The 70,477-nt window shown below is 40.5% G+C and overlaps 1 protein-coding gene across 1 annotated transcript; it reads right to left on the bottom strand.

Moving 5' to 3' along the window:
- Positions 1-20,883: 20,883 nt before the first annotated feature.
- On the bottom strand, positions 20,884-68,858 carry LOC308081150 (NACHT, LRR and PYD domains-containing protein 3-like). Its single transcript, XM_080457546.1, has 10 exons — positions 68,682-68,858; positions 65,395-65,733; positions 63,061-63,336; positions 40,089-40,217; positions 38,501-38,530; positions 33,641-35,483; positions 31,010-31,186; positions 30,171-30,320; positions 29,826-29,875; positions 20,884-21,930 (listed from the first exon to the last, which is right to left on the bottom strand). The coding sequence occupies exons 1-10, from the start codon at positions 68,788-68,790 to the stop codon at positions 21,368-21,370; spliced, it is 3,666 nt and encodes a 1,221-aa protein (XP_080313672.1). The 5' UTR covers positions 68,791-68,858; the 3' UTR covers positions 20,884-21,367.
- Positions 68,859-70,477: the final 1,619 nt, after the last annotated feature.

Here is a 70,477-nt window from a genome sequence, read left to right as displayed (position 1 = left end):
CACGATCTTGGCCTCTCTGCCCCTGCCATTTGTGTTCTTGCCCTCGTTCTGCTCAACCCCTCCCCTCTCTGTGTGGCCTTGATTGAGAGACTGGTTCCACCTGTGCACCCAGCTGTGGTGCATCTGAGTTAATACAGTCAAGAGTAGTATTTTAGGTGATTATTATTCTCTGTTGGTAATGGTATGCTGTCTTTTTTTCCTGCTCGAGTCCCTGTTTTTGAGTATTTCTGAATTTGACTTCAACTGCCCTTTGAGGTGCGCTGTGCCTAAGTTGAGGTGTGGGCTACCTATGTTTTTCATCAGCAACAAGTTTTCCAGTTTGCCATCCTCTTGTGTTTTCTGCATTTTGGGTCCTACCTTTCATCCCCTGGTGTGAGCGTGGCAGTGTCATGCCTAAAAGTAACCACTGAGTGCCGCTATAGAACAAATTCTAACATTTCCTCACAAATGCAAGAGGCAGAGAAACTAAAGTAACAGCAAAGTTATGTGCAACAGATTGTACAGGCATTTATAATGGATAAAAGTTTTAAATGCTCAGCATTACGTGCAGCAGACAGTGTTGAACTTGTAGGCTAGACCCATTTGTATAATTTAGCTTTAAAAAATAAAGCTAAACTATACAAATGGGTTCAAAAGAGATTTGGCTGACAAGGTGAAAGGTCAAGTTCAACATCAGTCTTCTGTCATATCGTATGTGAGAAATGGAGAGATGTAGAAGAAGATGGGATAGGCTCAGGGTGCCTTCTCCCAACTCCGTTCCATTTGCAGATCTAAGAATACAGCCTTAAAACCAAGATGCTCCTATACAACAGCAATGTCAAGTCTGTTCTGCTGTATGGTTCTGAGAGCTGGCGAGTGGTCAAAACAGACATGAGGAGAATGGAAGTGTTCCACAACAGATACCAACAGACGAATATGCCAGATCTTTTGGCCAAATAAAATCTCAAACAATGAACTGTACAAACAAACAGGGAGCCGGAGCATCACCAAGGAGATTACACACAGACGCCTGAGATGGCTGGTGCATATGCTGAGGGTGGAGCAGGACCGCATCACAAAGGTGGCCTTAGGATGGACACCACCAGGCAAATGAAAACCTGGGAGGCCCAAAACCACCTGGCGCAGAACTGTGACACAAGAGCTGGAATAGATGAACCTGTCATGGGGAGGGGAACAACATGCTGCCAGGGACCCAATGAAGTGGTGTAAAGTAACTAAGTACATTTACTCAAGTACTGTACTTAAGTACAGTTTTGAGGTATTTTTTGGGCGTTGGGCGGTGTAGCCGCCCCTATATGTGAGGTTGGGACATTGACATTTGCTGCACTGTGATTGGCCACCCATTGTACCCCCCTAACCCTGCACTGTGATTGGCCACCCATTGTACACCCCTAACCCCTACACATTCAATGCAAATCTATACTAGCTGCGCTGTGATTGGCTGACTCTATTGGCTGACTCTATTCAGCACTGTGATTGGCTAGCGAGACACATGACACATGTGCATAGTCCTATAAATAGGACTATGCACTTTAAAAAAACATATATATGTTTTTTTTAAGTGAGTCATGGGTCTGTGATGACCACTGTGATGACCACTGTGAAACCGCCCCTATATGTGAGGTTTGGACATTGCACCCCCCCAACCCTGCGCTGTGATTGGCCACCAGTGTACCCCCCTAACCCTGCACCGTGATTGGCCAATCACAGTCTATTCAGGACTGTGATTGGCTAGTGAAACATGACACATGTGCATAGCCCTATAAATAGGACTATGCACTTTAAAAAAACACATTTATGTTTTTTTTTAAGTTAGGGGTGTACAATGGTTGGTCCACAATATTACTTTTCTTTAAGTGAACTTCCATCACTGTGATGACCACTGTGACCACACCGCCCACTTCACACTGGGTGTGATTTTACTTTACTGGAGTGTTTCCAGTTTTCCATACTTTTACTTCTACTCCATTACATCTCAGAGGCAAATATTGTACTTTTACTCCAGTACAATTATTTGAAAACTTTAGTTACTTTGCAGATATAAATTATTACATTATAAAACATACATTAACCAACATTAGCCCTATTTTATACATAGGCTATTTGAAAATAGCTGATCTACTGAGATCTGTGAGCTTGTAGATCTGCTATTTTCAAACATTTTAGTACTTTCACTTTTGGTACTTTAAGTACATTTTGATACCAATACTTTTGTACTTTTACTCAAGTAAATTTTGAACTCCGGACTTTTACTTGTAACAGAGTACTTCTACATTGCAGTATTTATACTTTTACTTAAGTAAAACCTTTGAGTACTTTTTCCACCACTGACCGAATGCAATGGAGAGAGCTCATTGAAGCCTTATGTCCCATAGGGGACGAAGAGGAGTAAGTATGTAAGTAAGTATGTAAGTAGATACGTGCCATAACTTTTACTCTTTTGGATCAGATCCTAGATCAGCAACAGGACTATAAACAATGTGCAAAATGCAATCTATGCAATAAGCTATAGAAACATAATGGATACTGGATTTGAGAGAAATAAGCCCATGCAATGTACAAATGAGCATTGGAAACATTGTGGATATCATAATATATCTCTTTATTATAGAGTATAATGGCATATTTCAAACTTTGTAAAAAAAATCAGTAATCAAGACAAAAGTTTGGTATCTATCTATCTACCATACTGCAAAGTTTCATAAACAGCGACTGCGCCATTGTGCCTTTACTGCAAAAAACAGCAGAAGAAAAATAAGAAATAACAATTACCACAAGAAATGAATGTTAACCCTCATTTTGTTTTAATGGCCCAATAATGGAGGCCCAACCTCTGCTATATGTCTACTGATAAGCATACAACATTTTGTGATGTTATGTGAAAACATTTGTAAGTATTTGGATTTTTATGAAGCTTAGCAGTTTTGCAGTTTTATGAGGTCATAGGTCACAGTGGCAAGTTTGTTCCTCATGAGGAAACACATAATGTGTAATGACGTTTTATGGTTGAATCTCAACACAGCCTGCTCAAACTTTGCATTTTCAATTGAGTGATAGTGCCACCCTTTGGCCAATGTTTGTGAGTTTCATTTCTTGGCAGTTTTGTATGACCCTCTACCATTATGACAAGTTTCGTAAAAAAGAAAAGTAACTGCACGGTTATGCCAGGAGAGGCATAATAATAATAATAATAATGAAACTAACAAAGGGTGCCTATACGTACTGCATGCATAGCCCCCTAATAATGATAAAAACTAACCAATTGAATAGGGTGCAGGTAAAAGCAGGTAAAACAGTGGACCAATAGTACAAATGTATCAGTCTTTTAAAATAGACCCCACAGTGATCATGCAGCTCTGATCATTTCAGGGCCTGTAAATATATCCAGGATGAAGTTGGCGGCTAAACATATTGTCCCTGTCGGGCAGAAACCTCATATCTCCATATTTCAACTTTTTGGGGGGTTTTTTTTAAATAAATGAATGAAAATACTTGAACAATTTTGATGCTTACTTGTTTTATTAGAGTCATTACAGAGAAGGGAATAACATAGAGTTAATTAGTTTAACTCATGATATGATCACATTTTACAATTAAAAACTGTCTATAATATGTTTTGTAAATATGCAATGAATCCATGAACGTAATCCAGAATACAGGCAAGAGTCATAACCAGGAGATCAAACTAACTTCACAGAAAGGGATCAGACAGATATTCAGAACCAGGTAATCAGGCAGGAGTTCAGACAGGAAGGTTCAGGAGTCATGTAAGAATTGCTAGAAATCTTAGCTTGTAGATCCGCTATTTTTGACAAAGAAATTTGGTGTAGAGGGAAAAAAGGATCTCACCAAGTATAGAACCTTGGGAGACACCGGTCTCTGAAGTATAAAGGGTTTATTTAAAATCAATGGTTCTTTAAAGAACCTTGGTCTGAAATGTACTTTGACTTACATTTTTCTATGTGTACGACAAATAGAGAAAATAGAAGATCTACAAGCAGACATTGCACATCACTTGTAGATCTTTTATTTTCACTATTGTGGACTATTTTTGACATTACAATGACTTGACCAAAATGGGGACGCCAGGTTGAAAGAGGCTTAAGTGATCTTTCTGTATTATAATGTACACTAATGGATAACATATTACTTAAACGTATAAGTGATGTTATAAGAGTGGTGGAAGAAGTAACTCAGATGTTTTACTTAAAGGGGTGGTGCCATGGTTTTGCACTTTTTCTGTTTTTCATGTGTCTATGAGGTTGACTTCATTAAGCCCCCTGGTGGTGTTTTTATGGTGTTTTATGTCTTCTCTGACTGTTTTGAGTTTCTACCTGGAGGCTGAAACCTTGAGGGTCAAACGTGCCAATAGAGAAACAGCGCTTTAGTGACATAAAAAATATATATACCCTCCCCCTCATTATCATAACACAACAGGTGTGGGCATGAGGAGGAGGAGGGACTAGGACAGGTGGGTGGTGCTAAGGTGGTGGAGGAGGTGCTAAGGTGAGAACCAGGTATACTTAATGAACTGGAGGCGTGTCCACATAAAAACACAATTTTAACAATTTCTGTACACTTTTTTGAAAAAATCTTCCTCCTAGTATAACCATGATACCTGATGATTATGTTTTAGATGGGGAAAAAAATCACTGAAAATCACGGCACCCCGTCTTTAAGTAAAAGTAGCAATACCACAGTGTAGAAATACTCTGTTACAAGTAAAAGCCCTGTAATCAAAATTTTGTAAAAGTACAAAAGTATTGGCATCATACATAAGTACCAAAGGTAAAAGTACTCATTATGATTGGCTTAATATTTTTATTTCCACATTTTCCACAACTTTTTCAAAAATAGCACATCTACAAGCTCACAACGCAACAGGTTGTGAGCGTGTAGATCTGCTATTTCTGAATTGCCGAAATACGTATGATATAGGGCATAAGTAATTGAAAAAAGGAAATACTCAAGTAAAGTAAAAGTACAATACTTGAGTAAATGTACTTACCACCACTGCATATGACAGTCATGGGTTTAACACATTATAGTCCTGACCTGTGTTTGAAGGACTGTCCTGCTACAATGAATCTATTCATCTGTCTGTTCATCCTGCTCTTCTCTTCTGGGTTGAGGTCTGACCTTCATTCTGATGGACTTCAGGGAATACATGGACATTTTCCATGCATTCCACGTAACCCCAGTACCACCAGGTGAGCCAACATAATCTCCCCACAGATAAGCTCCATTGGGATTAGACTCATAACAATTGCCGTACCAGTACCCCCCCATATATGCTCTTGCACAATGTGATGAACTGCTATCCTGGTCTCGGTCTAGAGTGGAGAATTTCTGTCCATTGTGATGGCTCAGTGAGTCGCCTGTGTGGAAAGAGTAAAAACGTTTTTGTGTGTGGATTTTAGCTCTACTGCTGGGTGATTGGCTGCATTAAGGAATGAGGTTTGAAAGATTATAGTTTTATTTATTCAAATTATTTTAAGTAGCAGATCTACAAGCTTATAATGTGTCACGAAAACACAGTCCAACATTTATTTACAGAGTAGAAGACAGAAGTAGAGCTGCTGTATAGCCTACAGTGTTACATCCAAAACAGACTATCCTGCACAGCAAAATCCTGAGTGTTCATTTAACTGTGAGGGTGTACGAGAACCCTTTTTTTGGGCATTTTTTTTCACTCAGGATTCTGCTGCGTCTGATAGCAGTTAATCACTTCTCCTACTTATTATTCCTCCCTTCATGTGAATATGTTCCTTTGTGTGGACTTTACTTTCTCTGAGCACCAGCACCTGGCATGTGAATCTGTTTTTTAAATCTGTAAAATTTCTGCTCTGTGTGTGTTGTGTTTTGCACCTTTTGTTTAATCATACACATTCCTGCTGCTATGTGGACTACAAAGTACAATGTGTTACCACTTTAGTGCCTTATGCTTAACTTCATGTGCATATACTATAGGCTACTGTATCTGCTCGTCTTATGCTATGAGCAAGTATATATCTAGATTTTTAAATTGTTTTCTTTGACATTTTGACATTTAATGTTTGATTCTGATTCCTAAACATACCTGCTCCTCCATCCGTGAAACGATCAAAGGTCAGCATGTATCCATGGTCCTCAGAGTCGATGTAGAAGTTGCTGTACAGAGCAAATACAGTGTCCCCAGTGAAGTCCTCCATGTCCACTCTCAGCTCACTTCTCTTGTAGGTCAGATAGTACAGGTTCTCCAGTCCTAAAGGACATGAAGACCAGTGTTTTCTTCACTTAAAGGACCACTTCACTGTCATTTTTCACATTTTCAACATCTTCATATAGTTGGTCCTCACTAATGCTCATTATAATATGGTACTATTTTTGTCTTCTCACCTAGCCAGTATTCTCCATCAGCATTGCCAAAACCGCTCTTGTATTGGTCCCAGGGTCTGGTGAATCCCACTGTGCCATCCATCCGTCTTTGAAAAACCTTAGCAGTAAAATCAGAGTGTGGAAGTGAAAAATAGAAAGAGGGAGAGAGGCAGAAAGAGGGAAATGGAGGGGATAGAAATATAATTTAAATTCAAAAGCTCTGCTTGTCCAATATAAAATAGCATAGACTTGAAGTTATTATTGAGCTTAACAACAATGTTACACACATGCATGTCTCACATTTGTATATAAAATGGTGTGTACATTGAAGCAGTTTAACTGACACTTAATGCAAAATGTTGTTTTTAATTGATGAAAAGTTGTGATTTTTAAAAATATTATTTTAAATGTAGGAAAAAGGAGATATTTACTTGCGACCCTTAAAAATTGGTCCGCGGCCCAAAGATGGGTCCCGACCCATTATTTGAGAAAAGGTGCTGTAGGACATTGAAATATTCTTACGGTCCATTTTCCTCCATCAGTGTCCATGTCACAGTAGGCCTGTACAGCAGTATCATCATCAGGATAGATGTTGTAGACTGCACTGGGAGCTCTGTTGTTCAGGTTGTAGACTTCAGCACAGTCCTTTGGCAGGGAACTCACAACCACCGGGGTCAGGAGACACAGGACCAACACTACTTCATACGATGGCTATGATCAAAAATTGGACGAAAAACAACATGTGTTGTTATAAATATAACATATTTATAACAACAATTATGCCATAACACAGTGGTTCTCAAACCTTTTCATGTCAAGGACCCCAAAATTGATGATTGCAGATTCCCATCTAAAAATATTTTGTGCTAAGGACCCCCATACAAGAATTGTATAATGTATAGTTTTTTTGAAAATAGCCAATATATACAAGCTTACAACCCGTCGCATTGTGACACATTGTGAGCTTGTAGATCAGCTATTTTCAAATAGCTAATGTAAATGTTAAAGTGGTTAATCTGATTTTGATGCTAGATTAACTAATTTAGCTGTGGACCCCCTGGAACCCCCTCAAGGACCCCTGGGGGTCCCCGGACCCCACTTTGAGAACAACTGCCACAACATGCATTAGACCTACATCATAATAATAAAATTACATTCACAGGAAAACTGAATGAATAGGTCTAGTCTCGACCCAAACTAAAATATATATACCTATATATACCTATATATATACCTATACTATTATTATTTATGGCTCGAATATAGTCATGTTAAATTCATACATACACAAGTTTCTGAGTGTTTTGCAATGAATTTGGACAGATATGCTAATTCTCAGTAGAAAAAAGTATTACTGCTCCCGAATATTGTTTTATTCTTAATGTGAAAGAAAAGCTATTTGTATTTTATTTTTTTATATTTATATTTACATTTCCTTTTTACACCTGGTTTCATTTGGCTACACTGCTAAATGAATAAAATTCATTTTTCATACATATAATAGTAATGCAGTGCACGCATGTGGAAGAAAAAACTAAACAAAAAAAATACATTTGGCTACACTGCCAACAAAAGACTATTGCTATAGCACTGTACTGTATTGAATGCAATTGTTAATTGAAAGTGACTTTGTTATGGTACAAATTGGTACAGTCTGAAGCTATTTTCATATTTTATATCGTCGCTGTCGGGCAGAAACCTCTTATCTCCAGAGTTTAACTTTTCCTGTTTTTTCGTAAATGAATGCCCTACTTGATCATACTACAGTGTCACACAAAAGTATCAAAAGTAGCAGATCTACAAGCTTCAAACACGACACAAAGCCACAAGTTCTGACCTTGTAGATCTGCTACTTTTGCTGTTTTTGAATTTGAATCCTGAAAAGTGACAGTTTTGGACATAGGTATCCACCCGACAGAGACGATATTCAAATATGGCCCCCTTTGAAAAAATAAATGGTACACCCCTGTCCCTGCACTAGTCAATGCATATGAATCCCTCCTCTCTCTTCAGGTCAGTGAAATACTTACCATCCTGGGTCAGAGAGTCCAGACAGCAGGCTGAGTGTCCTTGGTGAGGGTTCTTTATATACAGTATGTGCTGGTTACCGTACACATCATCCAAACGTGTTCAATGTCAACATGTTTGTGTGGAACTTCTATCACTGACTGACTGGAAAAATGTGTTCATGCCAAATGCTGGGAAATAAACATGTGGGAACGTTGCACCTGTGCATCAGGAGCAAGGTTATCAATAGTTTTGCCTTTTTTTTTTGTTTTGACTTGTGTTTTCAATTTCAGTTTAGTTTTAGATAGTTTTTAATGTGGGTTTAGTTTAATTTCGTTTTTATCTTATTAAAAGTCTTAGATTTAGTGTAGCTTTCTTTTAAAGCGGCACTATGTAACCTTTTTATGTAATTTAGTCCAATCTGTATGGTAAAGTATGTTAATACAATATACTGTAACTTATACAATTGTTTGGGGTGGTTGTATTTTTTCTCCCTACTCTTCTATTGAAACATTTAGATGGTGTCAAAGGCTAGACACAGGATCTGACATGAATTTTGACCTGATGGTCAAGATTCAATTTATCCCCTGAGCAAGCAGGCAAGCTATATTAGCTCAACGGTAAAAATGACAGCACTTGCACAGGAAACCGGGTTCAAATCCACGGTAGAAGAGGAAAGTTAAATAGCTTTAATACTAACAGCTTTAACACAACCTGACATCTAACCCTAATCCCAGTTTCCTTTTCATCCTGGTCCAGATATTTGACCTTTACATTGTTTATAGTGGTTCTCAAACATTTTCATGTCGAGGACCCCCAAATTAACATGTATTTGGCCACGGACCCCCATCTGAAAATATTTTGTGCTAGGGATCCCCAACAAGATTTGTGTTGTTAAAATGTTTCATAAATATTCCATACATTTCCAAATGATTTCATGATTATAATTTATTTTATAGCAGATGTAGCTCACAATATTTATATTTATTGTCTGGGGACCCCTAGAACAACCCCAAGGACCCCTGGGGTCCTCAGACCCCACTTTGAAAACCACTGGTTTATAGATTCAAGCTCCTGTATGAGGATCAAGATTAGGTATTAACTGTGAATGTAACGTGGTCAAGGTTTTAAGTTTTAAGTTTCAAAATGTTCCATACGCTAGAACTCGGTCTCAGATAAGGTTCTCAGAACTTAATTTGGACCCTGCTCAGGAAAGTAGGACTAACCCTGAGTTCTGGGAGCTTATGGAAGGTTAGGCTACACTTCTTATTCAAAAGAGTCATTCTACAGAGGAAAAAAAATACTAATATAAATAGAATACATTGTAGTGGTGAATATACATTCTGCTCACTGATAAAATACAATGCTTTCCTTGTAGTATGTTCAGTTTGTACTGCTGTGGTCTGCATGTCAATCATGTTGGTTTTATTCAGTACTGAACTCAAAAAGGTCCCTGGTTCAATCCTGGCTCCTCCTGTGACAAAGTGTCCTTGAGCAAGACACTGAACCCCTAACTGTCTGTCTGTCTGTCTGTCTGTCTGTGTGTGTGTGTGTGTGTGTGTGTGTGTGTGTGTGTGGGGGGGGGGCAATGACTTCATCTCCATGTATCTGTTGCTGACCTGGGGATCATGAAATCTGTTTAATAGAAAGTCACACTATTTAAGATGAACAACTTAACTTAGTAGAAAAGGGACTGCAGTTCTCTGTAGGTTGTTAGAGTATCAAACTTGACTTAGCCAAATGTATAGTTTTAAACTCAGCACTTAACCCATTAAAACCGGGAAAGCGTCCTGTGTCATTTTAGATTTTTGCGGTGGCTATTCAAAAATAGCAGATATACAAGCTCACAAGCTTACATACAAGCTGCATATCTGCTATCTTTGAACATTTTTGTTAACCTAAAATCTTTCTCTTCACTGTGCTGTCTGGGAAGCAGGTCTGATGATTCACAATCCAAGCTTTACAGTACATGTGATGCTTTATTTTGAGGGGTGGGGATACATTTGGACATTATATTGTGTATACAGTGTACACACACACACACACACACACACACACACACACACACACACACACACACACACACACACACACACACACACACACACACACACACACACACACACACACACACACACATTAAATAAAGTGCACTATCCAATAAGAATTAATGGAACCCAGCATGATCTCCTTCCTTCCCTCTCTCTCTCCCTCTCTCTCTCTCTCTCTCTCTCTCTCTCTCTCTCTCTCCCCCCCTCTCTCATCTCCATCTTCATCTTGCATATTGTAACGTTTCATATAACAGCCATACTAGTGCCACTTTCACTTGACATTAGATCCATTAGATTGATTTAGCTTATAGAGGAGCTTTAAAATACTGATGCAGATTTATTCGCAAATGTAGTCATTCATTAATAGAGCTACTACCTACTGAATTAATAGCGGATTATGATCAAAATCAGCTTCCAAAACCTAATTGAATGCTCAGTCATATATAATAGTGTGTAACTGTACTTTATGATGGACTGTTTTACCTTCTTGCCTATAAAGACCTGACTTCAAAGTGGATTTAATTTAACCACATTCTCATTATCAAGACCTAGCATAGATTTAAAATGTATTCCTGAACATATCACTATTCTGACATAAGTGCTTATTAAAGTAAAATGGAAACATGTGATGATCACAAGCCTCAGATTGGATTTTATATAATATACTCACTGTATACACTCTTTTTTTAAATAATGATCAAGAATATGATCGCAAGGTTTACAGTAACTTTTATGTTGCTTGTGTGGTGTGAAACCAGCCTGGTAATGAGGTTGAACTGTTGGACAGCAGAGGCTCATGAGCCCACTCTAGTGGCATAGAAGTAAACTACAACTGCTGTACTCGCTTTCAAATGTTTTCAAAAACGTTCTTGATAGCAATGTTTTTAGCTGTAGATGACACATTTTTGTCTCCGCCGGATGCGGAGAGTATGTTTTTGCTTCGTCCCGCCGTGTGTTCACCTCCCTCCTAGCCAAGCTAACATTGGTCAAGCTCCACGTGACACGTGTCAATATGTTGACACCAATGCCTTTGATTGGCTAGAGGGACGCATGACGAAATAAAATCCTATAAATAGGTGTGTCACTTCAAAATTCCATTTATGTTTTTGAAGTGAGGTAAGACAGGATCAATCAGTCTTGATTGGAACAGTACCTTCCAGTACAAATCACCCGTCCGTGCGTGTGTGTGTCCCTCTGAGAACACCTAACATTGGTCAAGCAAAGGCGCAGAAGGCCAAAGCTAAGAAAGCATACTCATCTACAACAGTAACACAGAAGAGGACTATAGAGTTGAATTGATCCCACAACAAGGCAGAAGTCTTAATACTGTAACAATTGGCCACCTTGATCAAATACATTATGTAGCACTAGAGAAAACTGACATAGATCAAACACACCAATCAACTGCTGAAACTGTTCAAGACAATGAAGATGAAGAAGACAGACAAGCATTCGAACAAACCAGTCAATTACGACGACTCCCATATGACACATTGCTTCAAGAAGAACATTTTTTAGATGCAGACACTACATATTCAGTCGCCCCTGCAGAACACCAAAAACCACGCGCATTCTACCAAGACGACCCGTTCTACCAAGACGATCCGTGCTATTAAAATAGCACGGGTCTGCTGGCGGAGACTTGTGCTCCGAGGAGCACATTTTCTAGAAAATGTGCTCCTCGGAGCACAAGTCTCCGCCGGCAGACCCGTGCTATTTTAATCAAATGAAATCACTTACCCTATCTTTAACCATAGTTCTCTAGGAATGTTCTAATTCTTACTTAAAATAGAACATGTTACTATATCATAGCAATTATATTATCATAACAATAACTAATGAGATACAGTAGGGTAAAAGATATATCTTTTAGTTAAACAAAAAGTCCTTTGTTAAAAGGTGAATGTTAAAGTAATTTATGTACCCCTGAGATGAGGAACAATGTCAGAGACATTGATGTTGGTTGTCAACATGACTCTGGCCTCAACTGCTACAGACACGACCTCCCGTAAGCCTCCTGTATGCGATGGGTTGCTTGATAGTGTAACATTAACTAGTCCTGTCTTACAATCTTTTTGTGAATCAATTGCGGTGATGTTGGATGTTTCTGTTGGCAACTTTATTAGCTTTTCGCCATTGTGTGAATCTGTGGCTGCATTTGTTCTGAAGACATGCAATGCGTCACTTGGGTATGAGGGATCTGTTTTAGAGACGATTCTGGTGTGTAGCAGTGCAATTTCTTCTGCACAGCATGTGTTTGTACGAACTCTCATAAGCAGTTCTGCAAAGGGTTGGTCATCTTTCTGGCGCATCGTTTCTGTTAGTTCAAATAGTTGGAAGTTTTCTTTCCACAATGAACCATGTAGTCTGACATAGGCATCAGAAGGGGTATCGAATACTTGTTTTGCCATGACTGGTGGTACAGTAGTTGGTACAGGTCACCGACTGCGAGGATACTGACATTACCAAAACGGGACTCTGAGCTGTGTATACCTGTGATGTCTTGAAGGCGTTTGTGAATGTGATGTAGAAGATCTGCACCCACCATGGAAACTTCGTCAATGATTAGCAGTTTTAGCTTCCCCAGCCGTGAGCGCAATGTATTTAATGCGTCCTGTTGTTAAAGTTGCATTGTGTGATCTCAGCCTCTCCTGTCTAAGCTATTTATATATTTATATTACATATTGTGATGTCACGTGAAACTGACCAATGTTAGGTGTTCTCAGAGGGACACACACACGCACGGACGGGTGATTTGTACTGGAAGGTACTGTTCCAATCAAGACTGATTGATCCTGTCTTACCTCACTTCAACAAAAAACATAAATGGCTTTTATAAATGGCTTTTATAAATGACACACCTATTTATAGGATTTTATTTCGTCATGCGTCCCTCTAGCCAATCAAAAGCATTGGTGTCAACATATTGTCACATGTCACGTGGAGCTTGACCAATGTTAGCTTGGTTAGGGGCCAAGCTAACACACGGCGGGACGAAGCGAAAACATTATTATTAATTTCATCATGCGTCTCGCTAGCCAATCACGGCGCGTCTGCGAAGTTTGAAGTTAATTTCATCATGTGTCTCGCTAGCCAATCACAGCACATCCTGCAAAGCTTAGCCTATGGGCGTGTTTTCCACAGCATGGCGTTACAGTGAAAGACAAATTTTCACAACGGAAAGAAAAACTTTCACCACGGATGGGTCCTAAACCCTCTTATAGGAGCGGTTGCACCGCTCAAAAACAACACATAGTCCGTGAGCCAGGGGGGTTGGTCATTATCATCTGAGGGGATTAATGCTCATAGTGATTTTTGTAAAGGTATGCATTTGGCCTATGTGCTGAAGGTCAGGTCAAGGTCTCTCTCGCACCTTATCATCAAACCAGGTGTCCAAGCAGGCAGCAGATATGGTCACTATGGTCATATACATGTGACATGTACAGTATTCACCTCACAATTGACATGGAACCGTTTGTTGACACCTTGCAGGTATGCTGGAATCAGCCAGAACAGCTCTATAATGTAATTGTGCATCCCAGTGGGATGCATGTTATACAGTCATTCCTCAGCTGCATTGCAAAACTTATGCAAGGTTCAGCACTGGAAATGCATGTGGTTGCAGCATATGGAGGGCTGACAGGCAAGTTTAGTGGTAAGTCCTTAGTGTATCAGCAGCAGTCTTGAAGTGGTTTCTATCAACTGGGCCAAAGGCATTCATACAGATACAGCAGTAGCCTACCTGGACACTGCACATCTCCATCCTACTGGCTGACAGTGTACAACCTCTTCCTACACTTCACATCCACCAGTTTGAATGTGCAGGGAGACACATTGACATCAACTTGTCACCTTTTCTCTCATGACGTACATGATGAAGTACTTCTTCCGTGCTGACCATGTGCAGTATGCTTGATATCTAACCCAGTGCCTGCTGAAGATGCATGTGCTCCATGCCATAGAGGCTAAGCTAGACCTTGTCTGTCAGCACCATGATGGATTCTGGATCACTGTCTCTGCTCACCAGTCTGGGGAGCAGACTGCCATACAGATCAGGAAAGATGCTGTCATGATGCATGTGAGTGGAGTGGACTGACGCCTTCCCAAAATGTGCAGAAACAGTAGAGGGGGAGTTGAAGCACTGGTGTGTCTTGGTCATAAAATGTTGGAGTGTATCCTCACACACAGAAAGATCACCGCCCTTATCTCTTCAATCCCATCCTTGGCTAAATTGCCCCCATGCTGTTGTGAATGTTGTGAATAGTAATGTCCTTTACCCACATGAGATGTCAACCTGAAGAGCAAGAACATTATGCAGAAGCCATTGAGCATGTTGTACACCTTCAGTGCTGACGATAGATACTGCATCTAGTCATGATGAAGCAGACATCACCATGAGTTCCTATGTCCCTGATGCAGCCATCTCTGGAAAGGGTGTGACACACATGCACAGTGATTAAACTGATGTTCTTGTCCTGTTGGTGTATTAGGTGGACCTACAGTGTAAAGTACAGATGGAGCATTTGGATAGGACAGTCTTGTATGTATGGCAAAGGCAAGATCAGAGCACACAACACTTTGCTGGCTGGGAACTTCCGAGGCTACCCTGATGTGCTGGGTGAGGTGAGGGCCACAAGTTAATGGCCCTTCCACCAACACCGACCAACCTGCTGCACCATGTGTGGGCTCATTTACAAGTGATGTTGTGGAAAGTGGCAGACCACCAAGCTCCACCTGACAAGTCGTTTGATGTCACAACATTTGGATGGTAGATCCAGAATAGTATCCCTGTTCCTGTCATTGCTAAGGGTGACCCGGCACCATCAGAGCTATGAGACATGGTGCAATATCAATTTAAGGCACAGAGTAAGAAGTGCATCACTGATCTACTGTAACTGCTCTGGTGAAGATGGTTACTGATGATATGTTCAAGCTACAGATGAGGAGTGATGTCAATAAGGAGGATAAAGGATGAGGTAGAACAGGATGTAGGTAAGATAATTGTATGCATGCCAATCAGGAGGTCGAGGGCCTAGTTGCAAAAGATACATATTGCCATCATATTATATAATTGCCAGACCCAGGGGGTCGGGCCTACATGAGGCTTTGTCGGTCCCCCTTTGCTATCGTTTTCGTCCATATATGGACGAAAACGTTTTCTTACATGTCCCTCTTTTTGATTGGCCAAGCTTAGCGTGACGTAGTTTAGAAACCATTCAGATTTCCGGCCATTCAGATTTCAACCACTAGGGGTCTGGCAGTACCAGGTCCCCTGGTTCCCTTGTTTTACATTCATGTTACTATGAATACCAGTTCTTGTGACATGTTCACAAAAATAAATCATGAATAAAGTGAACCATGAATGTTCATCAAGTTGTTTCTATTTGTTGTTCTCACAGAGGTTAAATTTAACCTTGACCTGACCTTTAACAGATGAGATTGACCTGATATTAAAAAATAACATCAGGAATGGATTCTAAAAATGAAAACCCTAAAAAAGAGAGGTATTACACAGAGGTATTCTAGGACAAGCGGATCAAAAGTAAATCTTTTGCCAGGCGTTTAGTGGCCATTTTGGATATTTTCTTACACACTTGCACTATATTCTGTTTATTGAATTTCATTATACATTTCCTTAGAATCTATGTATGTAAACATGGTTTTAAATCTTTAGGTAATTTACAAAGAAACATTTGTGTTCCATCTTTCATGAAAACCGAAGTACATCTTTTATGTCATATATAGTCACTATGTTGTCACTGCCTGTAATAGAAAACAAAATCTAGAGATGCTAATTTTAACAACCTTTTTGAACAATATATAATCTGGGCTTTATCCCAACCATTTTTCAACGAGAGAGGGTCAATAATAAGAGAGAACCATCATTTTGAAGTAGAATGCTTCATTCGGATTTTGAAAACTGTGTTTTGGCATGTGGTTATAAAAGGAGTGATAACACACAGAAAGCTACCACAGATGCAATGCTATCACATTTTTCCTAGCACTAGGGGTGTATGTGTGTGTGTGTGTGTGTGTGTGTGTGTGTGTGTGTGTGTGTGTGTGTGTGTGTGTGTGTGTGTGTGTGTGTGTGTGTGTGTGTGTGTGTGTGTGTGTGTGTGTGTGGCCAAGGTACAACATCTTTTCTCCAATGTACATGTTCCACAAAAATCACTACGTGATTTGACTGACAAAACTGTGCACCTACTGAGACAATGGACTGGTCTTAACACACACACACAACACGTGACATTATATTTCACAGTAAACGTGAGGGTGGTATGGGTGTTCCCAATTTTGAATGGCCATATATTGCTACAAGGCTCTCCCATTTGTTAAATATGCTGAACAATGATGACCAGTATGTGAGAGAGCTTGCACGCTCATCTCTGTTCCTGGACCTAAAACGACGTAAGGTCCCCCTGGCATGTGGCTCGGATCCTAGCTTCCTAGGCTTCAGGAGGAAACCTAGTGGAAAGCTAGACAGTCGCTCTCCCGGCTTTGGTGTGTGGTCAGACTGGCCGGATTTAAACGATCTGTGCTGTTGGGCTGATGTTACCTTGAAATGGGTAGGGTCTAACTCTGAGACGATGGCTGTCTCGGGGGACTTTATATCTGACTCCAGTATCTCTGTCAGAGCATCTATGACTGTGTGTGGAGCAGAACACCAACTCTCACTGACTAATGCCAGAGGCCGCCTCTTATGGGCACAACAGCAAAGGCAGCGGCAGCACTGGACCGAGCTGAGGCTGCAAGGGAAGACTGCATGTCTCCCTGCTGCGGACCACTCTGTCTCTCACTCTGTGTTCAAAAATGTTGCTTTAGACGAATGCATTGTTGTCTTTACTCTGAAAGCGAGGTTGCAGGTTTTACCATCTAAACTTAACCTCTCCATCTGGTTTCCAGGCAACCATGCTCCTCACTGAGTCACTGTATACATCATGGTCATGAACAAATAGCTGAAACCATGTCCCACATCTTAAATGGGTGCCATGTATACAGGGGACTCTACATAAGTAGGCATGACAGAATAGTGGATTTGATATAAAAAGATATCACTTCTATTTTCAGGTCCTCCATCATGCTGTATAAGCATTCTACTGTGAAGCCGAGCATGTTTAACCTGTGTAACGATGATTCTGTGTTCTCTAAGATTTCAGCTAACACCCCTGATGTCATTGTTGTTAATGAAAACCATAGGGAGGTGTTCATTCTCGAGGTCGGCTGTACTTTTGATTACAGCTTAGAGGAAGCCTTCCTAACCAAAGTGCTAAAAAATCATCAGCTATAGAGCAGACCATCTCTCTTTGGTAGTCTAGGACACGAGCACAAGTTGGTTGTGAGGGGCCTGCAAATGGCCGGCCTCTCCAAATGGAAGGCTAAACAATTAGCAAGGTACTGCTCAATATCAGCTATTATAGGAAGCCGCTCAATTTGGAGGAGGTGTTGTTTCCTTTACCCATGATTGTTGTCCGCTGTGTTCGACAAATATGCCATCTTTTGTTCTGTATGCAACAATGCTCTGCTTTACATCCACTTTGTAACTGTTTTCCCTTTGACTGCACTGGCAGTGTTTATGTCCTTTATGAACTTGTGTTGCAATATGTGTAATAAGCCATAAAAACTAAATGGATTGGATTTGAGAGAAAAGAGGCCCATGCAATTAACAAATGAGTGTTGGAAACATTGTGGATATCACAATTTATCTCTTTATTATGTTGCTTAAAATGGCAGTTTAGTTAACAAGACAGTATCTGTTATATTTTGTACTTCATCTACCATACTGCAAAGTTTCATAAACAGCGACTGCGCCGTTATTTCTTAACTGCAAAAAACAGCAGAAGAAAAATAAGAAATAACAATTACCACAAGAAGCCCAGCCTCTGCTTACTGATAAGCATACAACATGTTGTTGTGTTATGTGAAAACATTTGAAAGTATTTGAATTTTTATGAAGCTTAGCAGTTGCATAACATTCTAAATGGAGCAGAGGTCATAGGTCACAGTGGCAAGTTTGTTCCTCATAAGGAAACACATAATGTTTAATGACATTTTATGGCTGAATCTCAACAGTTAGCATTTTCAATTGAGTGCCATTGCGCCACCCTTTGGCCAATCTTTTTTGGCAGCTAAACATTGTTGCTGTCGGGCAGAAACCTTTTATCTCCATGTTTCATACTACAGTGTGACACAAAAGTAGCACAAATAGTCGATCTACAAGCTCAAAACGCATCGCTTGTAGATTTGCTATTTTAGCTATTTTTCACTTTTTAAGTTGAAGTTAAAGTGGTGTCTTTCTACGGATTTTCTAAATATTGAATCAATGAAAAGCATTAGCAAGAGCTTGTGACTAAATAATAACTATATTGGATCCAATGGATCAAAGGTTCTTTTTTACATTTCCTGAAAAGTAACAGTTTTGCACATACAAGGTTTCCAACCAGCGATGATATATACACATTAGATAAGGAGGAGTCAGCCACAAGGAGGAGGGGTGATCTACCTCCTCCAGTGAAAGTTGTTTTTGATATGCAGATAGTGTTGTTGCTGCTCTAACCATCATTATTATGTGGTGTTAGAAGTACTCAGAACATTTTACTTAAGTAAAAGTAGCTATACCACAATGTAAAAAACATAAATAAAAATGCACCCGACCCTTAGACTAAAACTAATGAAATAACGAAAACTATCATTGACAAAACATTTTAGTTTACTGAAATGAAAATAAAAACAAGGCTTAAAGGAGAATTCCGGACAAATTAAGTGTTATCTTTCATGTCTCGTTACTCACCTAGCGACGTAAAAAGTGGCGTTCTTTTTTTCCATATATTCCCCTGTCGTCATTTTTTAAACACCCTCCGTTGTTATAATGGGAGCGCGAGGGTTAGTGAAGTTCGTCTATTATAACCGACGCAATGTTATTTTTTTCTCTACTACGATTCATTGTAGAGTCTCATGATAGTCAAACATGCGCTGAAAATTCCTGCGAGCCTGCCGTTAATGGCGAACGATTTAACACTGGTTGCTTGTTTCCAGAATCTGGCAACACGAGTTGCCAGGTTCTGGAAAGAAACAAGCATCCAGTGTTAAATCGTTCGCCATTAACGGCAGGCTCGCAGGAATTTTCAGCGCTTGTTTGACTATCATGAGACTCTACAATGAATCGTAGTAGAGAAAAAAATAACATTGCGTCGGTTATAATAGACGAACTTCACTAACCCTCGCGCTCCCATTATAACAACGGAGGGTGTTTAAAAAATGACGACAGGGGAATATATGGAAAAAAAGAACGCCACTTTTTACGTCGCTAGGTGAGTAACGAGACATGAAAGATAACACTTAATTTGTCCGGAATTCTCCTTTAACAAAGACCAATAACTATACTGAAACTGTATTGTGTTTACAAACCAACTAACACCCTGTCCTACAAGAGTAGGATATAGGGAACATTTTAAACTGAATCTGTTTATTGGCAAAGTAGGTTCACTTAGAGAGTATTTTCCTCAGACACATAGAAAATCTATACTGTAATAATGAATTGATAGCCCCAAAATGGTATTTATAAATGAATGAAATACATGAACAATTATGATGCTTACTTGTTTTATTAGAGTCATTAGAGAAACATAGAGTTAATTAGTTTAACTCATGATCACATTTTACAATTAAAAACTGTCTTTAATATATTTTATAAACATGTGTAATATGAAATAAATCCAAGAACGTAATCCAGAATACAGGCAAGAGTCATAACCAGGAGATCAAACTAACTTAACAGACAGGGATCAGACAGGTAATCAGGCAGGAGTTCAGACAGGAAAGTTCAGGAGTCATGTAAGAATTGCTAGAAGTCTTGGCTTGTAGATCGGCTATTTTAGACAAAGAGATTTAGGGGGGAAAAGAAGCTAAAATAGAGCCCTCGGGGACACCGGTCGATGACGTATATAACGTTTAAGTGGTTAAGGGTTCTTTCTAGAACCATTAAAATAAATGGTTCTTTAACTAGTCTCTGTTTACTCAGTGAGTCCAGAGTCATTGAGTTGGCTCTGTGCCAGACAACTGGACCAACTTCACTGTTAGCTCAATCTGATTGGAACTAAGATATCCCATGAAAAAGAAAAAGAAAAACATGTCTCTAATCACAGATTCATTTACTAAGTCTACAAACTTCACATGCATTTTAACCACTTTAAATCCTCTATATGTAGTTGACTGGGGTCCCCCATGGGTCTATACTTGGTCCCCTCCTTTTTCCCCTCTACACCAGTGGTTCTCACAGTGAGGTCCTCGGACCCTCAGGGTTCCTTGAGGGGGTTCCAAATGGATCCTTACAGGTCTGTAACTCTGAGAGTGTACAAATGGAACCTTACAGGATTGATTGATTGAATACCTAAAATATGTAAACACAGTACAGTCAGACAGGGCTAAAAGGATAACACCATTCCCCCCCCCCCCCCCCATTGCGGTCCTATGTATTATAAGAATCACTACTCTACACCAAATCTCTATAATAGCTGATCTACAAGCTCACACTAAACTATGTTTGATTAAGCCATTTATTTTAATTAACAATTTAAAACAAAGATATATATATGTTAATAACTTTAACCCTGACTTCCCCATTTTGAGCAATACAAAATAAATACATCTCCAAATGATTTAATTTACTTTTCAAAAATAGTAAAAATTGCTGATCGACAGTACATGCTCACAACATGTCATGAAGCATTCTGAGCTTGTTGATCGTCTATTTACAATTTTTCGTATGAGTAACAATATAGAGCAAGAAAATGACCTGCTCTCAGTTTTACTTTTCTTTTCTTTACAAGTGGAACCCTGACTGTATTGTATATATTGTATATAAAAACACACATGTATATACATACTCTATATACACATGGACATGCATTGGAACACACACCAACCATATTGGTTCTGTCAACTCATCAGAGACATTATCTGTCCTCACAAAGAGACACTGAGGAGGGGACATTCTCATAATGAAACCCAAACCCAGGGTAGAGTGGTTCAGTGAATCTGGACTGGAAGGTGTACAGGTGTGTCAGTGTGTCAGAGGACACTCTGTAGAAGGACACAGTCCCAGCAGGGCAGTCCACATACACTGCTACTCTGTTGGAGCCAGAGGGACTGACAGGGAGGGTACTGAACTTCCTATTGTGACTAACAAAGTAAGGGCGTCGTTCCTCACAGTACAGACTCCAAGATTTGTCATTCTTTCCAAGCCTACAATCATCACCCTCTCCTTGCCTGTTGATTCCTCTATAAGTCACTGCTATCTGAACATTTCCACTCCACTCTACCTCCCAGTAACAGCGTCCAGTCAGACCCTCTGTGCACAGAACCTGTCTATACTTATCATCAAATCTGTCAGGATCATCCGGATACGGCTGAAGCTCCTTATCCTCTTCCTCATTCGGCTTTGTCACCTTCCTGTTGTTCTCAGACAGACGGAGTCTTCTGTTCGCTGTCTGTGTGTCCAGTGTGAGACGATGGAAATCTGATGAGAAAACAAAACGGTAAACATTAAAATGATCAAACATAATTCACTGAGAGAGAGAGAGAGAGAGAGAGAGAGAGAGAGAGTGAGAGAGAGATAGAGAGAGAGGAGGGGGGACAAATAGTTACTGTATCATCATTATCACCATCAACCTGTATTTCAGGTTAGCCGGTACCACAGGGGCTTTAATGTCTGATAGTGAGTCAAGTAACTAATTACATTTACTCAACTACTGTTCTTACACATTTAAGGTTGAGAATTAACTCCACTTCATCTCAGGCAAATATTGTGCATTTTACTCCTCAACAATTATATGATAGCTTTAGTTCCTAGATACTTTGCAGATTTAGATTAAAATTAGGGCCGGGACTTTATCGCGTTAATTTCAATCAATTAATTACAGAAAAATTATCACGTTAAAAAAATGTAAGCATTTTAATCGCACCTATTTTTGCACCGCGGAACGTTTCTCACTGGACGAGTTTCAGACGGACCGATCAGACCAGCGCACCAATCGACGTTGGTGTGCAACAACAAAGTTAACTGCAGCCAGCACAGTGCATGAAAACATGATGCCTGCTTGATAATGTTGGCTGGGCAAATCAGAATCTGTAATAGTTGCCCTCCCCCCACACACTCGTTTGTCCCGTTTAGGGGGAGGGGGCGGCGGTGCGCTGGGTGGGGGGGGGTCCACGATGCGGTGCGGGTCACATGCATGCGATTTTTATTAATAATTAATTAAACTACTATAAAACATCAGTAACAACAACACACTCTACCAGCCTCCAGTGGTGGAAAATAGCAGATCTACAAGCTCAAAATGCCTTGCGCTTGTAGATCTGCTATTTTCACATGGTTACATGGTATGTTTTATAATAATAATCGAAATCTATAAAGTAACTAGTAACTAAAGTTTTCAAATAATTGTAGTGGAGTAAAAAGTACAATATTCGCCTCTGAGATATAGTGGAGTTACTGGAGTAGAAGTAAAAGTATTAGAAATTGGAAATACTCAAAGCCTCTAATTAATTAGATAATTTTTTATAATCGAGTCCCAGCCCTAATTAAAATATAACATGCCTTAACCATTAAGCCATATTTTATACATTGGCTTTTAAAAAATAGCAGATCTACAAGCATACACGTTGTGTTACGACAGATTGTGAGCTTCTAGATCTGCTATTTTTGAAAGATTGAAGATTTGAGAAATGGGACATTCCATAACTCATTAACTGCCATGGACGAGTTAATTCGTCAAATTCTGCTATTAGCGGAGCAGATAAGTGCTACGATCTTTCAATTTATGATAAAAGCGTGAAAATTGGCATGAGCAGTCTCCATGGGTCACTTGACAAGAAAATTCTGAGGCATTTGTAATTTCAAGATGGCGGCCATTTTTCAAGATGGCCGACACCTTAGTGGGCAGTTAAGTGATATGATGGTTTATTTGGTGATACAAGCATGAAAATGGGCATGAGCAGTCTCTGTGGGTCACTTGACAATAGGCCACCCACAGCTACTTGAAATTTCAAGATGGCGGCCATTTTTCAAGATGGACAACACTTTAGTGGAGCAATTAAGTTATATAATGGTTTATTTTTTGATACAAGCATGAAAGTTGGCATGAGCAGTCTCTGTGGGTCACTTGACAATAGGCCACCCACAGCTACTTGAAATTTCAAGATGGCGGCCATTTTTCAAGATGGCCAACACTTTAGTGGAGCAATTAAGTTATATACTGTAATGGTTTATTTGGTGATACAAGCATTAAAATTGGCATGAGCAGTCTCTGTGGGTCACTTGACCATAGGCCACCCACAGCTACTTGAAATTTCAAGATGGCGGCCATTTTTCAAGATGGCCAACACTTTAGTGGAGCAATTAAGTTATATAATGGTTTATTTGGTGATACAAGCATTAAAATTGGCATGAGCAGTCTCTAAGGGTTGCTTGACAAGAAAACACTCCCAGCCACTTGAAATTTCTATTTTCAAGATGGCCGCCCCCTGGATCCTCAAAAGAAACATTTTGTCATAGAAATGTATGTATTTTTTTCATTAAGGACAATTATACGATTATTATTATGCTAAAGAACAACTTTTAACACATCACATTACAGTTGTGTTGATTTGTTGATCATAGATAGATTTGATAAGAGTGAATATCTGCACTACCAGGACACACTGGTGATATATCACTGCTGTTAACACATTAACCGCCAAGAACGTAGTCCTACGGTCCGTTAAATCCAACTGTTAAGCGCCGAGACCGTAGCCCTACGGGCTGCGGTCTTTTCGCGCATGCGCGGTCCGGGTGCACTTTCGGAATTTTTTTGATCCACTTCCGTTTCCGGTTTGATGACAGGAAATAGAATTATTTGGGATCCGGTTTTGACGATCACGCCCGCTCCCATTCTACAGACGAAACTGAAACTCAATTCTCTTCCTGTAGTTTTTTCTCCTCGCATTTCACTGTTTAACGTAATCCGCTCTAACTCAAACATGGATGCCCCGTTTGACACGCGATCTTCACTGGGAGATACAGGGAGATCTCGCGGATGTAAACAGACTTGTAGAGCTCAATCTTAAGGATTTTAACAAGATCTATGGCGACATGAAAAAAACAACAAAAACACCTTGGCACTGGTGAGTACATTATGAGATTAACCTCTGGCGGTCGATGTGTTAAACTCAGAGTGGGGTTCAATGTCAGCTAATTGAAAGTTAGTATCCCAAATGCTGTCTAATTTACCCCAAAACAGTTAGATAGCCGCCCGCACCTGAATTGACAGGTTGTGCCAGCGCGGGAGAGCCGAGCCAAGGTTAATGGGGTTTTAGTTAACGGGATGGTGTACAGATCGCACAGGATTTAAATGGCATTGGACGAACGATCGGACTAAGTGTAGGGTTAAGGCACGAACTTAGTTGTATCCCATACATCAAAGTGCTTGGTAAAAGGTGGTAAAAGGATAAACCCTTCGGCCTCTGCCTATGCTGCTGCATGGCAGAAGCCATCATAACAGTTGAGAAAACTAACTGGGACAGATGTTTCATTTGTCAGCAGGTCACCAAGGAAAAATTCATTCAGCCGAGTTTATTCAACAGAGAGCACGATCGTACTGGTTATGATACCATTGCAAGAAATGTTCCATTATTTCATAAGATCAATGCTCTGCCTATCTTACTTAGTCCAACCCGACTAGCTGAAGGTGATGGCATAGAAAGCACATTGACAAGAAACAGAGCAAAATATCATTCAAGCTGTAAACTTAGGTTCAACAACAAAGAGCTGGAAAGGGCCCAAAAGAGAGCATCTACATCTGCTGAAGACACCGAAGATACCAAAGATATCCATGTCAAGAGGGCAAGAAGATCTAATGTATGACAGGTCCAGCGATGTCACAACTGTGAACGAGGCCAGGCTTGAAAGGCCAGAAAGCAAAGACAATATGACTTGATCCCACCAACTCAAGCAGCACTCAAAGTGCTTGTTATGAGGCTGGATACGTGTGGGGACAGGCATTGAAGCGACATCCACAAATGCCGAGCCCATCTGACTGGGGATGGGTGGAGCAGGACGAGAAGTGGAAAGTCTTCTGGACTCCACTTCCACCTATTGCGGAGAGTTGTTGGGAGTTGACCAAATGTGGGTGCACCAAGGCATGTACTGGAAGGTGTAAGTGCTTCAGATATGGACTCAGTTTCACATGCCTATTGCCTATGTAGTTGCCCCTGCTAGAACCTATTTGCATGTTTATTTTGCCAGAGTTATTCCCCGTTGTCCTCTGTGTTTTCAAGTGTAGGCCTATGGCTCGGCTTCCCCTCGCCACATCGGCGCATCATGTTTTACTTTATATCTAGTCTATTACTGTGTAATTTTCAGTTGTTAATTTGTAACATTGCTTCCACTGCCTTCCACTGCCATATCTAACAGTGAAGCACATTTTCAGTTTAGTTCCTTAGTATCGTTTGTCATGGTTCTGTGGCTATTGCCATTCAGTATTAGCCATTGCTCATAATTGTGCACTGTCCTTTCAGCACCACAACTGTGCTTATCAGCACCACAACTGTGCTAATTTATTCATCTTATTTTTGTATTTGTATTTATTTGACACATGTAATGGCTGTTAGTTTTAACAAAAAAAAATATATATATATCCTCCCTTGTGACTGTTACCTTGTCGTGGTAAGGGAGCTTGTGTAGGCCTACCTCAGTGAACCCTGAGGGCTATGCCGGTGGGAGGCAACTCCTGACAGGTTTTACCAAACTGGACAGGTCGTGGGCGAGGAGTCAGACAAAACACAGTCAAACAACCTCTCTTGACAGAGCTTTTTGAGGAACCCAATATATTTCTATGAGAAAAGGTATCATTTAAAGATCCACATGGCGGATGGCAGTCATCTTGAAATTTCAAGTGGTTGTGGGCGGTTTCTTGTCAAATGACCTTTTGAGACGGCTCATGGCAATTTTTATGCTTGTATCACCAACTAAATGATTTCTTAAGCTTAAAGGAGAATTCCGGACAAATTAAGTGTTATCTTTCATGTCTCGTTACTCACCTAGCGACGTAAAAAGTGGCGTTCTTTTTTTCCATATATTCCCCTGTCGTCATTTTTTAAACACCCTCCGTTGTTATAATGGGAGCGAGTGGGTTAGTGAAGTTCGTCTATTATAACCGACGCAATGTTATTTTTTTCTCTACTACGATTCATTGTAGAGTCTCATGATAGTCAAACATGCGCTGAAAATTCCTGCGAGCCTGCCGTTAATGGCGAACGATTTAACACTGGTTGCTTGTTTCCAGAATCTGGCAACACGAGTTGCCAGGTTCTGGAAAGAAACAAGCATCCAGTTTTTTCACACAGAACCAGAGATAACGCGATTCGAAGATGTACTGCTCCATTCACTTCCTGGTTAACTTATTATTTAAAAATACTGTATCTCGGCTCCCGAGATCTTTTTTTTTTTACTATGTATTTTTGGTCGAGACATGTTTTTTTAAAAGGCGGACAACAAATGTCAACGAGGTCGCGATGACCTCGTTGACATTTGTGAAGCCACACAGTGAAACCCTCAGTGATTAGCAACCATCAGGGGATCGATCACACTGGAGATAAATATTCTGTGACTTGAAAAGGTTATAAAACACAAAAATCGCTGGTAGTGGGTGAGTTTATTAATGTATATGTCACAGGGAAATTGGCATTCCAGGGAAATTGACAGGGGAGCGCTAGTTTTATAGGCGCGGGGCGGTGCTGCGAGGCGGGGCTTTGATGCGAGGACGACGACCACAACAACAATATAGCAACCAGGAAGCTACGCTAGGGGAACGCTGAAAATAAAATGGATAATATGAGAGAAATACTCAAGTAAAGTACGAATACCTCAAAATTGTACTTGAGTAAATCTACTTTGTTACTTTACTCCACTAGTACAAGCCTCAGTGGCGCACTTCGATAATCATTGGACTCCCCACCCACTACCACTGGGAGCCGGGTTTTGATTCCCGCTTGGGACATTACTTTTTCAAACAACCGCGGACTACTTTTTTTTCGCTGATAAAGTATAGTTTTGGACCATGACGGAGGCGCGCCGACTTAGCAGACCTTGAGGCCGAGGAGTCGCGCCTCCAGGCGCGAGTGCCCGCGACGACCGGCCGATGGTCTGCTAGTCGACTTAAGCGCCGTCCGAGTTATGTACCGATAGGCACAGAATCGTAAATGATGTTGTGGGGACTGCGTTTGCCCCAAGTGCCACTCACTGCACTAACATAGCCCGCCAGGCCCGCCCCCTTGTGCTTCAACTGCATGGAATGAGGCTGTGTGTGTGTGTGTGTGTGTGTGTGTGTGTGTGTGTGTGTGTGTGTGTGTGTGTGTGTGTGTGTGTGTGTGTGTGTGTGTGTGTGTGTGTGTGTGTGCGCGCATGCGTGTGTGCGTGCTCGTTTGTGCATGCGTGGTGCGTGTGTGGTGTGGGGCTCATGTCTGGCTTGCATTGCCCTCTAGCGTTGATTCTACAGAATTGCCTGAGGCGCGGTTAAAACAAGCGTACCCCTTTCAATTTCCCTGGAATGCCAATTTCCCTGTAACATATATACTCTGCCAGTTAAAGAGTTAATAATAATCAAAAAAATAAATAATAAAGAAAAATAAACAGCCTGGTAGGCGGGTTTCTGTGTCCACAGCCCCCCTATGAGACACAGACAGAGTAGAATTTGTTTTTAACATTTTATCGTGAGCAATAGTGAGGACCAATTATATGGTAAGATACAAAATACCTCCTGTAGGAATAGAGGTTGGGATTAAAATATTAAAACAAGATGAGATTCAAATTAATTAAAAGTAAAGACAGAGATTTACGGACGGACGTCACGGACCGACGGACAGACAGACAGACAGACGGACGGACGGACGGACGGACAGACAGACAGACAGACAGACGGACGGACGGACGGACGGACGGACGGACGGACGGACGGACGGACGGACAGACAGAGTCAGAAAGAAAGACAGACCTCATTTTTGCCCTACGTATGTTAGTGTATGCATGCATTTGTTTGTGTGTTGATGTGAGCACATGTGTGTATTTGTAATTTGTATGGATAAATGTATCTGTCTGTCTGTCTATCTACAGTATAAGCAACCACACTAATAACTGTATTTGAAAAGGACTTTTCAACCAGGAGTTACCTAGGTGCTGCACAGCAATTGGAACAGGTTAATAAAATTAAATAAATCATTCAATTTAAAAGCCAAGGATAAGAGAGGTGACAGAATAACGGATTGACAGAATAACAATTGTCTCATTCATAGTCTCACTCATCAGTATCATGCTCTTTTTTCACTGACAAATCTGTTTGAATGTATGGCAACTGGAGCTGTTGAACAGAACAAATTTCCTTCGGGTTAATAAAGTATATCTATCTATCTATCTAGGAACCTGTAGCCTATATTTCCAGCTCACGGCTACAGCGATCACACTGTTTTTGAGTGGTGCCAACCACTCCATCACCTGACCAAGTGTGTTGGTCAGTATGTCCGTATGTATGTATGAGTACGGCCTCAACAGCTGCAGCTGATGGCAACACAAATATGCAACCAGATACACTAATTAAACACAAACAGGACTGCAACGGATGTGCCACTTAAAGATATGCACACACACACACACACACACACACACACACACACACACACACACACACACACACACACACACACACACACACACACACACACGCACGCACGCACGCACACACATGATTTTTACATATCTTTTTACAGATTTTTCACATCGGATCTCTTACTTACCATTCCCAATGGGGCACACTTCCACTCGTCATATCTATGCCATAGAGTTATAATATATCAGATCTATTCTCTTCAATGACATATGCGTCTGGGTACATAGATTAACTTTGAAAAGTTAATCTATGTAAGGACACATTGTTTGCTCTACCAATGAATATTTTTTTCCAAAGTAAAAGCCACTGAACTGTGGGTATTGAACAATGTGAATTGCCACTGGTCAGATTTCTGGGAATACTTTCCTCCCGGACACACGTTCCGATTAATATTTTAAATTTAGTTTTCTGCCTCTAAGACAAACGAAGCGTACCTGTGAGGTGTGAGTGGGAATGAAATGTTGTGTAGCAAAGCTAATCGATATTTAAAAGACAATAGTTTCCCCAGGAAGACAATGGACAATGAAATTGCTGGTCAATTTGAAGGTCAATTTGATCTCAAGTCCTCTGCTGTTGGTCTGGTTAAGGACCAGACCAACAGCAGAGAAACCACCTGAATTCCCTAGAAGCTCTGCTGAAGAGTTTTCAGGACAGCATCCCAACAGAGTATTAATGTGTGATATTGATACAGACAAACAGACATACAGATACTCACATCTGGTAAGGAGTTGAGGATTGATCCAGTGCTCTCCTCCATGTTTCACACTGTAGGAAGTAGAACAACAATGCATCAATGTCTGACTGTCTAACACAAAGTTTCGACTACCTGACATTACAGTGTTTCTCCTTCCATTATCTTGACCAGGCAGCCCGTTAGAGCAAATCACTGCCACCCGGCTTGGAGGAGAGGGGTTAGAAACAATTCTTCTCTTTTAATTTATAAAGTGTATTTTCTTTATTCCCACAGTACCAGCCAGCATGCTGTGGGCATACAATACCCAGACCTACCAGCCACTGGAATCAGCACCAACCAACATGGACACAGTCCAAGTCTACTCACTTGAGAGTTTCCAATCTAGAGAGCTGTTGAAGTCCAGAATCCTGCAGGACGTTGAAGTTTAAATCTAATTCTCTCAGATGGGAAGGATTAGAGCCGAGAGCTGAGGCCAGAACTCCACAGCATCTCTCTGACAACCAACAGTGAATCAGTCTAAATGAAAAATAAAACACCAGATGTTTGATAAAATACATTATTCCTGAATACAGAACCAGCTTACAACCACCTATTAAATTAAATAGTCTGGATGGAATGTCTGGGACTTTAGAGTATGTAACCCAAGAACTGGAAAGAACAGGCAGACAGGAGTATGAACTAAATAATGTATTTACTTAAATGTACTTAAATTATTTTAATTCAGTTCATATGCACATAAGACAAAAAGGTCAACACAATGGACAATTTAAGAGAAGTGAAGCTGATAACTGGTGATGTCACAGACACAGGAAGGACAACATCTGCTAGAGCAAGAGACAATACAGTCAGCTAGCCAGCCAGCCAGCCACATCTGTGACATGGAACTCAAATGATAAACCACAACCTGAATGCTGAGTGAGTCTCTGGTCTGTACTGGTCTGAATGGACTCAATATGTAAAAAAAATAAAAAATAATAAATATGATGAAACTGAAGGGAGTTTGAGTTAATCGAGCGCAGTTTTAATTGTAATTGTCACAAGTACATACTGTAGTCACTGTACTTTATAATTATTCTAGTCAATGTGTTACTATGTCAACCTTATTCAATGTTCAAATAAAGTATCACCGTAAAATCACCGTAGTATTCATACTATAATTACATAATAAATCACTGATGGAAATAATTATTGTAAATTCATCTGACCGTAGAATCTCAAGTCTACAATGTGGACTCTTTAGTGCATCACAGAGCAGATCCAAGTCATCGTCCAGGTTGAGGGTGATGTAGCTTAACTCGAGTTGTCGTAGATGGGATGGATTAGAACTGAGAGCTGAAGCCACAACTTCAATGTGTGTCTTTTTGAGATCACAGCCAACAAGTCTGTAATTACAGATTAAACGTAAAATCAGAGATGATCAAAACAGATCAGGACATGTTCACTATCAAGGATGTTATCAGACATTAAAAGGATGTACAGTAAGTAAGAACAGAGAACCACAGAACAGAGACGTTGTCTCTTTATACACTCTGTACAGTAAGCAATGACAAAGCTCATTGTTTAAGACCATCCTCTGTACACCTCTCACTAATGGTATGGTCCATTTGTTTTTATGGTTTGTTTTTATTAAAGAATAGTTAACTCTTTCACTGCCAATAAAATAAAAAATGTATTGCGAACTTTGCCAGATTTTTTTGTTTGTTTTTTCAAAGAAAAAAAAAAGTGCTTAGGAAGCGAGATACAGCCTTTTTCAGTTATAGGTTAAACAAAGAGTGGATGGAGCTGCAAATCTTCAGATAATGATATCTTGGGTTCTGAACACTTAAAAAAAAAACTTTTTTTTTTTTTTTTTTTTTTACTCTGGTTTTCTCGTTCTGGCACTGAGGGTATAACCATAAAACTCGGGATAACTCGGGGCTTGGCACTGAGAGAGTTAATGAGGACACCTTTAAATAGTAAAGAGCACTTCCTAAGCAGGAAGATTTGTTTTCCTCCAATCACAAAGCAAAACCATCGATCACGCAGTAAAATCCTCAGTGTTCATTTAACTCAGAGATTTAACAAAATGGAACCAAATGGACCCCTACAGGTCTAGCCATCACTGCTGGGCATGGTCAGAGTTGTGTCACATGGGGGATGTCCTTCACTGTGAAATCCTGAGTGTTAAATAGTTCAAAAGGTAAATAGTCACTGAGGATTGTTGCAGTGTGGTGTGTGTGTGTGTGTGTGTGTGTGTGTGTGTGTGTGGTGTTAGTAGTGATCGTTGGATCAACAAACACATGATGAATGAAGTCAATAAGAAGACACTGTTTGCATCAATGTCTTCACATTGTGTTGACACTAGTGCTGCAAACAAACATCCAGTATTTTATTAGACATTATTCTATGCATTACTTTGGCTAATGCTCAAAATAAGCAATGAATCCAATGTAGTTCCAATGGAGCTACCACACACACACACACACACACACACACACACACACACACACACACACACACACACACACACACACACGCTTTAGGAAAAAGCGTGTGTGTGTACCCCCATGAGGGTATCTGCTGCCACACTTGGATGTTACACATTCACATCGCGATCTTAGTCATTTTCTCTGTGCTGAAAACCTGACAGTTCTTCTGCACCTATAGTAGTTACAGTTGGTGATGTAGGATTGGACAGTAGTTCTAGATAGAGTCTTAGTAAAGGATGAATTCATTCTGATGTTAAACTCATTTACTGGTACAAACGTATAATTATTGTATCACAAACAAAACACAGCTAGTAAAAGGTAAATTAACTAAGCTTCAGACCTCCCAAAACAAAATGATTCGATTACTTCTCGGCCTGGGGCCCATGACCCACCTAATTCCAATGTGCTAATCTAGGATTAAGGTAGAAGATAGGGTTAAGCAATACAAATGAGATTGGCTTCCAAGATAGTCAAAGGGGCTCTGCCCTCAATGCCCTCATACCTGACTATGTACCTCAAAAAAGTAAGCGACACTGGTACCACACACCTATAGAACAAATAGGTATATTATCTTTCTACTGCACTGCCACCAAAGTGTGAAATGCCCTGATGCCATCGCTTTAAAAAATGTGGATCTCAGCTGGCTTCCTTTAAAACAGGCCTGAAAATCCATCTTTAAGGAGGCCAAAGGGGGAGGTAAATATCACTTCTCCCGTCAGCTCTTTGAAAATAGCAGATCTACAAGTACGGTGTGAGCTTGTAGATTGATTATTGATTAAACAATATGTTGGGATAGTTTTGAAAAATGTTAACAGCACAAATATTATGGGGTCCCTGGCACAAAATATTTTCAGATGGTGGTCTGTGGCCAAATACATTATTAATTTATATTTAAATACATGTATATAAATATATTAATACTTTATGTTTAAATAAATGTATATAAATACATTACTTTGGGGTCCTTGACATGAAAAAGTTTGAGAACCACTGAATTACATAATCACCTATCAGTGTATTTTATAATGTGATGATTCTCTCTCGTTATCTCTATCTCTCTCTGTCTGTCTCTCTCCCTCCCTCCCTCCCTCTCTACCCCCTCCTCTCGCTCTCTTCCTCTCCCCCTCCTCTCTCTCTCTCTTCCTCCCTCCCCCTACTTCTCTCTCCCTCCCTCTCTCCATCCCCTTCCCCCCTCTCTCTGTGTGTGTGTGTGTGTGTGTGTGTGTGTGTGTGTGTGTGTGTGTGTGTGTGTGTGTGTGTGTGTGTGTGTGTGTGTGTGTGTGTCTTTTGTATATTATTTTTTGTTTGAATGTATGAATATGTGAGTGAAAGTTACTATAACATGTTGACATTCACATGACTACTAACCTAGCTGTTGTGCAGTTCCTCACAGCTGGGATCAGTCTCCATCGCCCCCACCTGTCTGTGTTGTATTTCTGCAGGTCAAACTCCTCCGGAACCTCCTCTGACATCAGCAGCATGTTGGCCAGAGCTGAACACTGGAACACAGAGAGTTTCTTCCCTGACTGGTACTGTTGGATCCCACTGTTGGATCCCATGACTGAGTGCACGTTCATCTCCATCAGACAGTGTAAGATGTTGATACATCTGTCTGGAGAGCAGTCTACATCACTCATCTCATTCTTGAGGTTGTTGATGGCTCTCTGGATCTCCTCTGGACTGTTCTCTGTCTGACCCAGCAGGCCTCCTAACAGACTCTGGTTGGACTCCAGTGAGAGACCATGAAGGAAGCGAACAAAGAGGTCCATGCGACCACTTTCACTCCGCAGGTTTTTTTCCACAGCAGCCATCAGGAAGTCGGACAGGGAACTGTCACTGTTGTAATCATCATCATCCAGGAATGTCTTCAGGACCTCCATGTTCCTCTGTGTGAAACAGTTGAACAGGTAGACTGCAGCCAGAAACTCCTGGATGCTCAGATGAACAAAGCAGTAGACCGTTTGGAGGAAGAACACACCATCTTTTTTGAAGAAGGATGTGCAAAAGCCTGAGTACAGTAAGTCCTCGTTCACATCAATACCACACGCTTCCAGGTCTTCCTCATAGAAAATTGTGTTGCCTTTGTCCAGTTGGTCAAACGCCAGCCTGCCCAGTTTCAGAATAACTTTTCCTTTATCCTCTATGAGCTTCTCTTTGGTTGCCTCATCTACTGCAGGATTCTTCATCTTCTCCCGCTGGGTCTCACCCATCAGGAAGTAGCAGTTCATCGCAGTCAGGGTTTTGGGCAGCTTGACATCAACACCCACGGTATTCCAGATTTTCTGCAGAGCGTTAGCAGTGATCCAACAGAAGATTGGGAGTTCACACATGATGTGGAGGATCTTAGATTCCTTGATGTGTTTGTAGATTGAGCTGGCCTGGTCCTCATCACTGATGTTCTTCATGAAGAAGTCCTTTTTCTGGTCATCTCTGATGAACCCTCGTACTTCTGTCATCCTGTTAACAAACTTCTTAGGGATTTGATTGGCTGCTGCAGGTCGTGAGGTTATCCAGATCTGAGCAGAGGGGAGTAGCTCCCCCTTCAGGAGGTTTACTAGCAAAACTTCCACTGGGTATGAATTGGAAACATTCATAAAGCCAAATTCTGTTTTGAAATCGAGCCGAAAATTGTGTTCGTCATATCCATCCATAACGAACATAACTTTGAAGGGTCTGTCATTGTAGTCTGTTGACTCCTGCAATTCGTTGAAGATGTAATTAAGAACGTCTTCCTCAATAAATCTGGTCTCCTCGATGCAGTGTTGAATTAGCTTTGCCAAACTAAAGTTTTGTCCTTTGAGCAGATTTAACTGCCGGAACTTGAGCGGGAATATGAGGTGTGGATCTTGGGGAAAACATTTCTTGGCCCAATCAAGGACAAATTTGTGTACGAGGAAAGTTTTGCCAATTCCTGCACAGCCAACGGTCAGCACTGTTCTTATGTTTCTTCCAGAAGGGTCTTTAAAGATTTCACTGAGTTGGATTTCTTTTTCCTCTCCTGCCTTATTAATCTCAATCTGTCTGACCTCATGATGTTTGTGGATGTCTGTGACATTGATATTTACATTGTAGAGCGGGATGTAGATGTTTTTAAAGTTGATCTCAGGCTTTGTGTCTAATTTTACAGTCAGAAATGTCTTGTCCATCTTGGCCTGAAGCAGGTCTTCATAGTCAGTAATATGAAGACACCCTGGTGTTTTCACCAACAGACCTGTAGTGAACAAAGCAATTCCATGTTTTAAAGCCTTGCCCAGAGGGAATAAAACATTTTCATGTCATTGTTGACAGATGTCTCGTTATGGGAGAGTGCCATCTGGCGTGATCACAGAAGCATTACTTAATTACTTATACACTTCCAGACAATTTTATTGGCTGGATCTGATCGTTACCTGACCAGAAGACCCCGCCCTTCTACCTATTTCTCTATCATCCCGGCACATTCGAGGTGTCACAGGGAAGGTATTATGGCAGAGTAGGGCTTGGTCCAGGACATGTCAGCGAGTTTCACTGTGCTGACTGCCGGGGGTTTAACCACTCTCCTGGCACTGGAGTCCCCAATGCCGTCGAAGAGGAAAGGTAGGCTTGATTGGGGCCTCGTGGGCCGGCCTGTCTAGCTGACGGTGGTGCCGGTGGTGCAGGGGCTCTGTGCCCTCCCCGGGACGCCATCGCTTGTGAGTAGAGGCGGCGAGGAGTAGGTGGTGGGGCCTGTGGCGCTCTTTTTGGGAAGCACATCTTTAGGACATCCTCCTTTTTTTGTTGCTCCCAGCGGGTCGTCATGACGGCCATTGCGTTGCAGAAGAGCCCGTCCTGAGAGATGGCCTGGTCCAGGATATCGTGTCTCTCTTGATCGGGGATCTTTGTATAGTCAAACACCTCGCTCTCTCCGGTACCACCTGATACGCCATTGCGTGCCAAGTGGTCTGTTAAGCCGATCTTGTGAGCAGGAGTGCCTCGTCGTTCCGCCATCTGCTCTGGTGTTGGCTTGTCCCCCGCCGCCCTGAATAACTCGGTGGCGGAGCCTTCCAATAGAGTGGTGGCGTTCAGCGCTCTTATTGATGAGGCCAGCACCCCGTAGGGTCTTCTGTTCAGCCCGGAGAACTCCTCGTCGTTCTTCGAGGTGAAGTTGGGCCCGCGTGTCAGGGCTGTGGCTCCTGACGTGAGGAGGTGTGTAGCAACCCCTCTTTCCACGGGAGGGAGGGTTTCAAACCGTTTCTCTTTTATCCTGGTGCATTCGAGGTGTGGCAGAGTAGGGCTTGGTCCGATGTGAGGCAGGCGATGCTAGCGCGTTTGCTCGGTGTTAGCGTGTAGCTAACGGTAGCGTGCTAAGCGCGTTGCTAATGGTGCGTGCTAAGCTAGTTGATAGCAGCGTGCTAAGCTAGTTAATAGCATACGATGCTAGTTAGTAGCGTGCGAAGCTAGTTTGAGAGGAACGTGCAAAGTTTCTCTTAACACTGTGTAAGTAGGTACTTACGGTGTGTTTTAATTAGGGCCGGGACTTTATCGCGTTAATTTCGATCAATTAATTACAGAAAAATTATCGCGTTAAAACAATTAACGCATTTTAATCGCACCTATTTTTGCACCGCGGAACGTTTCTCACTGGACGAGTTTCAGACGGACCGATCATAGCAGCGCACCAACAGACGGTGGTTCTCACTTCTCAGACATGACAGACAACAACAAAGTCAACTACAGCCAGAACAGTGCATGAAAACATGATGCCTGCTTGATAATGTTGGCTGGGCAAATCAGAATCTGTAATGGATGCCCCCCCCCCTACGCGCGCGTTTGTCCCGTTTAGGGGGGGGGGGGGGGGGGGGGGGGGGGGGCGGCGGCGCGTTGGTTTGGGGGTTTCCACGATGCGGTGCGGATCACATGCGCGCGATTATTAATTTGTATTGATAATTAAACTACTATAAAACAACAGTAACAACACTCTACCAGCCTCCAGTGGTGGAAAATAGCAGATCTACAAGCTCACATTGCCTTGTGCTTGTAGATCTGCTATTTTCACATGGTTACTGTAATGTTTTATAATAATAATCGAAATCTACAAAGTAACTAGTAACTAAAGTTTTCAAATAATTGTAGTGGAGTAAAAAGTACAATATTTGCCTCTGATATAGTGGAGTTACTGGAGTAGAAGTAAAAGTATTAGAAATTGGAAATACTCGAGAGTCAAGTGCAAATACCTCAAAATTGTACTTAAGTACAGTTCTTGAGTACATGTACTTAAAGACATATGCCAAAATCCATTTGAAAAAAATGCTTTTCACTGTTCTCAGGTCAAATATTGATGTGCGATTAAAATGCGATTAATTGCAATTAATTAATTACAAAGCCTCTAATTAATTAGATAATTTTTTTTAATCGAGTCCCAGCCCTAGTTTTAATTAAAACGTCCAAACACCTTTGGTCGACAGCATTTTGCAGTGCTGAGATACAATCCCGTCCTTGTGAAACTTTCTTAGCTTGTTCGACTCTTATGATATGGACTGAGAGTGTAGTTGCTTCTACTGAACGCGAGAAGAAAAACTGAATTGGAGTGTCTGATGTCTCAGACGGTTATACAGGTAGAAGCGCCATGTCGCTGACATGTCCTGGACCAGGCCCTACTCTGCCACAATACCCTGCGACACCTCTAATGTGCCGGGATGAAGAGTAATAGGTAGAATGGCGGGGCCTTCTGTTCAGGTAACGATCAGATCCAGCCAATAAAAAACTATATTGTCTGGAAGTGTATAAGTAATGCTTCTGTGATCACGTCTCTCCCATATCGAGACATCGAAGTGATTATTACAAAGAGAGCAACTTTGTTTTGAAAGGACAGAGATGACGACTCACTGGAGTCCCTGGTGTTAGGAATAGTAAATGGAGGATATAAGCAGAGTGTACAGAGCTGTATTTCTGTCTCAGAGGCTCTTTCTATGATTTCTGCCAATTAATCATGACTGTTCCTTCGATATCCTTCTACAAAACAGCAAGGAGTCCCCAGCTGCTGCGTTCACACCAAAGGACGCTTTTGTGAAAAAAAAGCAGAAATCCATTTGAATTGGCGTTTTTTTATCAAACTGGGCGTGTCCAAGGACCTGTCACTCAAGTCTCCTCAAGTGTGCATTGTTCGAGGCGAGACAAAACGGGCTGTTTGAGCAGATGCGCATTATGAAGTCACACACACACACACACACACACACACACACACACACACACACACACACACACACTTACCTCGATATATGCAGGGGTTGGTGTCTCGTTCTGTCAAAGTAGAGATGTGAGACAGTGATTAGTCAGTGTGGAGACTATAATCATTTTGATCTTAACATTGTTATCATTATGTATAGTCACTTTGAAAAACAGAATGAGCGCAACTGCTAGTTGTGAATAGGTAGAATTGTTCTTCATGAATAGCCTAGCCAATAACATTTAATGAGGAGAAAAAGGCTGCTGCTCTTAAAAATGTCCGGCTTCGGGCTGGGTCGGAACCAATTTGTCAATTATGTAACAGGCTTTGGGTCGGGCTCGGGGTGACGTTCTGTCGGGCTGGGTTGGGTCGGGTTCAAATATTTAGGCCCGATTAAAGCTCATCTAAAACATAGATGGATGGATTCATATTAATATAGATTTATAATCATTATAGATACATAGATGGATTTATGTTAATGTAGATGTATTATCATTATAGATACACACAGTAGATTAATTTATGTTAATATAGATGTATTATCATTATAGATACATATGAATGGATTTATCTGAATATAGCTTTTTTCTCGCTTCAATACCACCGATCAGCCAGCGTAGTGACGGCAGAGTTCACACCATGGCCAGCGCCACTGCCTAGGGCAGATCATTGAGGGGAGGTACGTTCCAATTTTCATTCTCAATGATATAGCTGACCGATCGTTTAACAACAAATGTAGAGAGTACAGAACCAGGTGATTGCCACGGTAGAACAGCTATCGGTTTACCCTGCGTTTTAATTCATCCCGACCATAGCAATGTAATGACTAACCTCTTTAGAATAAAGTCAGCTATCCACTTAACTTTTTTCATGAAATGCACACCAATTTTCAAGAGAAGAAAATCTTGAAAAACTTACTCAACATCGGCCGGTAATCAAAAACGTAGTAATATAAAAGTAATATAAAATACTGTGTTTTACATAAGTCGGCCACCTGGTGCTGCTATAAAAGGCAGATGTGAAAAATGGAGGGCAGAGGTTGTTCCTTGGCCTCTAGGTAGTGTGCATACAAAGTTTTACACAGATCGGTGCATTATAGGTAAAATCACGAATCGGCCTGTTATAGCCCCACCATGAGACTGATTTGAAACATTTCAAGTGAGCATTTCTTCCTCAGCCTAATGGGAATGTGTGTGCAAAGTTTCACAGAAATCACAGGCTGGGTTCATGATTTGAGGCATTTTGTTCAAAACATATCCTTATCCTTTTCCTTTTGATAATGGTGTGACAATGTATGTCATTTTACATCGTATTTTATTATCAATAAATGTCAAAGTCAAGTCATAATTTGAACGCAACGATGGATAGATTTATATTAAAAGAGATTTGAAAATAAACCAGTTAAAGGGATATTTCACTTTCAAATAAAATAAATATTAAAAATAAATATTTTTAAAAAATGAAAAAAGTTATGGCAAAATCACGGCCCCCTCACACATTGGTAGGACACTCTAATACGTGAGGGGGCCGTGATTTTTCCATTACTTTTTTAATTTATTTTTAATATATTTTTTAAGTGTTTATTTTATTTGAAAGTGAAATATCCCTTTAACAAATCAGTTCCAGACTTACTAGTTATCTTCTGTTTACAGTATAAATACAGCAGTACTGCTGCCACCATGATGCTGATGATCACTGGAATAACAATCACTTTCCTTCCTCTGTCTCCTGTTGATCCTCCATCTGTAGAAATGTCCCTCTCTGAAAGACATTGAAATAATAATAATCCTACACAATTGTAGGAATGTCAGTCATTCAGTCAGTCAGTCAGTCAGTCAGTCAGTCAGTCAGACAGACAGACAGAACTAGTGCAGCTGTCCAAGGTATAAATGTCCAGGTATAAATAACATTTGGTTTTCCTCTTCCTCAAAGAACAGCATCATCAAGTTACTGTAACACCCTAAAATGCATTATGATGATGTAAATGTAGCAACCTCATTGTACTTGTAGTACGTGTATTGATAGAACATAATATTTTCATAATCATGATGCTTTTTTACCACACAGTATGAATGTGCTGTAGAATGTTGTATAAAGCTATTGCACCTATTGTGACACAATTGGTGGTTAATTTGAATGTTTACCAATAATACACTTACTATTATTGTACTATGTATCCCCAAATTGTAATACAAACTATAATGGCATACTGCCGAGCTGAAACATATTATTAGCTGATTTACTTATTGTTAGCCTCATAGCATAATTGCGTATGTCATGTTTCGGCCAAATTGACATTTCTGTCTAACTCTCTACTCTCCTAACACTGCTGCTTCATTGTGCCTTATTGCCTATGTATTGAGCCAATCAAAATGCTTGTTAAATTCCAAAAATGACTTAGGCAATTATGCTATGAGGCTAACTTTTTGACTTAGAAGAAATTATATTGAATGTAACAAGCATTCAACATAGGCAATAAGGCAGGATGAATCAGCAGTGGGGAGTAGAGTTTCCTATGTTTCACCCGTTTCAATTGAAACGGGCCCCGAACCTCAGGGGGCCCCCGAATGTTTTGAAAAAAAAAAAAAAAAAAAAAAGTTTAGATTTTTTTTTATTTATTTTTTTCAAAATATATATATATATTTTTTTTCAAATGTTTTTATTATTATATATATTTTTTCAAATATTATTATATATTTTTTTTAATCGCATGATCGCATCGCATCCCAGTCCGGGGCCCCTGGCTGACTTCCTTGAATTGCATGCAATAATTGGATACAAATTATTCAGCCTGACAGCCTCACGCCACTAGTTGGCAGCAGCTAATAATCACTGGTGTTTGTTTTGACCGGACAGTGTCCTCCAGCTGTCAGCCTGCCAGTCAAGGTGTTGTTGTTTTGTTGCGGTGAATGGTGACAGACAGTGAGACTGTCTAGTGTCTGATGACAGCAGCAAAATGAAACGCACATATGCAAGTGGTGCTTCAAAGCGTAAACTCATAGAAAATAGAGAAAAAAAAAAAGATAGCCTCCCAAAGTTAACCTCGTTTTTTGGTCCAGCTGCTTCAAAATCACAAAAAAAAGACTTGCCAACGGCTGCAGCACCCGGTCCGTCACAGGCTCAGCATGATGGTGAATCTAGTGATGATGTCGATAGCCAACAAATAACTGTAACTGTGCAGTCTGTGCCTAGTACTACAGATAGCCAAACAACTTCTATCCTGCCTATTGACAATGACAGTAACAGTGCAAGCGAACCAGAAGATGCTGTAGCTGTCAATCAAAACCAAGTAAATGAGAATCCTACTACTGAAACAGATGGCGATAAGGAACCCGAACCCGAACCCCATCATGATGATGACAATCAAACTGAGAGTGAGACAGGTGAGGAAGACGACACCACCATTCCAAACAGGGAGAAATTCCCTTTTACAGAGACCGACCTGGCGCACTGGCCAATGCATATTACCAGTGACCAACGGGCCGATATTGTTAGGAGAGGTCCCGTCCAGTTAGAGGATATTGATTTTCCACAGAGCCGTGGTGGTGCCGGTGGAGATGATGATGGTGATGGCGGTGGGGATAAAAGCAAATCACGCCGTCGTTTTACCAAGGACAGATATTATATGCATATGCAAAACGGAGAAACCATTCGCAGGTCATGGTTAGTTTATTCACAATCATCCGATTCAGTGTTCTGTTTCTGCTGTACCCTATTTGGCAAGCGAAGTCATAGTAGTCTCACATGCGGAGGTTTTAGAACATGGGAGAGACTCACCCTCACTCTCAAAGACCATGAGAAGTCAAATGCGCACCGTGCCAACATGGATAGCTGGCGTGAGCTTGAGAGGCGCCTGAAGACGCACAGCGCAATTGACAATACATACTTAGAATTACGCATGTTAGAAAAGGCACACTGGAATGATGTAATGAAGAGGCTACTGGCCATAGTATTTCACCTTGCCAAAGGAAACCTTGCCTTCCGTGGCCATAATTCCAACCTACATGAGCCAAGTAATGGGAACTTTCTAAGTATAGTGGAGATGATTTCTGAGTTCGACCCAGTGATGAGTGAACACATCAGGCGAGCAGACAGCAGAGAAATAGCTGACCACTACCTGGGAAAAACAATTCAAAACGAGTTAATCACACTCATTGCAGACCAGACACTGAAAATAGTAACAAAGAGAGTGAAAAAGTCACATTACTACTCTGTGATAATGGACTGCACCCCCGATGTTTCACACACAGAGCAGCTCTCTGTGTCACTGCGCATCGTGACATGTGAAGACGATGTCGGGGCTACTATCAACGAGCATTTTACAGGATTCTTACCAGTGCTTGACACCACAGGTGAAGGCCTAACAGATGTTTTCTTAGAGCATATGGAGAATTTGGGATTGGAGATCTCACAATGCAGGGGGCAAGCATATGATAACGGAAGCAATATGCGGGGGAAAAATAGTGGCGTGCAGAAGAGGGTGATTGATATTAATAAAAAGGCACTGTTCATGCCGTGTGCCAGCCACACTCTAAACCTAGTGATCGTAGATGCTGCCAAATCAACGATAGAATCTGTGAGCTTCTTTGGAGTGCTCCAACGCCTATACACAATATTCAGCGCATCAGTACAAAGATGGGATATTTTCAAGGAGAACGTCCCAAGTTTGACACTCAAGGCCATATCCAATACACGATGGGAATGCCGTGTGGACAGCGTAAAAGTACTGCGTTACCACCTTGGTGATGTTGGCAATGCGCTCCTCTCACTGGTTGATCATGCCACAAAGAAACGGGACGGTGAAACCGCGTCTGCAGCCAGAGGCCTAGAACAGGAGATCATATCATGGAAATTCCTGGTGACCATTATAATATGGTACAACGTTTTATACGAGGTGAATCGCGTCAGTAAGCTGCTCCAGGGCCCAAACGTGGGAATCGAAGTGCTACAGGGCGAGACAGAACATGTTCTAAAATTCCTCAAGGAATACAGAGAGAATGGCTTCTCATCTGTACAAACAGATGCCAGAGACATAGCTGAAGAGTTAGAGATTCCAATGGACTTCCCCACTGTACGAATCAAAAAACCAAAACGCCAGTTCCCATATGAGTCCCAAAATGTGGACCCTTCCCTCACTGTGACACCTGCTGAACAGTTCAAGAGAGAGGTTTTCCTCCCCATGCTGGATTCTGCCATCACAGGCGTTAGCGAGCGCTTCAAGCTGATGGAGTCGTTTCATAGTCTATTCGGCTTCATTTATGGAAGACAGGGAATGGAAAAGGCTATTAAAAGCCACACACTGAAAGACAGCTGCGCAAACATGGAGAGGACACTTGGCGATGTGGATGCTGAGGACCTTGAGCGCGAGGTGTCGGCTGCAGTCAGAGCTGTTCCAAAGAATGAAAAGACCGGCATGGAGTTTCTTAACTACATATACAAAAACAATTTAGTTGACAATTATCCCAACCTCAGCATTGCTCTGCGACTCATGCTGACAGTTCCTGTGACAGTAGCGAGTGGAGAGAGAAGTTTCTCACGTTTAAAGCTGATCAAAACACATCTGAGATCAACCATGCTACAGGAGCGTCTGTCAGCTCTTGCTCAGATTTCAATTGAGCACGAAGTAACGGCCACACTGAAAAAAGACGAACTTATCAGCGTATTCGCAGCACTCAAGAATAGGAAGGTGGCGTTCTAGAGACGGATCGCATCACAGATTGAATCAACGGTAAGTCAACTTTTTTGTTATTTATTATAAACTACTCATTTAACACCTCGCTCTCAATCTCTTTAGAAGCCGACATATGATATTATACTCCCACTAATTGTAATTTATTTTCTCTCTCCCATTGATTCACTCCTCCTTTGTCTCTCGCTGTCTTTCTCTCCAGGCCTTCACTTGAGCAAGCCACCCATGATATACCTTTGTCTTGTAGTTGAGAGAGAGCTCTCCAAGGTGCTGAAAAAAAGCGTTTTGTCGTGTTCAATGTGGCTGCCACTAAGTAAAATAATTGTTTAATTCAGCTGCTGACTGTTGTGTTTTCTTTATACTTGGCTGTTGAATGTGCTGTGGTGGTGATGATTTTCCATTCTAAATGTAAATGATAGAATTTAGCGTTAGAGTATTGCTTGTTAACTTGTTAACTAGGCTCCATCGCAGACTTGCAGAGTCAGACGTTCTGGGAATCTCCAGCGATGATGTGGTGGTGTATAATCAATTTACCTCGCCCCAAAACACAGTCGCCCCCGGGCAAATCCGGCGGTATTCACATTCACCTGTTATTCCTAAACAACTTAACCTCAGTAAACTATGCCTAAAAAAAATATAATAATATTTGAAAAAATATATATAATAATAATAACATTTGAAAAAAAATCCAAAAAAATATTTAAAAAAACAATAGGAGTTAGGCAGATATAAATAAAGGCAGATAAACATGACTTCTTAATATAATGTTATATGTTATAAACATTATCAAAAAATAAATGTGTGTGTGTGTGTGTGTGTGTGTGTGTGTGTGTGTGTGTGTGTGTGTGTGTGTGTGTGTGTGTGTGTGTGTGTGTGTGTGTGTGTGTGTGTGTGTGTGTGTGTGTGTAAATGACTAACTTTAGCTGGCATATTGTAAATGGCTCTTTCTTATGGCAAATGGATTCCAAACAGAAGAAACACAGAGCTATGGGCCCTGAGGAGTGGGTGTCCCACCTGCGAAAGTTTGTTGCATCAGGGGTCTGAGGCAGGAAACAGGCCAGCACCATGCCAGCAATAGTGGCATGATCTGTGTATGGACTAGTGATATGTCTACAATCCTAAAACATTGTTTCGTATGATTCACTGTCAAACAATATTACAAATGTAGAAGAAGAGCCACAGACATTATTGAAGTTCAGGGGTCATCACCATGACAGCTTGTGATCCACATTTTCATTAATATTACATTTTTGCCACGGACATGCAAAAATAATCATCGTACCAAAAACACAGTGGCCTAGCCCTAAATCTATACTAATGGACTCCTAATGTGTCATAGGGTCTATTCCAATGTGCTTCACATTTTAAAACAATAGTATGTCTGCATTAACTACTGAGCCACTTAACGACAAATTAAATCCTAATTATTTTGAGTCTCATCAGTACAGACACTGCTTCAACCTCAAAAGGGCTGCACAGGTGAGTGGGTGCGTATTATACATCATATGGCTAATATAGAGCTTGCTGGCATTACAAAAGACTGTTACTTGAGGACAGAGGGAGATCAAGTTCTACCAGCTAAACCATTTGGTTTGGCAAGGTATGGTAGCTAGTGAATTCCATTAAGGTGATCAGGTATTCTCTGTTGATCAGAAAGTCCAAGGCATGCACATATAACAATGGAAAAAGACACACCCTTCAAGCTACACTTGATTTGTTTTGATTTATTAGACATAATAATGACATGATAAATGCTTCTCACGGAAACGTCAAGGATAAAGTGCCAATGGAACACTGGAACAAGGAAACTTGAGACAAAAACGATATGTACATGATGAGTGATTAATGAAGGGCATGACAGGATTCTAATTGAATGCAGTGTCACAATAGTTTAATGCGAAGGCACCTAACTTTGATCAGACGTGAGCTAACTTTTAGGTTGGAGGAGGTCCTAGACGTGAGCTAACTTTTAGGTTGGAGGAGGTCCTAGACGTGAGCTAACTTTTAGGTTGGAGGAGGTCCTAGGCTGTGGATGGAGGGTTACCATGGATTATGATTGTGGAGTGTTATTACGGGGCCAGGCTCTTCTTCTTCTTCTTCTTCTTCTTCTTCTTCTTCTTCTTCTTCTTCTTCTTCTTCTTCTTCTTCTTCTTCTTCTTCTTCTTCTTCTTCTTCTTCTTCGCATACCCTTTTTACGAAACTCGGCCATATGGTAGATGGTCATGAAAAACAATCAAGAAATAATTCTCACACTCATTCGTCAAAGGGTGGCGCTATAGCGCTCAATTGAAAATGCCAACTTTGAACAGGTACAACTCATGCCCTGTTTGACCTAGAGCCATGAAACTGGATACACATGCGTCTCCCCATGCTGAACAACTTTCACACTCTGACTTTTACATCTCCCACCATTTTGAATTATATGAAAAACAGTCATTGGCTCTTAAAAGCTTCATTCTATCACTTATGGAAAATCTGCCACTAACGTTTTGTCGGCAGAAGTCCAAAGTTCATGTGTAAAAAGTTTCGTGCAGATTAATCAAAAATCCCAGGAGTGCAGTTTTATGAAAATGATTCATCTGCCCCTAACACATACATGCAGACTCACATTTCTTTGAAACTTTGCAGAAATGTAGAGGGTCATTCCAAATATCACTGAAACCAATCTTACTCCAATTGGCCAAAGGGGGGCGCTATAAAAATGTTTTGAAAATGCAAACTTTAAACAGGCGTAAGTCATGCCTCGTTTGGACCAAAGTCGTGAAACTTGCTTACACTTGTGCCTTGACTCATGAGGAACACATGTATCACTTTGACCAGTAAGCTCCGCCCTTAGCAATTTTGAGCAGTTTGAAAAACACTTAAACCCAGGATTTTTCAGCTATTTGCGTGAAACTATCATCTGTGTGAGCTCCTTTTTCACCAGTTCAGGTCTGTCGGTCCAATGGCTTCTCTCTACAGCATCTGCCTGACAACCGCAAGGTCGCCGGTTCAATGCTCACTTCATGCAGACTTCATTTAAAGTGCATTGCAAACAACATGACTGTATCAATGAATATGTGCAATTGTTAAAGATAACATGACATGCTTATTTGAGAGTATGTTTTTTCAATGTATGACATACTTCATTGTGAAAATAGCCGATCTACAATCTCACAACTGTTCAGATAGCAACGTTTTGTGAGCTTGTAGATCGTCTACTTTCACCAGTTTCTGTTCCGAGGAGACGTACAATTTCTCTATCGGTAGATGGTTAGGGAACCAGTTGTGATGATTATCTATGATAGTTTGTATTGTCTGTAGCCACAAGGTGTCAGTAGTGTCAGTAGTGGGTCAGTATCTATATAATGAATGCACAGAGGCAGGAAGTGAGTTCATATAGAGTTCATGCATCAGACACATGTGGTTGATATGAATAAAGAAGCCTATGGAATTAAAGGACATGATCTAGAGTAGTTAGCAAAACAGAGGCTTGGTCCATCAGGGACGGAAAGACGTGTATATATATCAACAGACACTACCAGGGCTATCATATCTCTAGCTCGATGAGAAGAAAGGCAGCTTATGAGTCCGGAGGTCACTGGTTTGATCCCTGTCCCCGACGATGTGTTGAGGTGATCATGATTTGGCATTCGTAGGCTTACGCATAGTATTTCTTGAGGTTAGGGGTAGGCATAGTTTTACTGAGGTTAGAGTTAGTGAGGGTTTAAAATGCTCATTTGTTAATTGCATGGTCTTCTTTCTCTCAAGTTCAGTCTTCTATGTTTCTATGGCTTATTGTGCATATTACTTAGCATTGCTTCTTTCTTTTTTCTTTCTGCATTCATTGGCCCCGTATTATTGCTGCTTGCAGCTATATTCTTCTTCTTCTGCCGTTTTTGGCAGTTCTGGCTTAACCGTGCATACGCTTTTTACGAAACTCAGCCATATGGTAGAAATAATTCTCACAATCTTTCGTCAAAAGGTGGCGCTATAGCACTCAATTGAAAATGCCAACTTTGAACAGGTACAACTCATGCCCTGTTTGACCTAAAGCCATGAAATCATCATCTCTTCATGTCCGACAACTTTCGTGGTCTGACTTTTGACCTCTGACCTTTAGATCTCCCACCATTTTGAATTATATGAAAAACATTCATTGGCTCTTAAAAGCTTAATTCTTTCACGGCAAAGGTCCTAAGTTCATGTGTAAAAAGTTTCGTGCAGATTGCTCAAAAATCCAAGGAGGAGATAGGTTTTAACTATTGCAGTTTTATGACAATTATTCATCTGCTCCAAACACACACACGCAGACTCACATTTGTTTGGAACTTTGTAGTAATGTAGAGGGTCATTCCAAATATCACTTAAACCAATCTTACTCCAATTGGCCAAAGGGGGGCGCTATAGCAATTTTTTTTTAATTCTAATTTTAAACAGGCATAACGCATGCCTCGTTTGGCCGACAGCCATGAAACTTGCTTACACTTGTGCCTTGACACATGAGGAACACATGTATCACTTTGACCAGTAAGCTCCACCCTTAGATTTTCCGCAATTTTGAGCAGTTTGAAGAACCCAGGATTTTTTTGCTATTTGCGTGAAACTGTATCATCTTATGAGCTCCTTTTTCACCAGTTCAGGTCTGTCGGTCCAATGGCTTCTCTCTAGAGCGTCTGCCTGACAACCGCAAGGTCGCCGGTTAAGGCTCACTTCATGCAGACTTCATTTAAAGTGCATTGCAAACAACATTACTGTATCAATGAATACATGTGCAAATGTTAAAGATAACATGAAATGCTTATTTGACAGTATGTTTTTTCAATGTATGACATACTTCATTGTGAAAATAGCCAATCTACAATCTCACAACTATTTCTTGAGGTTAAGGGTAGGCATAGTTTTACTGAGGTTAGGGTTAGTGAGGGTTTAAAATGCTCATGTCTTCTTTCTCTCAAGTTCAGACTTCTATGTTTCTATGGCTTATTGTGCATATTACTTATCATTGCTTCATTCTTTCTTCTCTCTGCAATCACTGGCCCCGTATTATCACTGCTTGCAGCTATATTTATAGTTGCTATTGTCATTATTGGACACTTTGAAACGCTGTCGCTCAACTAACGACAACCAGCTTTACTTGTCCAGTTCTGCCCTCCTTTGCCTTGGTAGCAATTAGCTCCTTCTGAACCAGGGCTCATCAACATGTCATTTCAATGAAAAAACATAATTCTAAAATACACAATTGAATCTTAAAATAATGTGTTCGAATAATTTTGGTGACTCATAAAGTGTCGGGATGACTTTGTGGTATATTGTATGTTGTACCCGTACGTACATGATTGCATCATATGAGGACAACAAGACAACAAGATTCCCTGAAAATGTCAAAACATCCGTTCAATCCTTTGTGGGATACTAGTATTTTTTAATTGTTTTAATGGATTAATGGAGTGTATGAGGTGTGTCAGACAATGAAACAATTAAAGTAACAACGGTAATGTGAGTGACCACAGTGAAAAATGGTGCAGGAAAAGAACAAAAACAGAAGGCATGTCATCTGATGAGAAGGAGCACGAGGCAAAGGACGGCAGAACTGGACAAGTAAAATTCATATACGCCATTTGAGAGAAAGCGTTTCAAAGTGTCTAGAGATGCACCGATTGCAAAATCCTTGGCCGATATCGATTACCTTTTTTTTTAAAGTCTGACCTGCCGATACAGGTTTTACCGATACCGATATTCTGTTTTCTAACTAGATTTTTTTTCAGGCTAAGTACAAGTACTTAATTTTGTGTATTTGCCAATACAGAGTACCAATAAGTACTAATAATAAACCAGGAAAAGAGCACTTATGCCATATCATAATAGTACAATATCCAAAATCACAGACGATATCCAGTCTAATATCATGATATGGCTATAATATTGATGCCCTAACTATGCAATGAAAGGCCTAAAGTCATTACAAAAACAAGAAGATTTTTTTAAAGAATACTACTGTAGCCTATATCATTTATTTTTTATTTTTTTATTTGTACCATTGCTGTTATGGCTGTCGCTGTTATAGAGCTGCATGATTTTGGCAAAACTTATTATGGGTCCATATTGAGATCAGTTATTGAAATTATTATTATAAAAAATGGTAATATGTTTTAACTAACAAAATCTTATCTTAATGCAAAATTATTTTCTTATTTGAACTAAAAGCAAAAATAAATAAATAAGGTTTTCCCATTCAGACACATAGCAGGACATGTCTGCATTTAATTGTTTTCAGAGTTACTACAGGGGGGGCCGCCAAATCTTTGTGTGATATGATATTTTTTACATTAACCACTAGCATCCCATTTCTGAGGAGGACTAAAGCCAAAAATAGCAGATCTACAAGCTCACAAGCTTGTAGATCTGCTATTTTTGGCAAATAGGTATATAGGTGTAGAGGGGAAAAAAGAGCAGACCAAGTAAAAATGTCATACAATATAGAAGGGGGTCCCTGCTTCATCTCTCTCAGCTCACCTTATGTCACTGTTTTGGCTTGTTTTAACCTCTGACTAAAGATGTTACACTACTCTGTTGCTCAGTGGACTTTGTTAAACTTTCAGACGAGTCTTAACAAGCTTTAATAGGCTACAGGTGGATAGATGAGAAGACGTCTGTAGGCACATGAATTAAACCAGCGGTGTGGATGGCTGATATCATGATCACATCACAACGTCTTTTTGAGTTGTTGTTGGAAGCTGCTTACTGCATTAAGGACTTTTCAGATGGCGCCTAGTAATTTATTTGGAATAAGAGGCAACCCTGCAGGTAGGAGGAGCAGCCAGCCACTGTCTGTATGAGAGAAGTGCGCGCACACGCATCGCATCGCATGCACACACACACACACACACCACCCGTCCATGCCAAAGTTGTCTTTTCAACAGCATATGCAACGAGAGTCAGGGGGTGATTTTTCTTTGCAACTGGCTACAATAAAAGGGATGTTGTTTAAAGGCTATATTTTTCTGCATCTTTTGCATGGACCGTATGAGAAGCCTGGTGACGCACTTACTGCCTTTAAATTCCCCGTGATTGACGAACCGACAGTCACTACATTGACTAGGCTATAACTGTGCGCAGCATTATGGAATATAATATATTCCATATTATATAGATATTCAATATGTATCCTTATATTTCAATGGTAATCAGCACTATCTGTGGGCTTCTCTTGCTAATGTTTACTGAGTCGACTCACACGACTTTGATCATCATGCTGTTGCTGCGCAGTGCCAACGCAGTTTCAATTTGACCGGCATAAAATTTATGACAGTGACCGGCCGAGCACCGATCCAGCCGGTGTGACCTAAAACCGGCTTTTTTAATCGGCGGCCGATTAATCGGTGCATCTCTAAAAGTGTCCAATCACGCTAATAATAACCATAACACTCCACTATCATAATCCATGGAAACCCTTAATCCACAGCCTCACCATCAGACCTCCTCCTCACCTCTGATCAAAGTTAGGCACCTTTGCATCAAACTATTGTGACACTGCATTCCTTTCAATCCTGCCATGCCCTTCATTAATCACTCATCGTGTACTGTACATAATTATCTGTTTTGACTCTCAAATAATTTTGCATTGTTCCATTCGGCATACCTTAGACTTTCTCATCAACATAGCTAGTACCTGTTCACCTTAATGGAAACCACAACTATTAAAGTTGACACACAAAAAACTAGTTTAGCTAGTAGAACTTAATCTCTTCCTGTCCTCAAGTATGGCCCTTTTGCTCCTGCAATGTAAGATGGAAGCACTGTACTGATAAGACCCAATTATTGAAATCCCAAACATGGAATAAATATACTTGGACCATGCCACATTTAATGCCTGTCTCAGGACTTTACACCACGGCCACCGAGGTATGGAATAGCCTAACCCCATCCCTCAAAAAATGCAGTTCGTTGGGCTCATTCAAAACAGCCCTAAAAACTCATCTTTCTGGAGGCCATAAGAGGAGGTAGTACCAGTTTCCCTGTAGACAGATGACCCCCCTCCCCCTTTTTTTTGTATATACTTTTATTTTATTTTTCATGATGCTTTTTTTGTACATAGTGGTATTTCTTTCTCTGTTTCTTATGTTGATTTGAACTGTTTGGTTGCTACTATATATGTCTATGAAATTAATTCAAGGACCCCAACGGAAACAAGTCCGCAAGGACTTTTTTGGTCGGACCTTTTAGACAAAAGTATTATAAATGTAACTGTGCTGTTTTACATTCTTTTGCCTAATAAAAATGTCAATCAATCAATCAAACACTGCCACCTGCCAGTGTACAGTGGATAACTTCCCAGTCTCCAGGTTTTAGAAAGTATAGCTACCACTTTAACCCTGACATCCCAATTTTGGGCATGTCATTATAAGCTAAAAAGATAAGAAAATTACTCGATCTACAAGCTCACAACATGCTGTGATGTGTTGTGAGCCTGTAGATCGTCTTTCCCCCCCAAATAATGTTTTATTTATTTATTTGATAAGTGGCTTGTTTTAAAATGTGTAGCGCTGTGGAATAGAGTAGACAATATAGCACATCAGGGGTCCATTATTACATATTTAGGGCTAGGCCTATGTGATTCTGGCAATAAGCACATTTAGCTATTTTCACAGAATTGATGCAGCTATTAGAAATCATCTTCTTTTAGCTGTCTTGTTGTCAATTGTGTGTACATGAGTCACCAAAGTTATTAAAACACATTTTTATATGTTTCTACATTATAATGAAGAAAATATATAGGCTATATCTAGATTTTTTTCTTTTTTATAAAAAATGTGCCACAGACATAGACATGTCTTGCCACAAACATGTCCGTGTACGGACATGTTGATGAGCCCTGTTGAAGTTACTGTGGTTTCCATACGATGCGATGCGATGCGATGTGAGAGTGCGGTCTAGCCAACACAAACTCAGGACTCCTGGATCGCTGCCCTCCACACTCTCCTATCTAACATCAGGGTATTGAGCTCTACAGTGTTGTTAGCTAAGCTGTCGCACTGCGGTTTCCATACAAAGTGCAGTATCAGAAGTCTTTAATAAAATTAAGTGTTGGTGATTTGTATTCTGTGTTATCACGTTTCATTTTATTTGCTGTGAATTGTAGGCGTCCAGCTCAGTCTCTGTGTCATCTTCAGTGACACCACAACCTGCATCGTCTGCTACAGCTACCCGCTGTAACACCTGGTCAGTGGTCACACAGTGACACCAGGACAGACACCATAAGCCCACTGTGAGTTTAGCACCATTCATTCATGAGATTTACTGATTGGCCTACAGATATTTATATTATTAACATATTTAAACCTATAAAATGTACATGGCTCCACTTAATAAGGTTACTATTTTTTGTTTTTTGTTGTCAGTTTACAAAGCAACAGTTCAGCGGGTCACATGATGCTGCTTTAAAGCCAAACTTAATTTTGTCTGGAAAGCATGCAGGCAAGGTATAACATAAGAAGAATGCCATATCTTGAATGTGATTTTATAACATGCACCGTTATTCTTTTTATGCCTTGGCAACTATATTCATTTCATAAAGATAGGTTGACATTATCTTGTCTCTTGTACTTGCTAATATCTAATGATGATTGTGTATTTTATTCATAATGTTGTAAACTGTGCTCTTATTCTCTCAGACCATCATCACTTCAACAAGGCCACCATCATCTCCTACAGTCCCAGACATTTGGCAGAATGTCTCTGCTCTGTCTCTCCCTCCCTCTACTGTGAGTGCAACCACATATTCCATTGTCCACTGTTAGAGCTGTGAGAAATCTTGAAACAGGCATCTTTCATGAGTGGCTTGTAATCATGTCTACTATACCTGTATATTTGTATCTGGTACCTCCTCTGCTCCTCTCACCCCTGTGACCTCTGCATCTGCAGCACTGTGTCTCCTCTGCTGCTTCCTCTGCATGTGGCTGCACCCTAAGTACAGCCTGATCTTGACATTCTACCATTGGCTAAAGATGTGGAAGCTCGTGGTTCAGATGCATTTACACTGGGGAGTTCCAGCTTTACATCAATCCATTATTCTTTATATCCATAATTATAATAATCCCTTTTTCCTAATTTTCCTCTCTTATTCTCTTGTCCAGGGAAGCTTATCCGAGTAGATTAGCTACCGTCAGACAGGAAAGGCTGTGCAGGATATACAGCCAAACTTATAGACGAAGACTGACCTATTGGAGGATGTCGGCACTGAGGAGTTGAAAGATGAAGGCTTTGAAAATACTGGCTTGGACCCCACCATTGAGCTACTACCCGTCCTCTGGCCTATCAGATGACATCACAAGCTCAGCCAACCTTACATCTCCCACCTCTCTCTAGGCCTGGAGACATTACATTGTGTTCAAATAATATTTGTGTATTTATGTCATTTAAGCAGAGACAAACAGTTCACACAAATTCTCACTGCAAATAAAAGAGGTGCATCTTTTTCCAGTGTACAGATTGTCCATCAGTGATATATTAATGTATTCTGTTGTTTGTTTTCTTGCTTACAACAATAACATCTATCTCTTCCTATGACATAGCTGTCCTGTGGTTGCAAAACACATTACTAATTTACCCTCTGAAAAGAAACCAATTATGTATAACAAAACATTTTAAAACATAAAATAAAGACAAAAACAAACCATATATATCTGGATACCCTCTGAACCTGCTTATTGAACATTCAATTTAAAATGTTTATTATCTGATATCAATATACAGGTGTTCAACCTAGTGGAGTACAGATTTAACCTTCAGGGCCGCTGTAAGTAATATTTATAGCATCTGCAGATAGATACACATTCTCTATCTCAGGGGTCCCCATCCTTTTAGGACCAAAGGACCCACTCCACAATTGTGTAAACTTCCGTGGACCCCCAGCCCCATCAAATATTCATTAATATTCATTATTAACCACCCCCAATGTATATAGTTTTACTGTCTTTATACTTGCATAATCAAGTTGAAGTAACCGATTGCATTTTTTTAAATTTTATTTAGCCTATTAATCAGGCCAAGCATATAATTTGTTGTCTGTAAGCACAGTCACATTTTTAAACCTGAGCATACTGATACTGTCATGTGCATGGAATGCATTTCATTTTTATTGCTGAACATCCCCCCAAAAGGTATAGTAGCAACTATTTGCACCTTTCAGGTGAATGAAGTGTATCTGTAATTGGTCATTGTAGCCTTCATATTTAAATTGTAAGAGCAATCTACACTGCTGATTGCTGTTCACCTAGTTGACACCTTGCCTTGTGGCAACTGCTTTAGTTCTCTCTCTCTCAAACCATGATCTGTTTACCAAATGTGGGACAAAAAACATTATCAAATGAAAAAAGTAGGCTATCATTTTTGTGAGGGAGGAAATCACAGACCACCAGTGTATACTTCGCGGGGGTCCACGGGGGTCCGCGAAAAAAACAACAACTATCTCATTTAAAGTAAACGTCACATCCCTCAACTCATTCTCATTCAAATCTGCCGTAACTTTTACTTCATAAATCGATTATAATAGGCCTACTTTACCTACAGATAAAAACACTAGTGACATTCAGTGGGATATCCTGTTAAAGAAGCTATTATTATGAAAAGACAGCATGAAATGAAAAAGAAACATTAAATAAATATTAAGATTTTAAAAAAAAAGTCACAACTAGAAAAAGTGCTCCTCGGAGCACAGGTCTCCGCGAGGTCAGGTACGTTATTGTGGCCTCCTGGTGGCGCTATAATAGGCCAATGTGAAAAGGGTGCCATTTCTTCTTAGGCCTTTCACGGCAATCGGACACTGCATTCATGATTTGAGTCATTTTGTTCCAAAAATAATTAGACCTGCTGGTGGCGCTATAACAGGCCAATGTGCAATGGGTGGCATTTCTTCCTCGGCCTAATGGCAATGTGCGTGTGAAATTTCACGGAAATTGTAAGCTGCATTCATTCAGATTCGGGTTGATTACATGACTATAGAGATACTGTGTACCGATTTGCATGACGTTTGTATAAAATGTGGTGCGGGAAGGGGGGGGCTATGGGGGCTGCAGCCCCCCTTGTGGTGGGAAGCAAAAAATATATATATATTATATATATATATTTTTTTGTAAATTAAAAAAATACATATACATTTTAAAGTCTATACACAGATATATATTAAAACAATGATGTATTTAACTTTGGGGAATAAAATATTTCCTGAAAAAGGTGAAAAAAAAGGTGAAAAAGGTGGAAAAAAACTCGGAAAAAAATTTGACAAAAATCGCGCACGGGCGCTTCGCGTGCGTGCACAGTCCCCCGCCCAGCCCAGTCCCCCTTGGAATAAATGACTTCCAGCGCCCCTGATCTGTAGGAGTAATGTCAAAAAATGGGTTGCCTTTCGGCCTGGCGGAGACAATGAAATGAATAAAAAACGCAATGGAATAAAACACAATGCAGTAAAAAAAAATACATTTATTTATTTAATTGTATGTTTTATTTATTTAATTGTATTTTGTATACAATTTGTGTTTAGTTTTTTTTTCATTGTGGATTTTATTTATTTCATTGTGGTATTTATTTTTTAATTTTTGGACCTTACTGGGCTTACTATTCCACGGGGGGGGGGGGGGGTTACAAGCTCACAACACATCACAGCATGTTTTGAGCTTGTAGATCAGTAATTTCCTTTTCTTTTTAGCCTATAATGACATGCCCAAAATGGGTTGGACAGTGAAGTGGTTAGCTATAGCTATATTTCGAATACCTGGAGACTGGAAAGTTATCCACTGTATACTGACAGCTAGGGGGCAGTCCTGACTGAGACAGGCATTACATCGTGACTGTCTGTACTTATCAGTACAGTGCTTCCATCTTACATTGCAGGAGCAAAAGGGCCATACTTGAGGACAGGAAGAGATTAAGTACTACCTGCTAAACTAGTTTTTTGTTTGGTTTCCATTAAGGTGAACAGGTACTGTAGTCTATGTTGATGAGAAAGTCTAAGGTATGTACAGTACACGATGAGTGATTAATGAAAGGCATGACAGGATTGAAAGGAATGCAGTGTCACAATAGTTTGATGCAAAGGTGCCTAATTTTGATCAGAGGTGAGGAGGAGGTCTGATGGTGAGACTGTGGATCAAGGGTTTCCATGGATTATGATTGTGTAGTGTTATTATGGTTATTATTGGTATTATTGGACACTTCGAAACACTTTCTCTCAACTGACATGAATCAGCTTTACTTGTCCAGTTCTGCCCTCCTTTGCTTCAGTGCAAAAACAGATGACAGGCCTTCTGTTTTTGATCTTTTCCTGCACCATTTTTCACTGTGGTCACTCACATACCAGACTTTAATTGTTTCATTGTCTGACACATGTTTTTACATTATAATGAAAAAGTATAGGCGATATTTTTCCTTTAAAAGAAAAGGGGGGAAAAGAGTGCCACGGACATAGACAAGTTTTGCCACAGACATGTTTGTCCATGTACGGACAAGTTGATGACATCAGAAGGAGAGACAGTGTTTCAAAGTGTCCAGTAATGCCAATAACAACTATAATAACACTCCACAATCATAATCCGTGGTAACCCTCCATCCACAGCCTAGGACCTCCTCCAACCTAAAAGTTAGCTCACCTATCAAAAATTAGGTGCCTTCGCTATTGACACTGCATTCAATTAAAATCCTGGCATGCCCTTCATTAATCACTCATCATCTACATATCGTTTTTGTCTCTCAAGTTTCCTTGTGGCAGTGCTCCATTGGCATTTTATCCTTGATGTTTCTGTGTGAAGCATTTAACATGTAATTATTATGTCTAATAAATCAAATCAAATCAAGCGTAGCTTGTAGTGTGTGTCTTCTTTCCACTGTACTGTACCTTGCCAAACCAAACCAAAGGTTTAGCTGGTAGAACTTTATCTCCTTTTGTCCTCAAATAACACTGTCTTTTGAAAAGCCAGCAATCTCTATAATACCGTAGCCATAGGATGTATAATGTACACCCACTCACCGTTGCAGCTAAGTGGCCCTTTTGCGATGGAAGCACTGTCTGTACTAGAGATGCGCGGATCGCGGTTTTAGCCGCGGTTGCCGCAGTTAACCGCAGTTTGGGTGGATTTGGGTCAATCAAATATAATTATTAATTAATATTGGATAAACCGCGGGTGAAATAATGCAGGAATTAAATTAATTATATCAATCTATAGGCCTATAATAGCTTTTAAAAGCACTACATTTCACCGTGTGTGCGTTTGTAGTATTTTAATATTACGTCATTTTACACCAGGCACAAAATAGCCGCTCACTACATGTTGCTTTGCAGCTAGCCAGTGTTGCCAGGTTGCGACAACTTGCGAGAGAAATAAGCAGCCAGGTCTATGAAAACAAGCCCAAAACAAAACAAGTGGCAAACAAGCCCAAAAGTCGCTTATAAAAAGCTTATAAAAAGCCGACATGGCAACAAAGTGGTTGAAAGCGAAAGTAACTCAATGAAGACGTGGGCTTGTTGTTAACATGGTTGTGGATTGTATACAGTCACTGCATCGCGACAGTGGTGAGTAACATTGTTTATAAGAAAACTAACGTCAGGAAAATAACAATTATTTGATGCGGTTGGTGCGGATCTATAAATAGGATGATATAATTACCGCGGGTGGATGGCGGATGGATAATGAACTTGTTAACGCGGATTTGGATGACAAAAAAACCCATCCGCGCATCTCTAGTCTGTACTGAATTAGTATTATCCAAAATAATTAGGATTCATTTATTTTTGGACGTTAAGTGGCTCAGTGGCTAATGCAGACATACTATTGTTTTAAAATGTGCAGCAATTGGAATAGACCCTATGACACATTAGAAGTCCATTAGTATACATTTAGGGCTAGGCCAATGTGTTTTTGGTGATTATTTTGCATTTCTGTGGCAAAAATTTCATATGAAAGGTAACGTCCATCACGAGCTGCCATGCGCTCATGATTTTATTACATTATGAGCTGATTATTACATTATGAGCTTTTATTACATTTAGTTATTACATTATGAACCGTTATTACATTATGAGCTGTTATTACATTATGAGTTGCTACAGACCCTCAACTATAGGTCTACTACTAACCTTTGTTGAACAAAGTTTAGTAGTAGACCTATATTTGAGATTTATGATGATCAGTTATTATTCCAGTGGTCTATCCAAGACGTTTTACAACATTAACAACTTCACTTCTAGACCAGGGCTAGTTCTCCTTCTGCATCTCCCTCTCTCTGCGTCAGCACCGCGGGTGTGTGTGTGTGTGTGTGTGTGTGTGTGTGTGTGTGTGTGTGTGTGTGTGTGTGTGTGTGTGTGTGTGTGTGTGTGTGTGTGTGTGTGTGTGTGTGTGTGTGTGTGTGTGTGTGTGTGTGTAGAGGGGAGAGGGGAGAGGGGAGGGGGGGAGTTTAGCAGCTGCAGCCTGAGAGATACAGTGCGTTACAGAGAGAATACTTCTCAATACGACTGTGTTTTACCGAGAGAGAATACTCCTCCATACAATGGCGATCGGATCGATGTCCCGGTCACATTCTTTACATTCATATCGGGCCGATCCGATCTATGGCTGATCAATCGGACATTCTCTAATTCAAACACACCCAAAACAGCCCAAACTCTGCTGGAATTGTTAGTTATGTTGCGACAACTTGCGGGCAGTCACCAGGGCAGGCATGCCTGTCTGGTAGGGTTATGATGCCATAGCATGGGAGGACGACCGCCGTTCAGAGTGTGGGACGTCTTCCCCATTGGCTTAAAGGACAGCCAATGATGAAAAAGTCGAAAAGGTCTCGCATAGGTGTTGACTAGTTGCTCTGTCTGTTTGTAGACCAGCAAGCTGGACACTTTAGAAACCCGCCTACCAGTGACATCATCGTTAGGCAGGTTGTTTTTTTCAAACAATATATATATATATTCTAAATTGATTTTTATTAAAGCAAAAACAATGCCTTTACAGAACTTTCCAGGAATAGAAAGCTTGCAGTTTGTATTAGCTTGGATTCTCCATTGATGATGTCACTGTAGGCAGGTTTCTGAACTGTCCACAGCCCTCCTCTGAGACACAGACTGAGTATTATACAAAAATGGTACCATATTATGATGAGCATTAGTGAAGACCAATTATATGAAGACAGATTGAAAATGGGTGAATTTGTCCTTTAACCAATTTAGACCTGAGCTCCTGACCTAAGTTTTCAGAAAAGGAAAAAAAAAAAAAAAAAGTATGTTGCTATACTCTATATAGCAACAACAACCCAAAACGAGGTTCCCGGATTGAAAGGTATAAGTTAGGTGTAGGGGTTCCCAGTCTAAATGGATTAAGTAAAAACGTGAGTACTTCTTCCACCACTGGATTTAAAATATATTTTCAATTACAAATCTAGCCAAGAATGTAAGCAGGGGTTACTCACACTCGTTACTAAGGCAGGCTGCAACAACTAATCGATTAAATCGATAAAAATGTATGACATTGATTATTGATTTTTACCAGCAACGAGTCGAGGGTGTTTTTAGTAACCAATTGCGGCTGTTTTTCCACTTAAACACTGTTTTTTACAGCGCTAGCCGTGGCTAAGCTAAGGAGCAGTGAACCTTCTCACTTCGCTTACAATCTGCAGAGTTACGCATGCACAATAACGATTGCAAAGCGAAATTGAAAACAAACATGGCGGCACCCTGTTACCGTAAGTGTTTCACCCGCAACGCCGTAAAGAAAAAGAATACCTGCAATATCTGTAGGCATACGATGGACTTTGCTTGGCTTGGGATTAAGTCCACAATTTAATGCGGGAGCATTAGAAGAGCAGGCCCGTTGTATTATGCAGTAGATCGCCTCGTTATGGCCTCGTTAGCTTGTTAGCTCACTAGCCGTGGAGTCAAAATGGAAGCGGAAAACGTGCGTGATGACCGGGTACAGTAGGTGGGCTGTACACCGGATCCGAGCACTGAGGAGCACAGGACGTCGGTGGTGGTAAATAGACACCCATTAAACTACAGTATCTATTCAGGATGTGAATTGAGTCTCTAGTCTATTGTACATTAACATTAAAGACTCGGCCAGGCGTTTCCCCGGCCTGAGTCAGGCTGTGTGGTAGTGGGGTGTGATTTGGGCTCTGCTGTGGGTGGAGATGGGGGGAGTGGCTCATGGTAGCAGTGCCATGGTTTATTGAATGGCAGGTGTTTGTGAGTGCTGGGCCTGACTGTGGCCCTTGGCCACACATACTGAAGACACTGAAGAGAGCTGAAAGTGCAACGAACCATCTGAACCCAAATCCGTGTGGCAGGCAATGTTCCCAGAACTCTGGGCTGACTTTATTTTGCACTAAGAGTATTATGTTTACGTTCTGTGTGAAGCCAATAAACGACAAGTTAACCTGCATCCAGTTGTCTGTCCTTCCATGTGGCTGAGAGGAATCCACAGTAGCAACAGACTGTGCTACAAATATATAATAATGTAAGTATGTCGATATCAGCCGATTTGACCATGCATTCAATCGGATATCGGCCAAACATTTCATAATCGTGCACCCGTAAAAAACAATAATCGTAAAAGGATAACACAAAAAGCCCAAAGGGGTTGTTGATGTGTTAGGTAAAGGTAAAAAAAATAGCATTAAATATGTGCAAGAAAACCCAAAATGTTTCTGCCTACAATTCCTTTACTTAACCACTTGAATCCTAGCGTCCCTCTTCTGGGGGTGTATATTTGGTGTAAATAGCAGATCTACATAAAGGGATATTTCACTTTCATTCATTTTATCATCTACTTAGGCTTTTGTGAGCACCCCAGATGGTTTTTAAGTTGCTTGATTCAATATCAAGCGTCCTTGGTTCTGGTAACTGATATTGTCCTTCTAAAACGTGAGGGGCCGTGTTTTTTCAATTACCTTTTCAATTATTTAATTTTATTTAATTATTTTAATTTTCCCCCCAAAAAATAAATAAATACAATAAAAAAGTAATTGAAAAAAGGAAGGCCCCCTGACGCATTAGAAGGCCAATATCAGTCACCAGAACCAAGGATGGGTGTTTTTTAATCTAACATGGTTAAAATAGAGTTTGAAGTTACAATGGGTTTGTATAGGAAAGGGGGTGTCGGATAAAATGTATATAAAATATCTAAATACTGAATCAAGCAACTTAAAAACCGCCTGGGGTGCTCACAAAAGCCTGAGTAGACGTTAAAATGAGCCCAAACATGTTTGAAAGTGAAGTTTTAAGCACAAATATTTAAGCACAAAACGCCATGCAGCAGGACACGTTTCGAGCTTGTAGATAGGGTATCTCCAGCAAAAATATTTAGTGTAGCTCTTGGGAATCCATTCAAATATTTAGTGTAGCTCTTGGGAATCCATTCAACTAAGTACAGGACCCATGGGAACTATTCATTCATTGAATCACACTGCAATGCATTATAACATTATTATAATGTATTATAACTATGACAATAAGACACTATGATCCTTACCAAAAGAATGTATGAGTGTCCAGAAATTCTGAAGTTTTAGAACACTTGATCTTATGTAATTATAAAAAGCTTTATACTGTATAGTCCTTGAGCATCTTGATAGTAGAATCCTATGCCCCCAGCCCCCTTTCTCTGTACATATACCTGATACCTATTTTATGTATACTGATGAATTGAGTATATTGGACTAAAGCTCAAGATTTCATCCCGAGCCCGACGGGACCCGACGGGTCGGACCGGGCAGGATCCAATTGGTATTTGTCGGGCTTTGGGTCGGGCTGGGCTAGGCAATAAAAGAATAAAACGGCACATAACACTCCCTCCCTTTCCCTCTCCCTACCTACAGTGAATACAGTGTTACAGTGTGACAGAGGTGTTTAAGAGGTTCTTCAAGGAGTTAAAGAGTGATGTAAATGTAAATGTTCATTACCTGAGATGACATTGTGTGTCTCAGCAGTGTGGTTGAAGCGTGGCAGGTGAACTCTACAGGTCACCTGACCTGGTAGTGTCACTATCACGTTGCTCTGGACAATGTAACAGTGTTGAGAACGATTCTGTGTCACTGAGGGTCCAGCAGGGAGGAGGGTTCCATCACCGTCCAGCCAAGACATCTCAGGTTGTGGATACCAGCACCCAGAATCACATGTCAACGATAAGCCATCGTCTGTTGGTCCATTTGAAGAGATCACTGGCTGAGACACAGACCCTATAAAAACACGTAAAAGATTATCTATCTATCTATCTATTTATCTATAGTATCTATCTATCCATCCATCCGGCTCCATTGAACTGTTTTGAACTTTTATGTAATTTTTATTAAAGGATTTTTTTTTAAAGGAAATGTACTGTGTTCTTTGTACTTTTGAAGTAATTTGAAATGCTCCAGTCATTTGACTCAAGTACAAATTTGACAGAGTAACGTTCACTTGTAGTGGAGTAATATTTGACCAGAAGTATCTATACTCTGACTCAAGTACTGGGGTTGAGTAACTTGTCCACTGATGGGGTTATGTGTTATATATATATATTATTAAAAAAATATATACGTATGCATATGCAGGCAGCATGAGTATGTAAAATTATAAAAAATAAGTTATTTTTTAAAAGGATCCCTGGCCTTATATGCCATAATACATAATACATATAATTGCCCTCTATAACTAAAAGCAAAAAAAAAACATATTTAAAATATTGCTTTGATGCTCATGTTAACCTTAGGTTAACATGAGCATCAAATTTGGGTAATTTTATTGTCTACTCAGGCTTTTGTGATCACCCCGGACAGTTTTTAAGTTTCTTGATTCAGTATTTAGATATTTGATATTCATTTTATCAGACACGCCCTATACAAACCCGTTGTAACTTCAAACTCTATTTTAACCATGCTAGATTCATCAAGAACACCTGTCCTTGGTTCTGGTGACTCATATCGCCCTCCTAACACGTGAGGGGGCCGTGTTTTTTCGATTACTTTTTTCATTTATTTATTTTTCCATTTCAATAAATGAAAAAAGTAATTGAAAAAACACGGGAGGGCAGGGTGAGTCACCAGAACCAAGAACGGGTGTTCTCGGAGAATCTATCATGGTTAAAATGGAGTTTGAAGTTACAATGGGTTTGTATAGGAAAGGGTGTCTGATAAAAAAATAATATCAAATATCTAAATACTGAATCAAGCAACTTAAAAACTGTTAAATGACCCATATTGTTTTTTAAAGTGAAATATCCCTTTAAGTTGTTTTTTAGTTAGCACATGCATTCCATACATTCCATAGGGCTGGACCACACATGGACAAATGACATCAACTTGCGACGGGAGTGGTCCCTATTGAGTGAAAGAAAAACTATTTCTAAAATAAATAAAATATACCTTAAGTTTTTCATTAAAATGTTTTGCTATAGAGGGCAATAATAATGTATTAAGACATATAATGCTAAATAGCCAGGGATCCATTTTTTTCTTTTTCTTACATTTTTTATCCCACGATTTTGTAACCCTTTTTTCACCCGGTGCCAAGCCAGGGATACTTCTAAAGACTTATTTTGTGTTTATCTATGTACTAAAACTGTGTTATTTTGTTGTCTCGCTGCAACAGGGGTCATCACCATGCCAGCTTGTCTCTCTCTCTCTCTCTCTCTCTCTCTCTCTCTCTCTCTCTCTCTCTCTCTCTCTCTCTCTCTCTCTCTCTCTCTCTGTGATTGTGACACATATGTACTGACTATTTGCAGCTTTCACCCAAATGTAGGCCCAAGTCAAGGGAGTAGAAATGTTCAGATGATTCGAGCAGGCGGGAATGATGATGATTAAAGCAGGGGTGTTTTTTGGCAAAGTACCCTTAAATTAATATTTGACAGTAGGCTATGGCTGCAAGTTGGTCTTGATGTTCATTAGGAATTGTTCATTCTGACCAGCTATGTTTTGAACAGTTCCCAAAGATGTGGTTTTCTGTGTGAGTTTGTTGCATGCGTGGTCAGCCGAAAATATATTTATACTTCCCATCAATAGTTTTGTTTTGATACTCATAATAAAAAGCCCTCTTTCATTTCCTCTTCTTGTGTCCAGATGGATCATTGATGTGAAATCTGACAAAACATGTTTAACTCATTTCTACTTGGAACGTGTGCCTGGTAGAAAAAAAAGGAATAAAAGAATAAGTAAATAGTTTAATATGTAATACTGGGATGGGAGGGGGGGTTGCTGTAGTAAAGCGGAAATGACAGCCATCCGTTTCCCCATCCACGTTTTTTTTTTTTTTAATCTTACCAACAAGGAGCTGAATCTGACTGCTGCTGGCCAGGACTGGAACAGAACACTTGTAGATCCCCTCGTCTGAGAGCCTCACCCTGGACAGCTTCAGTGAGATGTTACCATGATGCAAGTCCTCATGAAATAGGAATGTCCTGTGTTTGTACACTGGGTTCTTGGAGTCGAATATATCTTGTCCATCTTGGAGAACGTGCACGTACTCTGGCTTCAGGTCAGGTCTGGTCCACTCCATCGTCTTCTCCACCATGTTGACAGGTGGTTCAATGTGACAAGGAAAGATCACATCATCTCCCAGTTTGGCCAGCACGTCCTGAGAGCCAATCACCTGATGTTGTCCTTAAAACAAAACAGTATGAGTTTAGTGTAGTGACATTCATCTTTAATTTATCATCTTTATTTAGATACTGCAAATGTATGCTGTTTGCTTGTCCACATATGCTAAGTACGATTGAGCCGGTGAGCTCGACCATTTGTTTCACAAGAATACTGTGACAGAATAAGCAATTTAAGAGAGAGAGAAAGAAAGAAAGAAAGAAAGAAAGAAAGAGAGAGAGAAAGAGAGAGAGAAATGATTGCTGGACTGATTAAACTTCCTTTGGGGAGCACATACGTATGGGGCACATAGGTGTGATTCATTACCCCGGCCCGCACCAATCACAACCCCAATGCACCTCTCTATTGTGTGCCCCATACGGATGTGCTCCCCAAAGGAAGTTTAATCAGTCCTGAAGCTCGTAGAAAAGTGGAGATATTTTACAAAACACACGTTTTCTGCCACAACTTTCAAATGGATATGAAACTAGACGACATTATCTGTCTCTAAATTATTGGCTGAGTACACACACACACACACACACACACACACACACACACACACACACACACACACACACACACACACACACACACACACACACACACACACACACAGAGGAGGGCATAGGAGTGATCTATGGCTGTGTATATGGAAGACATGAAATGTATTGTATGTATGTAAGGGCTACCACTCTTCTGGCCTGAAGCAACTTAAATGCTATAAATGCTATCTGCATCTAAGGTTCTCCTCTGTCAAGTCTGTTTGAAAACATCCACCGTTGTCATGTTATGAGTAACTTTATGTCAATAAACTCAATCTGTGCACAGGAATACAGGATAGGTGGGCACTAGGGACAGCAGGGCACCATATTTTTGGGATGACTGGACACTCGGACGAGTGGGCACCAGGAAGACTGGGCACCTGAATTAGCATTTGTGTCCAGAAGTGTTTTTTTTTAACTTTAAATAGCATGCTGCTTTGTTGTTGGTACGTGATATTTAACCCACTGTTCTTTAAACCCCCAAACACGTCACAACAAGGTCAAAAGTACAATATAAGAGTTTTGCCAAAATAGTATTGAGGTCAAAAGTACATTATAACAGAGTTTCAAAGTACAAGAGTGTTGCCAAAATAGTAGTAGGCTACTGTTAAAACATAGAACAAATTCGGAAAGTGGTAAAATACCTAAATTAATTAAGGCTACCAAAAAATGGTCAAATGATCAATGTTAGGCCCACATGTCCCTAGTGCCCATTTGTCTAAGGTTCCCAGTTGTCTATATTAGTGCCCACTCGTCCCTAGTGCCCAGATGGTTGTGTTGCCCACCTATCCTGTTACCATGCAAAGGACCTCTATGGAAATAAGCCATAGGCTTTTTGGGGGGTTATTAGCATCCTTTTGTTTTGCCAACTGTTAATAAAGTATTCAATCAATCAATCAATGCTGTTATTATTTTTCTGTGTTCAAATTTGGAATCACTCGTTTTCAATCACTTCAGGTCCTGCTGTCTCCTGCATTATGTGACATTTAGAAACAGAAATGGATTTATAAAGCGCTTCCAAACACATAAAACGAATCGCTGCAAGGAGTTTGACAGAAAGTTGCTCAAACAAAGTATTGACAGAGACCCAAGCTGGTGGCTGTACAGCTGCCTGCAGCACTAGCTAGCTGTAGAATACAACTCTCGTAGACGTATTTATGATTCTGACGTTTTCAATCTACGAGAATTGTAGGGTTCACCCCGCATGGGCACAGGGACTTTCAGCACTATACCCCGTAGACACTCCAAACATGTAAAAATAGAAAATAAAGGTGCTTACCCCCACGCTCCAAATGTTAACTCTCGCTACGGGGTAGTAGTTTAATGTAATAATCGATATCTTTCAATAAAGAAGTGTTTTAATGCCGTACGTGGCCGAACGCCATTTTTTCACCCTCGTTTACTTCCCGTTTACATTGAGTGTAATTCCGGGTTTCACCAGATGGGGCGCGTCACTACCGCCCATTGGGAACTTCCGACAGAATCGGCCACAGACGGCATTAAAACACTTTTTTATTGCAAGATATGGATTATTATATTAGGCTACTACCCCGTAGAGACAGTTAACATTTGGGGCGTGGGGGTAAGCACCTTTATTTTCAATTTGTACATGTTTGGAGTGTCTACGGGGTATAGTGCTGAAAGTCCCTGTGTCCATGGGGGGTGAACCCTACAACTCTCGTAGATTGAAAACGATACGTCTACGAGAGTTGTATTCTACAGCTAGTGCAGCACTATTGATGGGTTTATGTTTTAATACAATCAGATATGAAACTTTTCTGTTTCATGAATGGACTAGGTAAAGGGAGTATGCAGATAGTATTGCAGCATTTCAGTTGCTTGCGGCTGCCAGTTAGCCTGCCCTGGTACCCCCCCACCCCCTCCAGAAATCTCATTTACCAGGCTAGCTGCCACTGCCAGTGTCACTCCTGTCCTTTCTGAGGAATGGCTTCCTCGAGAGCGAAAGGAGAGGAGTTCCTTATAAAGTATTTATTTCCCTTCACCTTTTCAGCATCAGATACACAATCATTTGCATAAGAAACACATAAAAACAACTGGTTGAATAAATGTGTATGAGTGTGTATTGTAATCTGCATTTTCCTCTCCATTGCCACTCCTTAAAACAACTTTGCTGCCCCCCGCCTCCCTTACCTCAGGTTCGTGCGTTGCTCAAACTCTACAATATGTAAAGACAGGTAAATTACCTGTCTTTACATATTTGTAGAGTTAGAGCAACGCACGTCGCACAGCAGATCCTTTTGCAGACCACTGACTGACCAGCACTAAATACAGTAAAGACATCAAAGGGTCGACGCACACGTATAGCTGCCCCCCCCCCCTGTCAAATATATGTATTAAGGACAACAACAATAGAATATAAAACAGTACACCAACGTCTTCACGGTCATAAAGGTAATATAACTTTACCTGTCACAGAAGTGTTGCAACAGCTTGTCCATATTACCAGGAAAATGTTGAAATTAATCCACAATTTCCACATCTTGATTTCAAGAGACGGACTCGATACAACAAACATGATTTCCTGTTCCTTCACTTCCTTGTCTTGTTGTCTAGTAAGTTTGGCTCTGTTCCATTATTCCATAGTTATAAGGAGTTCTCCTTAACGCTATGGTACGTTGGATCCGTTGCCCGGTAGAGCAGGCTGCGCAGCCTCTCGTCTTAAAGGGATATTTCACTTTCAAAAAAACTTTTGGTCATTTTATCGTCTACACAGGCTTTTGTGAGCCCCCCACAAACCCATAATAACTTCAAACTCCATTTTTAACATGTTATTTATCGAAAACACCCGTCCTTGGTTCTGGTGACTCCCCCTGCCCTCCTAATTCGCGAGGGGGCCGTGTTTTTTCGATAACTTTTTTCATTTATTTTTAATATTTTTTTTGGAAAATGAAAAAAGTAATCGAAAAAACACGGCCCCCTCGCGTATTAGGAGGGCAGGGGGAGTCACCAGAACCAAGGACGTGTGTTTTCGATAAATCTAACATGTTAAAAATGGAGTTTGAAGTTATAATGGGTTTGTATAGGAAGGGGGCGTGTCTGATAAAATGAATATCAAATATCTAAATACTGAATCAAGCAACTTAAAAACGGTCTGGGGGGCTCACAAAAGCCTGTGTAGACGATAAAATGACCCAAAGTTTTTTTGAAAGTGAAATATCCCTTTATTAGTCAAAATAAAAAATAATCTTTCGCTTCTCACCAAAACAAAGACGGGTTTAAGATGTTGAAAACCTACTTTCCTTAGTGGGAACACTCTGAGTCCCCCACCTCACGTCTAAAATACACCTTTTGGCCAGAAAAGAAAATATTTCACCGGAAGGAAAACATTTTACTTACTCCACTGCGCCCCCTACATATCTGTTTTATGGACTTTTTCTATTGACCTGATTTTTCCTTCCAGTGAATCTTTTTTTATTTTCAGGCCAAAACGTGTATTTTAGACGTGAGGTGGGGGCCTCAGAGTGTTCCCACTAAGGAAATTAGGCTTTGAACATTCTAAAGCCGTCTTTGTTTTGGTGAGTAGTGTGAGGAAATTATGAGGGGTCCTTTGGTCTTCAACTAAGATGGATTGGTAGAATGAAGCACTCTCAAACTTGAAGTTATAACAGAAAAGGGTTTATTCTGCAAGTTAGCAAGCTTCAGCGATACAGCAAACAATGTCGACCCGATAATCTCTGAACCTCTCCCTATCTCCAATCCATATATATCTTTGATTGATTGATTGATTGATGTAGTTTATTTAGAAAGACATGAGAATAGTACATGACAGTACATAACAGTACATGGAAGTACAAATTCACAATACAAGGTCTACTAAACTGGAAACCCTCATTAAGCATAACGCTTGTTTAAGATGAGAACCCCATGCACACAAATCATGATGAAATATAAGAGGCAGGCAGATATACACACTACTATACAGAATGTCATACAATCAGCTTTCAGGTTACTGGTATGACGAGAGAAAAAAAAATATATAAACAAAAGAGGAAAATGAAGGAGGGGGGGGGGTAGGGGGGGGTAGGTTAAGACTTAGACAGGGGCCATTTTCGAATTGCAGCCTCCTGAAGGTGTATCTTTAGGGCAGTTTTGAACGTGAGTAGGGTTTTACACTCCTTTACTCCTTTTGGTAGGGCATTCCACATTTTTGCTGAATAGCATGAGAACGAGTTCATACCCTTAGTTGAGCCAAATCTGGGTTG

Source organism: Gymnoscopelus braueri (genome assembly GCF_963280865.1).
Source record: "Gymnoscopelus braueri genome assembly, contig: SCAFFOLD_187, whole genome shotgun sequence".
Lineage (NCBI taxonomy): Eukaryota > Metazoa > Chordata > Actinopteri > Myctophiformes > Myctophidae > Gymnoscopelus > Gymnoscopelus braueri.
This window is presented reverse-complemented; position numbering and strand designations above follow the sequence as displayed.

Coding starts and splice junctions, on each gene's coding strand:
- LOC308081150 (XM_080457546.1), bottom strand. CDS start 68,790: ATGTTTGTTGTATCGAGTCCGTCTCTTGAAATCAAGATGTGGAAATTG. Junction 65,734..68,681: donor TTGCAACACTTCTGTGACAG/GTAAAGTTATAT, acceptor TTTTGTTTTAAG/GACAACATCAGGTGATTGGC. Junction 63,337..65,394: donor TCAGATTCAGCTCCTTGTTG/GTAAGATTAAAA, acceptor GTGTTTTTATAG/GGTCTGTGTCTCAGCCAGTG.